A 72,089-nucleotide genomic window follows, 5' to 3' on the forward strand; every position below is an offset into this window, starting at 1 on the left:
ACTACAGTAAAAGTGCACTTGTGCATTCCACATCCAAAAGTGGAATGTATAGCTGTAAATGCACTACACTAAAAGAATTTCAACTCAATTAGCTAACTTTTATACCTTAAGGAACTATAAAAAGAACAAACTAAACTCAGAGCTATCAGAAGGAAGTAAATAATAAAGATTAGAGTGGAAATAACTGGAGAAGAGAAAAACAAAAGAGAAAAGCAACAAAGTCAAAAAGTTGGTTCTTTAAAAAGAACAACAAAATTGACAAGCCTTTAGCTAGACTAAGAAAAAGAGAGTAAACTCAAATTACTAAAATCAGAGATGAAGACAGGACATTACGATCAACCTTAAAGAAATGAAACGGATAAAAAAAAACCACTATGAACAACTGTACACCAATGAATTGGATAACCAAGAGGAAATCAACAAATTCCCAGAAACAAAATTCTAAAACTGACTCAAGAAGAAACAGAAAACCTGAACAGATCTATAAGCAAAGAGATTTAATGAATAATTAAAAATTTCCCCATAGAGAAAAGCTCAGGACCAGATGGCTCCACTGGTGAATTCTATTCAATATTTAACAATTAACACCTATCTTTCTCAAAGTCTTCCAAAAATAGAAGAGGAAGAAACACTTTGTAACTCCTTCTACTGAGAGAAAAGCCAAAGACGTAAGACTACTATAGACCAGTCAATATCCCTTATGAATATATAACACAAAAATCCTCATCATACTACTAGCAAACCAAATTGAGCAACATATTAAAAGGATTACACACCATGATCAAGTAAGATTTATTTCAGGAACACAAGGGTGGTTCAACATATGAAAACAAATAAACGGGCGCCTGGGTGGCTCAGTTCCTTAAGCCTCTGCCTTTGGCTCAGGTCATGATCACAGGGCCCTGGGATCACATAGGGCTCCCTGCTCAGCAGGGAGTCTGATCCTCCCTCTGCCCTTCCCCCTGCTCACGCTTGCTCTCACTCTCTCTTTGAAATTAACAAACATTAAAAAAAGAAAATCAATAAATATAATGTATCAATTTGATAGAAAAGAAAAAAAAAGCCACAACTGTCTGAATTGTTGTAGAAAAAGCATTTGACAAAATTCAACATTCTTTAATGATAGACAAAAAACTATGAATATAAGGAAACTTCCTCAACATGAAAAAGAGTATTTGTGAAACCCCCACCACTAATTCATTCTCAGTGGTGAAAGACTGAAAGCTTTCCTCCTAAGATGAGGAACAAGACAAGGATGCCTGCTTTAGCCACTTCTATTGGACGTTATATTGGAAGCTCCTGACAGAGAAATCAGGCAAGAAAAAGAAATAAAGCACATCCAAATTGCAAAGAGAAAAGTAAAACTATCTCTATTTGTAGGTAACAAAGATGCTATATATAGAAAATCCTTAAAAATCCACAAAAATATATTAGAGCTAGTAAACAAATTCAGCAAAGTTGGAGGGTATAAGATCAACACACAAAAACTATATATGGGGCAGCTGGCTGGCTCAGTCAGTAGAGCATGTGACTCTTGATCTCGGGGTTGTAGGTTCGGTTCCAAATTGGGTATAGGGAGTACTTAATAATATATGTGCTGCTTAAGCGATCACAAGAGAGTACTTAAAAATAAAATCTCTTTAAAAACTGTATATGCAAAAAAAAAAAAAAACTGTATATGCTAGGGGCACCTGGGTAGCTCAGTCGGTTAAGCATCTCCCTTCAGCTCAGGTCATGATCCCAAAGTTTCAGAATCCAGACTCATGTCAGGCTCCCTGCTCAGCAGGGAATCCGCTTCTCCCTCTCCTTCTGCCCCTCCTCCTGACACTTCTCTCTCTTTTGCTCACTCTCTCTCTCAAATAAGATCTTTAAAAAAATTGTATTTGCTAGCAGTGAGCAATCTGAAAAGTAAATTAAGAAAACAATTCAATTTACAACAGCACCAGAAAGAACAAAATACATAGGAACACATTTAAACCAGGTGGCTCAGTTGGTTGGGAGTCCAACTCTTGGTTTTGGCTCAGGTCATGATCTCATAGGTCATGGGATCAAACCCTGCATGTGGTTCTGTGCTCAGTGGGGAGTTTTCTTGAAGATTCTCTCCCTCTGCCTCCCCCCGCCACTCATACATGTGAGTGCTTTCTTACTCTCTAAAATGCATGATCTTAAAAAAAATTTTCTTTCAGTAATATTTTGGACTTTTCACTGTACAAGTCTTTTATATCACCCTGGTTAAATGTGTTCCTACATATTTTGTTCTTTTCTTAAAGACCTAAAACAAGTGGTTTAAAAATGTAAAGACACTGGGGTGCCTGGGTGGCTCAAACATCTGACTCTTGATTTCAGCTCAGGTCATGATCTCAGGGTTGTGAGATCAAGCCCTGCATTGGGCTCTGTGCTGGGTGCAGAGCCTGTTTGAGATTCTCTCTCTCGGACGCCTGGGTGGCTCAGTGGTTGAGTGTCTGACTTCAGCTCAGGGCATGATCCTGGGTCCTGGAATCGAGTCCCACATTGGGTTCCCCGCAGGAGACTGCTTCTCCGTCTGTCTGTGTCTCTGCCTCTCTGTGTCTCTCATGAATAAAATCTTTAAAAAAATTCTCTCTCCCTCTCCCCCTTTCCCCTCACTTCCACTCACATGCTCACTCTAAAAAAAAATGTAAAGACATTAAGATTTAATACTATTAAAAGATGGCAACACTCCAAAGAGATCTATACATTTAATGGAATTCCTATCAAAATCCCAACGGCCATTTTTTTTTTTTAGAAATGGAAAAGTTGATCCTAAAATTCACATGCCATAGCAAGAGACCTGAATAACTAAATCTCGAAAAAGAAGTATAAGACACTTCCCGATTTCAACTATTAAAATGCTACAGTAATCAAAATAGTGCAGTATGGTATAATGACCCATATATGGATCAATGGAAGAGTCCAGAAATAAACCCACAGAGCTATGCTCAATTCATTTTCGAAAAGGATGACACAAGGGATGCCTGGGTGGCTCTGTGGTTGGGCGTCTGCCTTTGGCCTAGGGTGTGATCCTGAGATCGGGCATCAGGTCCTATATCAGGCTCATGGCAGGGAACCTGCTTCTCCTTTGGCCTGTGTCTCTGCCTCTCTGTGGGTCTCTCATGAAACAGTGAAGAAAATCTTAAAAGAAAAAGGGTGACATGTGCTTCAATGGGGGAAAGAATAGTCTCTTCAACAAATGGTGCTGGGATAACTGGACAACCAAATGCAAAAGAATGAAGTTGAACCCTTACTTGATGTCACATACAATGATGAACTCAAATGAGATTAAAGGTAAAAGTATAAAACTCTTACAAGACAAAGGTAAATTATTATGAGCTTGGATTTAGTAATGGTTTTTCAGCCATGACAACATCAGAACAAGGGACACCTGGCTGGCTCAGCGGTTGAGCACCTGCCTTCTGCAGATTTTAAATACATTTTTTTTTAAAAAGACACTATTAAGCAAGTAAAAAGATAACCCATAGAATAGGAGAAAATATTAGCAAACCATTATATCTGATAAGGGTTTAGTATCCTTAGTATATAAAAAACTCCTGCAACTCAACAGGAAGACAAAACTTTTAAAAGATTTTATTTATTCATGAGAGACACACAGAGAGAGGCAGAGACACAAAGGGAGAAACAAGCCCCTCACAGGGAGCCTGATGCAGGATTCTCAATCCCTGGACCGGGATCATGCCCTAAGCCAAAGGCAGATGCTCAACCGCTGGGCCACCAGGCGGCCCGACAAACCATTTTAAAAATGGCCCAGGGCAGCCCCAGTGGCACAGCGATTTAGCACCGCCTGCAGCCCAGGGTGTGATCCTGGAGACCCTTGATCGAGTCCCACGTAGGGCTCCCTGCATGGAGCCTGCTTCTCCCTCTGCCTGTGTCTCTGCCTCTCGCTCTGTGTCTCTCATGAATAAATAAATAAGATCTTCAAAAAATTAAATAAAAAAATAAAAATAAAATTGGCCCAAAGGAAGTGTGCCTAGGTGGCTCAGTTGGTAGAGCATGAGATTTCATCTTGGGGTTGTAAGTTCGAGTCCTGCATTGGGCATAGATTACTTTTTTTAAGATTTTATTTATTTATTCATGAGAGCCACAGAGAGGCAGAGACACAGGCAGAGGGAAAAGCAGGCTCCATGCAGGAGCCCAATGTGGGATTCGATCCTGGAACTCTGGGATCATGCCCTGAGCTGAAGGCAGATGCTCAACCGCTGAGCCACCCAGGCGTCCCCATAGATTACTTTTTAAAGAATCGCCATATAACCCAGCCATTCCACTCCTAAGTATATACCCAGATGATTTATAAACAGGGACATGAACAGGTATTTGTCCACAAATCTTCATAGTGTTTCTATGCCACGATTGCAGAAAACAACCCAAATGTACAAAATGCAGTATATACATACACTATTGCTCAACCATAAAATGTAATGAAGTTGAAAAGCATGAAGCTTGAAAGCATGTTAAATGAAAAGAGACACAACAGGTCACATATTGTATGCATGGATATGAAAGACCCAGGCTATGCAAATCCACAGAAATAGAAAGCAGATTAGTTTTTTCCAGAGGCTGGATGGAGAAGGAATGGGGATTGATTACTTAACGAGTACAGGATTTCCTTTTGGGATGATAAAAAGGTTCTAAACTAGAGAATGGTGATAGTTGCACAAAAGAGCAAACATACCAAAAGTCACTGAATTGTACACTTTAAAACGTTAAAATGGAAAATTTTGTGCTTTATAAAATTTTTTAATTAAAGGTTTTGAGGTGCCTGGATGGCTCAGTCGGTTAAGTGTCTGCCTTCTCAGGTCATGATCTCAGAGTCCTGGGACTGAGTCCCTCATCAGGCTTCTTTTTCAGCGGGGAGTCTGCTTCTCCTTCTCCCCCCTGCCCCTTCCCTCTGCTCATACTGTCTCTTGCACATGTAAGTAAAATCTTTTTAAAAAGAAAAACTTTTAAAAGATTTTATTACAGTTAGAGGTTATGGGGCACCTGAGTGACTCAGTTGGTTAAGCATTAGACTCTTGATTTTGGCCCAGGCCATGATCTCAGGTTTGTGAGAGAGCCCTGTGTTGGTTCCACCCTGGGCATAGAGCCTGCTTAAGATTCTCTCACTCCCTCTCCCTTTGCATCCTCCCCCCACTCATGCTCTCTCTTGCTCAAAGAAAAAGAGGTTATGAGGAAGAGGTGTTTATAGCTGCAGAAGCATAAAATCTTAATGTGTCTCTGCAGCATATTCTTATATTCTACATCAAATAAAAAAAGGTTTTACATGGGGCACCTTGGTGGCTCACTTGGTTAAGTGTCTGCCTTTGGCTCAGGTCAGGATCCCAGGGTCCTGAGATCGAGCCCCAACAAAGGGTTCCCTACAGGACCCTGCTTCTCCCTCTCCTTCTGACCCTCCCTCTGGCTCCTCTCTCTCAAATAAGTAAAATTTTTTAAAAAAAGGTTCTACAAAATAAAAATTTGATTTCTTTTTACTATGCTAAACACAAATTCTAGGGATTGGAGGGTTTTTTGTAGCTTTTTTTTTTTTAATTCAAAAGTTGCACGCTCTACTGAGCAAGCAGGCATCCCTAGGGATTGTTAAATATAAAAGTATACTATGTGTCTATTCAAAAAAAGAAATACCTATATAATACTAAGGAAAATAATTGAACAAAATGTTGTATTTGAATAAATCTCTTCATTATTCAAATGTAAAGCATTATTCAAAACCACAATGGATAACCACTTTATTCCAGTTAGAATGGCTAAAATTAACAAGATAGGAAACAAATGTTGGTGAGAATGTGGAGAAAGGGGAACACTCTTACATTGCTGGTGGGAATGCAAGCTGGTACAGCCACTCTGGAAAATAGTATGGAGGTTTCTCAAGAAATTAAAAATAGAGCTACCCTATGACCCAGCAATTGCACTACTGGGTTTTCACCCCAAAGATACAGATGTAGTGAGACAAAGGGGCACCTGCACCCCAATGTTCATAGCAGCAATGTCCACAATAGCTAAATTGTGGAAGGAGCTGAGATGTTCTTCGACAGATGGATAAAGAAGATGTGGTATATATATACAATGGAGTATTAGTCATCAGAAAGGATGAATATCTGCCATTTACATCTATGTAGATGGAACTGGATGGTATTATGCTAAGTGAAATAAGTCAATTAGATAAAGACAATTATCACATAGTTTTACTCTTATGTAGAATATAAGAAATAGTGCAGAGGACTATAAGGGAAGGGAGGGAAACCTGAATGGGCAAAAAACCAGAGAGGGTGACAAACCATGAGAGATTCTTAACTCTGAGAAACAAACTGAGGGTTGCTGAAGGGGAGGTGGGTGAGGGGATGGTAAATGGGTGATGTGAACAGCACTGGGTGATATACACAACTGATGAATTGTTGAAAACTACATCTGAAATTAATGATGTACTATAGTTGGCTAATGGAATTTAAAAAATGTAAACAAATTTTTGTAGGAAACAATATTGATGGCATTAGCAAGGATACCATATAAAGCATAATTATGCAAATTCCCATTAGTACTGCTCTTTTCTTTTTAATGAAAAATATGTCTTGGCAATTTTATGTAGATGACAGAACAGAACATGTTTATAACACTTCCTGTCGTTCACAGCATTAAACAGAATGGTCATTAAAACAAAAAAATAGCTAATGTAAAAAAAGACTTATGGATACTAAGATTAAAAAAGAAGCTTCTAAAAATCTTGAGACCCGGATGCCTAAATGGAATAAACTGATTTCCTGAACTGTACACACAAGCAAAAGATAAGAATTTTCAAGAGTATGGCTAGACATCATGTTAATAAGACTGTTCCACAGACTCAGGAACTGGGTTCAAAAAAAACTTGATTTCTGGCTTGTTAAGGTCCTTGATGTGCACCTTACAGTGAGAGTACATATGGCCCAGAACTCATATTAATAGAAAAGGAAGATCAACTGCCATTACTAAAACAAAAGCATTTAATCTTTTATTCTTCCCTCAATGTAAATCTAGTTTCACATCGACTTTATGAAACTACTTGACTTTTGAGCATTTGAATCAGTGTTTATACTGTGCTTGATTTTTCTAAAATATGACATTTGAGAATACTCACCTTGAGAATTCCTGGGAATTCTATTCACCCTTTTACCAAAACCCTCCCACACATTCCTATAGCATTATCACCAAACCACCAAAATTGACAGATATGAATTCATTAAATCGTAAGGAAGACTTAAAGTTCTGTGGTTTCATAACTTTCTCAAAATATTTGAAATTTTAAAGATCTTCTCCAGAAACTTTTTTTAAATAAAAGTTTTATTGGAGAAAAATAGAACCACCACGTACACAGGGAAAAGAGCACAAAAATTTAACTGATACAGAACAACTGAAAGTCACAATTATCCAATGTTGTTTGCAATTACTTTTCAATTTCTTGAACAGCTCTCCTCAACTTGTTTTTTTAGTATTCTTGCCAATTTTTCAGTTGAAACAGCATCAAGTTTTCAAAAAAATTAAGAGCCTCAGGGAAGGGACCAGCTTTCAAGATAACAAAAGTGACACCGAGAGTCTCCTCCTAACAGGGACCAATTCTATCTAAAAATTTCTTAAGAGTAACTATTGAGTCTTGTGGAATAGTCTATGTATCTCAGAGACCATCAGGGATGAATTAGAACACTGACATAAATGGTCCAGTATGGAGAGAGGACAAACAAAATAGCCGCATTTCCTTGTCAGATGAGCTCATGCAAGGAAACCAGGGAGAAGCTCAGAAAATATAGGCAATGGCTGCTCAAAAAGAATTAGGAAGGCATTCTAAATACCACATACTGTTAACAGTGTGCAAGTTAATGCAATCAGAGAGAAAACAGGCAGCTTTTTTTTTTAATAATAGCTGGTTACAGGTCTTGAGAATTCAAGAAAACAATCAATAGTAGACAAAGGAGCCAAAAGTCTCCTCAGTTGACGGTTAAGACCTAGATATTCTTCCTAATGGCTCCAAATAGTCAAGGAAATATACTGTGGCCAAAAGCATCAAAGCAATTCTGATTTTTAAAAATCCTGACAAAATTTTCTGCTTCTCCTCCAAGATCGATTACCTTTCAAGGAAAAACAAACCAGGAAGCAAAACAAAAACAAAAACAAAAAAGAACAAAAAACAAACCCAACCACCAAACCCACAGAAACAAACAACCCGCCCCGCACTGACACTAAAGAGAAGCCTTTTTTTTTACTCACATTACCAATTAGAGTAACAATACTTTTGCTATTTTCTACGTATGAACAATCCTAGGACATGCCCCTGAAAAGGAGATGTCCAGTGGCTATGAGAACTCCTCAAGAGACTTTGAAAGGAATAAGATCAGCATAATACAGATTTTGAATTTCCCAACTAGAGGGTATATGGGAAAATAAAGGAGAACCTTTATATCTAGGTCTTTAGGAAGTCAGAAGGATGAAAGGTTTATTTAGCAAAATGCAGAGTTGGGGTGCTTCCCAAAACTTTGGTAGAAAAAAGAGGAATGCTAAATCCTAGGAAGCCTGTAACAATCTAGCAATTGGTCCAAGTTAAAGACAAAACTGTCCAAACAACATTAAAGTCTAAAGGAAGTTGAAAACTAGTTGATGAATTTTTGCCTTGTAAAAATTTACAAAACACGTGGGTTTTGGTCTCTTTTGCAATGTTCATATTGCATTCATTTTTAATATGAAGAGTTGGATTTTTCTCTCCTACCATGTTCTTCCAGTACGGTTGATCAGCAATTTTCTATTTCAGCTATTTTTATAAGTACCTGTTAATCAGAACAGTACACTCAGGGCTAAGCCATATACACACATCCTATGGTCATAAATAGAACATCTAAGGATGTGTATATACAAGAGATTACATAAGCAACTGTCCCTCTACTTGAAAACTTGTTTCCAAATAAGTTTTTTTTTTAAAACATCCCTTTCAGTGTAACAGAACATTACTTAGTAAAATATCAATAGCTATGACAACTTATTTTTCTTTTCAAGGGAAATCACAAAACAGGTGAACAACCAAGTCCAGGGTGGTTTTTCTATTTGATAAATACATCCAGAACTCTGTACAGTAAATAAAGTTTGCATGCAGTTTAAGTATCTTTAAATGACATTTTAAGCAAATAAACCTTTTGCTTCATAATTAATGGTGTATAAGAACCCCCCCTCCTTTTTTAATAGCCATAGGACCTCTTCCCCAGTTCCAAAGAGGAATCATGAAGACCAGGTACTTTCTTAAGAATTTTCTGCACATCATACTAAATAACATGCAAAGAGTTCAACAACATTCTTCTTAAAGGTTAAGTATTAACTCTTTATATGGGCATGTTAACCACTGAAAAAGTCGACTCAACTATTTCCATTACACTTCATTTGGTCATTGGTAGTATAAAAGAAGTCAAATAATATAGGATCAACAGGTTAGTTTATCCACTGGCTACTTGCATATGATACCAAATACTCGGAGGCCAAGGTTTTATGCAATATAATTGTATTGGTTTGGATTTTCTTTATCTCTTTCCATGTAATCCCGATCAATTAAGGATTCTATTCTCTTCTTAAGATCAGCAGGCTGTAAGAGAAGGCAAATTTTCAGTGCAAACCTTATAATCACTGGCTCAAGTCCGTGTACCAATACCCCATTAAAAAAAGAAGTTTTTGCATACTGATTGAATGTATTTAATCTCCTTATTTTTTAAAAAAAGGTATAATGAAAATAAAACCAGATTAAGAAATGTTTTTATACTATACATATACTGTCACATCTTATGACTTTTCTATCTTAGAGAGGTCTTTTGAGAATCAGCTATTCTCTGCAAAAATACAAAAGACTAACTTATCATAACTTCACACGTGGAACATATTATAGTTCAGGAAAACAGAATGCTATTTAGTTTTGCCAAGAAAGTTTGAGAGGATAAGTAGACCCTAAATTGGGCAAAAGCTAGTTCTCAAAGTCAGTTGCATTCTTATAAATTAAGATAAAAAATATATTACAGAAAACACCAATTACAAGAATACTACAGCAAATGGTCTGATAAGTGTAGTGGCCCATAATTCAGATCTCTGTATTTCAGGTTTCATGTAGGATTTACCTGTTACCTACTATAAACAATTTGGATTTTTTAATCATACTTGTGGTTGAAAAATTGAGAAAGCCTGTAGCTTGTTCTCATGATTGCATTCTTAGCTCTTGGATGACAAATTTTCAGTCTTTTGTATTTAGCCTATAAAAGAAAATATAATATCTTGCTAATAGTTTTTCAGATAGTGTAAAATGGCCACTTGATTTGAGAAGGGTAAAGAGCGAAAGCAGTTTGATAGGGCAGCCAAAAACCAATATTTATTATAGTGATCCTCTAACTGCCTTAGCATCAGTGATCTCTTTGGCTGGAGGTGAAACAGTTGTAAGGTAGAGAACATCAAGGTAAGACTGTGGTAATGAGAAGGAAGTATTAGGTTTAGAGAAGAGAGAAAGCCTGCCTTATTTGCATTAATAGCTAATGAACACTTGTTATGCCAGGCCCAGTGCTAAGTTTTATACATAGATCATTATCTCATTAAACCTCACAATAAACCTGTGAGGTAATGCAAGTACTATTATCATCCCCATTTTACAAAACAAGGTGAAGTGATTTAACCTAAGCCCAAAGCTCCTGAGAGCCTCAAGAGCCAAGGGTCTATCCAAATTCTACAGTGTTTATCATCACAAGGGGTTGGGAATCTTCTAAAAAACACCTTAGAAAACAGGCCAGTAAAACACATTGCCTAAGCCACTTTATTATTGGACATTTACACTGGAGCATGTCCATTTAATGACCAATTTCAGTCGTCAGAACAATTGCTAAACTTTTCCAGAAGATGCCTGATGGCTAATTATCTGTATAAAGTTTTTAATGGACACTTACATAAGCTAACTAAACAGAAGATTTAACTTAAAATAACCAAATCTTTCAAAAAACCAAGGTATTTCAAAAAGAAAAAAATAACAAAAATAACAAAGCTCAAAGGAAATACTGTGAATGAACCTGAAAATTTTATACTCATTTAACAGCTAACTTTCAGGTATAAGAGCCCTTAGAGTTTTCCCCTTTGTCACAGCTACCCACATATGCTAAACAAAGGGTTTTTTGGGGTGGGGGAGCATCACATACATGAGCATGAGAAATTAAAATTTTTATCCCTCCTAATGGTCTTGAGGCTTTAATCTATATTTTTAAAATCCATGTCTGAAAATCTAATGTGTTCTTTTATATAGAACAAGCTCAACTAAAAAATACAAAAGTACCTACCTTTACTGGAAATTTCAGCTGGTTGTACACTTCTGAAACAAGGAGATTGTGGCTAAGCGTCTTTCTCATCTTCATAATTCGAACAATTGCAGCATCAATTTGATACTGTCTGTCTTGAAATACTCTTTCTGTAGTGCTCGCTTGTTCCTCAACCTAACAAAAAAGTTTTTAAACTTAGAAACTGTACCTGAAGTGAAACTTGGTTGCTTAACCAAAATACATTTTAGGGACATGATACACTATAACGATTTAAATATACTGAATTAAAGAAACCTTATAAACACAGATGATGACAGAAAAAAACCTACAACAACTCCTTTCTGTCCTAATTATATTGTCCTGTAAAATGAAGTAATGTCAATATTAGTTAATAGAAAAATACCACTTAAAGGTGCCTTTTTAGAAGTAGATATGGCTGATGGAAAATTTACCATTTTCTTTTACTTTGTCTTCATAATCTTCTAAATGTGTCACAAATGTTACTGACCAGATTTCTGCAAGACATTAGCTTATCTGCAAAATAGATGGACTCTATCTCTCACTTCAAGTATGGTACTAGCTAAGCTAACTAGAGTCAAACTTTTTAAAACTTAATTTTTATTTTATTAATACATAAATCAGAAATGCAGTGTTAGTGATTATATTTTTCAAGACTAACAGAAATTTAGGTGTTTAGGAGATAGTTTGCCAATTTTAATGCTAAAGCAAAAATGTTCATCTTTAGCACTTACATTAAAAGCATAGTTTGGGCTTTTTGCAGTCAATTTCTTTCTGATACAGTATAAATGTTCTACAAGAACACAGTAATCTTCTAAGGGAATATCACACCTTTGATGTAAGACAGGAACTTGTCTGAGATACTGACCTCTATCCCATATTAATACTTTTCCTCATGCACTGCATGAAACCTTTGGAATCGAAACCAAATGGTTTCAGGAAATGCTGCAGTTGTTTTTCTGTAATAAAAGTCTCTTACAAACTCAAATGGCAAAAAACAAACAAAAACTTCACTGTTAATCAGAGATACTAACTAAATCATTCAGAGTTTTCACTCAGCAAATTGGCAAAGATTTAAAAAAGAAAATATAATCTTTAGTGCTGGCAAGGGCACCATTAAGACAGGCATTCTTACTGCTAGATGGAGTGTAAATTGGTCCAGTCTTTCTGGAACACAATATGAAATCATTTTTAAGACTCTTAAAATGCTCATATTCTTTAACCCCAAAGAAGTACTTTCATGAACTTATCATAAAGGAAGTCTCAGAGAGATTAAGATTTAGATACAAAGATGTTTCTTGCAGTTTTTAAAATACTAAGAAATTAATCACCCAACAGGCATTGGTTAAATAAATTATAAAAGCCATGTAAAAGAACACTGTGGCCATCTGCCATTTTATGAAGATATTTAATGGCATGAAAAATTCTAAAGATTTAATGTCAAGCAAAAAAAGCAGGATATAAAACTATCTTGAGTCTCAGGCCCAACTGTGTGTACTCCTTTCTCCCCCGAAAATTTCAAGATCAAGTACCAAAATATACTGAACTAGATATAGGTACAGAAAATGTTAGTGGTAGTAGTACGGGCATAAAATCTTCTTTATAAATTTTTAATATGAATACATACAAATCCAGTGCATCAGAACAAGAAGAATGAAAAAGAGATACCGTTTCTTTCATCTGGATTTGATTGATTTTTATCCTGAAAAGTTTGTGTTTAAAATCATCATTACAAATGAACTTGTCACCATCTTCAATATCTTTGCCCTTTGGATTTTTTGCCAGAACTCTAGCTTTGCCACAGGCCAGTGACTGCAGTGTTCTCCTTAATTCTCCATCCTCTGAAGAAGAAATAGTGGATTAGTTGTTACCAGTTCATCAACACAAATCACTACATTCACCTCAATCTACTCCTACCCCATCACCCTATTAAAAGTTTCCTTTTTTCCCCAGGATCATCAGCTACTTCCTCTTTGTCCTATTCAATGTCTCCCCACCCCCCGTGGTCCTCTAAAGGCTTCAGTTATTCCTTGTGGATAACTACCTAATAATCAGAAATGACATCTCATTTCCTTCTAATCCCACATTCAAAAGACACCTCTCCACCTGGTTGTTTTACTATCATCAACTCCAAAATGTCCAAAGTTTAATTCAGAATCTCCCCCATAAGACTGTGTCCTCTTTCCAATGGTTAGCCCTGAAACTACCAATCTACTCCGGTGAGAAACCCTGGAATCATCTTTTAACTGTTCCTTCCCCTTCATCCTTCATGTACCTAGTAGTTGCTTCCTTAGAGATGCCTCTTCTCCATTCTCATTGGCCTCATTCTAAAGTAAGCCCTTTGTCATTTTATGACTGAATTAGCTGCTGGACTGGCATCTCTTCATCCTCCAAACTGCCCTATTGTCTACTGATTTCAGGAAAGTTGTCCAAATAAGCCACTTCCATTATGTCTCACACTTGAGACCCTACAATGTAGGTTTCATTTGCTAGATTTGCAAGACTCTCCATGATCAGGCTCTATTCATCTTACCTATCTAGCTTTGTATCTCACTATTTAATACTGCAGTTAAATACTTTATGACTCCTGCCCACACTGTGCTCATTCCTAAGCACCAAGCCTTTTCTCACACTATCTCCCCTGGCAGCTTATGCCATCTCCCTAACTAAAACTTGAAGACTCACCTCAAATATCACCTCCTTCATGAAGGATTTCCCAATTATGCCAGCCCACAACATCTCTTGCTTCACTGAACTCCTAATACACTCACAGCACCACAGACTGGTACTTCTAGGCTGTGAACTTATTACAAATGTCACTTCCCCCTTCTCCCATGATTATAAGTGCTGAGGAGAGGGATTATTCCTCTGTATCCCCCAAAGCTCTTAACCTAGTGGAATGCACATAGCAGACATTGAATAATGCTTGCTAATTGATTCAAACACAAACCTATTCCAGTAGCCTGTTTGATCTCTTCTAAACTGAACTCCTCTCCCTCATTAAACATTAGCAGCACCAGGGTTTGAAAAAGAGAGACCTGGAGTTCTTTTTTGCCCTGTTGGAGAAACAGCAGTATTTAGCCATCATTTTTTTTAAAATACATGAAAATTAGTCAAATAATCTTTAACAGGAAAAACATTTTTCAATTAGTGGATTCAGGAACACGGATTAACATTATCCAGAAAAGCAAGTATGTTTGGTGTACGGCTTAGGTGTGATCCTACTTAAAATAGGAAGAAGGACTGGGTGACCTTTCTACAGGTCTTTTTTTTAAGCCTTATAATTAAAAGAGAACAACAAAGTAATGAAAATTAATAACTCAGCCTTATGTGTCATTATAGATTATTTTTCACAAGCAGCAAGAAATCACTATTTCAAATGCATTTTCAACTTGTTAGATTCAAATTAGTCACAAAAGCTGTAGGGATTTTTGAAATTAGATATGGGAACTGTTCTCCTTTACGCCCACTCTATTCTCTAGCTCCCGGCAACAAGAAGTTTCCTGTCAAGAAGTGGCAACAGGAATTCTGCGTCCACAGGTGGGGAAATGGTGGCAGAAAAAGGGTTATTGGTTTTTGGTTTTGCAGCAGGGCCAATTCAACCAAGAAGGACCACATTCTTAAAATACACACAAAGCTGTGATAAGCAGTGACTGTGCCATGTATTATAAAACAACTTAAACCTTCAAGTTAAGAGAAATGACCTCTTGGTGAGCATATCATAATGTATAGCGAAGTTGAATCACTATGTTGCACACGTGAAACTAACATAACATTGTAGGTCAACTACACTCAAATAAAAAAAATTGTAAAGGGAAGAAAGGATGACCTCCACATCAAAGATGAAGATGAAAACTAAGTTTGAGGAACATCTACTTACCTCTTTAAATTCTGCCTTTAGCACACAGTGTCCTAGGGTTGACTGCCACTGAAGTTTCCTGCCACTATGTTTGCCTAGGTAAAATGTCTTGAAAATCTCCTGAAGTTTTACCATCTATAGTAAATAAAAAATACAGCTTTATTTAAGCTCTGTGCCCAGAATCACTTTCACCATTCTTTATATTTACTTCATGTATAATAATGTCTGGAAGTTTTTAATATCAGTTTTTTATATCCAGTAGCTTCAATGATTACTTTGATGTAAGGTAATGATCTCCCAACTACCAAATTTAATGGCATTTATCAGTTTTGATACTCTTTGATCTCTCTACAATATTTAAACATCCTCTCTTTTGAAACATTCACCTCCAGTGGCTTTTGTGCCTCTAAACCATACTGGTTCTTTATTTCACTATTGCTTCTTCATTGGTTTCCTTCACAAGTTCCTCTTCCTACCATCGGCCAAATGTGAACCTTTTCCAGAGTTCTGTCTCAGGCCTTTTCTTCCTATTTCCATATTCTTCCTCTTAATGAGTGAGAGCTCTACCCCTTGGCTTCCGTGGTCATCTCCACAAAGGATTTTCAATATCTATCTCTAGCCTTAACCTCCTTTCTAAGCTTCAGTCCTGAGTTTAAAGACATTTCCCTAAAAGTTAGGATGGATTTACTCAAGTCCATTCACTCAGCAATCTAACCTCCAAGTGATATATGAGTAAAAATTTCTGAGAGCTGGGCAGAATGATGGGTAAAATCTGGAGAACTAAAAAAGAAGAGTCAGGGAAATTGGCCCTGAATCCAGAAACTGGACATCATTAGCTATGCTCTAATAATACAAGAGTAACATAAAAAGAAGAGCAAAATATTAAAAGAGTTAGGATTTGGTGTTGGTGTGCTTACTGATGCAAACTTTTAGAAAGTATTTATTTTTCAAAGACAAACAAATTAGAAACTTTATGTATTTCTATGCTTATAACTCAAGTCCTGAACAGCAACTCTTACCTCTGGTGGTAAATGGACTTCCATAGGCACATATGTTGGCCAATAACCCATTGTCAAAATATTCACAGTTAATTCAATATTCCCAGGTACATTCTGGTTCTGCATATACTGTAATAAGATCAACACACACACTTAAGATTTTAAAAATAAAAGTGCATACATTTCATGTTATAACACAACCCATTCAAGAAGTTCCCCATTATAAAATTACATGCAAACACTGACTGTCTTTAAAATAAAAGGCAACTGTTATAAAAGGACTATAAATGAAGCCTGTATTAAATGTACCAGTTAACATTACAATGGCATACAAGGATCACATGACCTTGTTAGAGGCATTATTGACTTAGATCATTTCTCACTTATGGCTGGGCTGTTTTAAGTAGAATCTCATCTCCATTCTTTTCCCCCTACCACCTGCAGTCCCCATCTTTGAGCCCTATGTGGCTTGGAACACCTTGTAGCAACCCCCATTCCTCACCCCACCAGTGAGCTCAAGTCTCCAATTTTTCATTTGCTCCACTGCCTGTTTGCAGGGGGTTACCCGAAGTGGGGAAGGAAGAAGAGGGGGAAAGGGCAAAGCAGATAAACTCTATTCTGTCACTACTATAGGACCATGACCCTACTGATCTTTCTCTTGTGTTATCCACTCTCAGTTCCTACCATGGCAATATAGTGGTAAAGAAGTCATTACTAAAACCCTGAGAGGAAAATCTAATTTGCCATCACTATTACCTATGCTCTTAAATATTTCAAAACCACCTTCTACCAATATCTGCAAACTATGGATCTAGCTTCTCACTCTCAATGTCCTCAAAGACCTTATACAATCATTCTACCACCTCTCCTCCCTCCCCACTGCCAGCTTTGAACATACAAATCACCAAGAGTGATTAGATACTAGAGAAAGCCCTGTTCTCACTATCTAGCTACAGTTTTTCTTGTCCTGACTTCAGTCAATACATTTGTTTTTTTTGTTACCTTGGGTATGCATACTGGGCATGAATTTTGAAATAGGTCAAATATACTTATATTTCTTTTTTTTCCTCTAATGAGTATCATCTAAGCTGCTATGATGTATTTACAACAAATATAAGTTTCTACTTATCTTCTTCAGTGCAAATCATAAGAAAATAACTAAATATACTTAAGTTTGAGAAATTAAGAGTTTAACTCACTTTTACCTGTTTGAACTGAATCATGATGTCTTTAGAAAGTTCCATGTCTTTAAACATTCCTTCAAGTTTGCTGGTGAAAGCAGCTCCACATTCTATTAAAGATGTTTATACATTTATAATATTTTAAAACGGTGAAAACAGAGAATTGAAAATTGAAAATGTGAAATGTAAAACTTGCTTTAGTATAAGATATGATCTGTAACTATTCATAAGAATGAAAAAATCCTTACCCCAAAGTGTATGCCCCACTAATTCAGTCATACTCTTTAATCCTGTAGTAAACTTATCTACTACTTAGGCATAAGATAAATGGAAAATATTTATACAAGTAATAAAAACAAAAACAATGCTTTATTTCTTAAAAAAAAAATGCAAAAGCTCTGGTTATGTACAATAGGTTGGAAACCTCATGAGCTTACTCAATTTACATTTTCATCATATGAACAACAATTAATGAAAGAGGCAATTAAGTAGTAAAACTTAAGCTAATATTTTCCCTCAGAAATCAAAGAAGGATAGAAAAAATGACAATCATACCATGTTTAAGTTTGGACAGCATTGATTTTTCAGCATCTACAGATGCACTCTTCCCCACTAACAGGCGCTTGGCTAAATCTTTCTTATAGAAGGCCTCAAAAACATCCTTACCTATGTTAAATAATAAAATACAACTTATAAGTTTCTAATAAAAAGTTCTGACAAAATTGCTGTGAAGTGCTTAATAAATCAAACCTTTACTCCAAGTTATTTAAATTTATACATTTTACCCAAATTTGTTAAATGCAACAGACATTAGGAGTAGATATTTATGCTGGACATTTCAAAAGTTCTTTGCTGTAAAGAATTAAGACTGCATTACCTTGTCTTTAAAAAACTTTAGTCAGCTGATGAGTTTAGCATCAACAGAAATTAAAACAAGTAGCAAAAATCAAGCCTCTTAGTAAGTGGAAAAGTCAAAGCAGAAGGCAATTAAGTAATATTCCTTAAGTACCCTAATGAATTAAATGCAACAAATATAATAGTTTTAAATATCTAACTCCCAAATATACTCCTTCCAGGTTAATTATACTTGATAGTTTCTCTGCTGAGTGCTGTTTTAAAAGAAGAATTTTAAAACAAAAACACTTACCATAGATAAATCTAAATATGATCATAATTTTATCCAACATTTTTTCAAGTTCTTCATCTGTAGCTTCTTTGTTGCCTGCACGAAGCTTTGAATCTACATACTTAGCTAAAGTGGGGGGGAAAGTTCATTGTTTAGTGATCAAATTTAGTGATCATGAGTATCCATAAGGTACTAGGCACTATATATACCAAAATAGGAGTATATACTGAGTTTTGCAATGCTTCAGAGATATCCATGCATTTTTAAAAGTCTCCAAAGTCAAGGATATCAAGTGACTTATTCAATGTCACAGAACTAATAAATACCAGAGCCTGAACTCAAACCCAAGTCTTCTGGTTCTCAGTCTAATGTATTTTTTACTTCCACTATCCTGATGCTTATTAAAATGTGGTATAGGTATCCTGGGGGAGGCAGTGTATACAGAACCATGCTAGAGTCATCAAAGCCACTGAAGATGGGAGGGAGGTCCAAGATGACAGCATAGGAAGAGCCTGAACTCACCTTCTCCCATAAACACACCCCAGCTACAGCTACATGGAACATTTCCCTTTGAAAAACATCTTAAAACTAGATGATCTGTTCTTCACAACAAAAGATAAAAGGATCACATCAGGATGGGTAAGAGGCAGAGACGACGACACAGATATAGCAACACACAAAAGGGAAAGATTTCACCAGACAAGTGCTTCTCTTCAACGAATAAGGGGTTAGTGCCTTACTTTAGGCACCCTGGCCCCAGTGATCTGCACCACAGATGAGCCCCTAGAACATCTGACTTAAATAACCAACAGAACTGATTTCCGGGGATCCCAAAGTGCTGTAGGAAATGAAGATTCCACTCCTGAGGCTCTTGCGGCCTGACTCACTCTAAGACGCAGTGAAAAAACAGCAGTTTGAAAAGCACCTAGGCTATATGTGAAAGATACACTTGCTGATCTCGGGGCATTATCAGCTGGAGGGGCAGGATATAGCTAATATGCTCCCTAGAGATTAAGGTGCTGGAGGGCACCATCACTGCAGTTTCCATATAGCCTGCTAGCATACACTGGGGAGTTTGGATGTGGTAATTGAATTCAACAATACATTAAAAGGATCATATACCATGATCCAGTGGGATTTATTCTGGGGATAAAAGAATGATTCAGCATCCACCAATCAACATGATACACTACATTAACAAAATAAAGATAAAAATCATATGATCATCAACAGATGTAGAAAAACCATTTGACAAGATTCAACATCCACTTAAGACAAAAACTTTCAACAAAGTGGGTATAGCAGAAACATACTTCAACAAAATAAAGGCCATAAATGACATACCCACAACTAATATACTCAACAATGAAAAGCTAAAAGCTTTTCCTCTAAGATCAGGAACAAGACAAGGATACCCACTATCCCCAATCTTTTTTTTAAGATTTTATTTATTCATGAGAGACACAGAGAGAGAGGCCGAGACAGGCAGAGGGACAAGCAGGCTCCATGCAGGAAGCCCATGTGGGACTCGATCCCAGGACGGCGGGATCATGCCCTGAGCCTTCAAGGCGTCCCAACTATCCCCAATCTTATTCAACATCATTACTGGAAGTCTAGTCACAGCAATTACATAAGGAAAAGAAATAAAAGGCATACAAGATAGAAAGGAAGAAGTAAAACTGTCACTGTTTGTACATGACATGACGCTATACATAGAAACCCTAAAGACTCCATGGAAGAACTATTAGAATAAATGAATTCAATAAAGTTGCAGAATACAAAATACATTATATACTAATAACGAACTATCAGAGAACCAAAAAAAATCCCATTTATGTCTGCATCAGACACAAATTTATGTCTGCATCAGACATACCAGGGCACCTGGGTGGCACAGTCGGTTAAGTGTCCAACTCTTGGTTTTGGCTCAGGTCATGATCTCAGGGTCATAAGATCAAGTTCTGTGTTGGACTCTGCACTCAGCACAGAGTGAGTGTACTTGAGACTCTCTCTTTCTCCCCGTTCCCACTGCTCACTCTCTCAAATAAATAAATCTTAAAAAAATAAATAAAATACCTAAAAATAAATTTTTAGAAAAGATTTTATCTATTTATTTGAGAGACAGAGCACAAGCGGGAGGAGGGGCAGAGGAGAGATAGAAGCAGACTCCCCGCTGAGCAGGGAGCCAGATGTGGGGTTGTATCCTAGGACCCATGAGATCATGACCTGAGCCAAAGGCAGCTACTTAGCTGACTGAGCTACCCAGGCGCCCCCTAAAAATAAATTTAACCAAGGAGGTAAAAGACCTGTACATGGAAAACTATAAGATACTGATGAAAAAAACTGAAGGTGATACAAAAATAAATGGAAAAATATATTGTGCTCATGGATCGGAAGAATTGCTATTGTTAAAATGTCCATACTACCCAAAGTAATCTACAGATTCAATGTAATCCCTATCAAAATTCCAATGGCATTTTTCACAAAACTAGGACAAGTAATTTAAAAATACATATGGAACCACAAAAGATCCCGAATAGCTAATCTTGAGAAAGACAAAAAAAAGCCAGAGGTATCATGCTCCCTGATTTCAAACTATAATACAAAACTACAGTAATCAGTGCTCACTTCAGCAGCACATGTACTAAAATTGGAAGGATATAGAGATTAGCGTGGCCCCTTGCAAGGATGACATGCAAATTTATGAAGCATTCCATATTAAAAAAAAACCCTATAGTAATCAAAACAGTATAGTATTAACATAAAAACATACGTATCTATCAATAGAACAGAATAGAGAGCGCAGAAATAAACTCATGCTTATGTGGTTAATTAATCTATGCCAAAAGAGGCAAGAATATACACTGGGAAAAAGGAGTCTCTTCAATAAATGGTATTGGAAAAACTGGACAACCACATGCAAAAGAATAAAACCACATGGAAAAAGAATAAAACTGGACCATGATCTTATATCATACAGAAAAATTAGCTCAAAATGGATTAGAGACTTGAATGTCTTTTAATGGATGTATGAAGACCTGAAACTATAAAACTCCTGGAAGAAAACATAGGGTGTAGGCTCCTGAACATAGGTCTTAGCAATGTTTTTTTTTTTTTCCTGAATCTAACTCCAAATCCAAGAGCAACAAAAGCAAAAATAAACAAACAGGACAAGAAACTAAAAAGCTTCTGCACAAAAAAGGAAACCATCAAAATGAAAAGGCAACCTTTTTTGGGAAAAGACAGAATGAAGTTATTTGCAAATCATACATGCAATAAGGGGTTAATACCTAAAATAGATAAAGAACTCCTACAACTCAGTAACAAAAAATCCAATTAAAAAATTGGCAGACGATCTGAATAGACATTTTTCTAAAGACATACAGATGGCCAACGAGCACATGAAAAGATGCTCAATATCACCAATCAACAGGGAAATGGAAATCAAAATCATAATGGGATATCACTTCACATCTGTCAGAATAGCTAGTATTGAAAAGACAAAAAATGTGTTGGTGAGAATGTGGAGAAAAGAGAACTCTTGTGCATTGCTGGTGGGAATGCAAACTGGTGCAGCCACCATGGAAAACATTATGGAGGTTCCTCAAAAAAGTAACAGAGCTACCACATGATTCAACAATTACACTACAAAGATAATGCAAACACTAATTCAAAAACATATGCCCCCTATGTTCATTGCAGTATTATTTATAATATCTAAGATAGGGAAACAATCTAAGTGTCCATCAGTGGATGAATAAGGAAGGGTGTACGTGGGTGTGGGTGTAGTGGAATACTACTCAGTCATAAAGAATGAAATCTTGCCATCTGTGTTAACATAGATCCTAAGTGTTTTTACACTAAGTAAAATGCAGAAAAATAAGACAAATACTGTGTGATTTTACTTATATGTGGAACCTAAAAAACAAAACAAAACAAAATTCAGACTCAAATATAGAGAACTGATTGGTGGTTGCCAAGGGAAGGGGGTTTGGGGGTGCCAAAATGGGTGAAGGGGATAAAGAAGTACAAAGTCAGTTATAAAGTAAGTAAATCATGGGGATGTAAAGTACAGCACAGGGAATATAGTCCATAAAAACCATAATAACTTTGTAAGGGAACAGATGGTAATTAGGCTTACTGCGGGGACCATTTCACGATGTATACAAATATTGAATCACTATGTTGCACATCTGAAACTAATATAATACTGTACTGTCAATTACACCTCAAAAAAGCCACTAAAATACCTGGCATGTATTCTGGAGTGTCCATTTTACACTTAATGTTCTGCAATCTTAAAAACTACTTATTAAAACAAACCAGATACATCACAGAGTAAAAGGCAAAATCTGCCAAAAAAAATTTAAGGATAAGTAGTAGACCAATGAAATTCATCCTTTTGGCAGAAGACCCTAAACCTTCACCACAGGATACCTCTCCTTCTGACATTAAAGGGTAGTTTGGTGGGGAAATCTAAGAAACACTGCCATTTGTCAGAGCCTTACACTAAATGGGCCCAGATTATTAGGCTTATTTTTGTCCTGGACAGTTTTCCTTTCTCAGTAGCAACTGTAATTTCTTGCTACCCTTTCTTGTAGCACTAAGTGTGGGCCTCTGGAAGTAGCAACCTGCCCCATCTCTAAATTGCTATAAGCTTAGAAAACAGGTATCAAACTTAGTATAAATAAAAGTAAATAGGGTTCAATGTATTATCTTACAAAGAAAGAACATTATGTTTGACATATAAACTTGAGATGTTCTTTACCTCAAAGGACTTATTCCTTATATCTAGGTTCTTAGAAACTACCACCTAATAAGCAACCCCAAATAAATGAGGTGTTAAACTACAACCTTGTCAAAATTTCAAACTGACTGAAATTTTATGAATAAAAGAACATTAAATAGATGGAAAAGAAAGACTGGAAAAATACCTATAAGTTCAGCAGGTTTGTTTGGTCTTTTGTTAATGAATGTTTCGAATGCTTCTTTCATGGCATTAATAAATTTTTCATTTTTCAGAAAACAAATATCAATTATATGGTCAACTTTATCTTTAAAATCCAGCAGTTCTTGAACCATGGTCTTATCTTTTTCAGGATTAATTACAATAGTGCTGCCAAATGCCTAAAAAACAAAAATGACCACTTTTGAGTAGAACTGAATTAACTCTGATGAAAACAATTCCCAAATCTTATTTTAAGTAGGTACGTATTTTTAAATCTCAAAATAATAAAACAAAGCTTTTTTTGAAATCAGGAAAAGAAAAATAAAGTGATAAAACATCCAGGCTGATAATCATTCATCTATAATCACAAAATAAGGAATGACTCACTAGGTATACAGTACCCTAATATTATGAGTCTCTAGGCTTTTGTCCCTACTTCTAAAGAAGTCAGGTTTGAAATTTTCTTATTTTTTTTAAAGATTTTATTTATTTGTTCATGAGAGACACAGAGAGAGAGAAAGGCAGAGACGCAGGGAGAGGGAGAAGCAGGCTCCATGTAGGAAGCCTGATGTGGGACTCGATCCCGGGACTCCAGGATCACACCCTGGGCCGAAGGCAGGCACTAAACCGCTGAGCCATCCAGGGATCCCTGATTTTTTCTTTTTAAATGGTCATTTGGCTTCAGTGTAAAACTGAAGAAAGGAAGGAGATTTGGAACCCAAAAAATGTCCCCCCCCACATAGAAATCACCTCAATGAAATAACTTTTATTGCTGATCTGTTACATAGCTATCATTCTTAGTTTGACTGCCCTCAAAACTCTCATTACTTAAAAAAACCTGGATCTAACATGTAAGAAATGCTTGCTGATATGTACTGAGTGTATAGATTTATAAGACACAAGGAAAAAAACCCACAGGTTAATTGTCAATACCTTAATATACTCAATCCACTGTTGCAAGAGAACCTGAACTCCACCTCGAACTCTACTGAAGAGCTGATACAGGAGAGATAAATCTTGAATTCGGTTTTCATCAAGGAGGTTATTTAAACCTGAATTTTCAAACATTGAGGCATTAAAAATTGTGAACAAAAACGTCAGACATTTTAATGAAAATTAAGTTAAATTATTATTGTGATACCGCTATAAACTATTACTAGTCTATAAAATTTAATATAAAGATTTGTTTTCTATTAAATCCAAATAGATAAATGACCTTTCCAAATGAAAACTAAACATAGGGAGCTTTAAGTTTATATAAATACAAAAACAACTGTGTAATGGTTTGTGCCATTTAGCATGGCAGATATATAAACCAATTTATAAAAACTGATTTACTTAAATACACATTACAAATAACTCACTCATATATGCAAGTAGCCATATTACATTTGACACTAATTAGTATACATAACTGTATTTCAGAGTATTGGATATGGTCTATGGTATTTCAAAAACCATTCATTAATAGGCCAAGTTTGAATAAGAGTCTCAAGTATTTGATTTTCAAAATGAAATAATAGTGTAACTGTGTTAAAGTTCTAATATATCCATTTTATACAAAAGAAAAGATGGTTGGAGAAAGGTAAAACTTTTGTCTATTTCTGGCACTGTCAAAGTAAAATTCAGGGCTTACCCGTTAGATCACTTGGGATTAGGGGAAACTGCTTGGTTTTATATGCTATGAATGAATACACTTTAGTGTAAAGAAAAATTCTTTTTTCTATCGTAGTCTTACATATTAAGTCAAGAATTCCCACATTCCCACTGTTTTGTTGTTTTTATTTATTTATTTTTTTACTGGTGTTAGTGGACTCCTCTCATTTTCAGTTACTGTATCTTTAAGTTAAGTCAATGAATATCTCCTCAAAGTTTACCATGATGAATAGGGAAAAAAGGGTTGGGTCCATTCTCAGAAAAGCAGCCACAAAGTATCAAGCTTCTTTTTTTAATTTTTATTTATTTATTTATTTTATTTAGTATCAAGCTTCTTAAAAGGGCAATCCTTAAGAATTATTTTTTCACTTGTTTGCAGCTACAATTTTAAAAGTGATCTCTTTATTTACAAATTGGTCAATTACCTTTCTGAAGAATTGCTGTTAAGTGTTCACCTAGAAGTTGTTTTTCTACAGTAGCAATTAATGACTTCCTACAAGGAAAAAAAGTTTAGAATTACTGACATTTGATTTTGTTGAAAAAAATTTTTTAAGATTTTATTTATTTTTTTAACAGAGAGAGCACAAGCAGGGGGAGCAGCAGGCAGGGGGAGAGGGAAAAGCAGGCTCCCTGATGAGCAAGAAGCCCGGATGTGGGACTCAATCCCAGGACCCTGGGCTCATAACCTGAGCCAAAGGCAGATGCTTAGCTGACTGAGCCATCCAGGCGCCTAAACTCTACTGAAAATTTAAAGCCTCTGGGCAGGGGGAATCAAATATCTTGCTTCTGCTGCTCTTTTTCTTTTTTTTTTACAGAGAGCAACAGGGCACCTGGGTGGCTCAGTTGGTTAGGTATCTGACTCTTGATTTCAGCTCAGGTCATGATCTTGGGCTCATAGGATCAAACCCTGCATCACACTCCACATTCAGCAGGGAATCTGCTTGCAATTTGCTCTCTCCCTCTCCCCTCAGTTCTCTCTCTATAAAATGGATAATTAAATCTTTAAAAAAATTACAAAGATGGAGGAGTCAGAGGGAGAGAAAGAATCCCAAGCAGGCTCCATACCCAGTGCCTGAGGCCAACTTGGGGTTCCATCTCACAACTCTAAAATCTTGCATAACCTGAGCCAAAATCAAGAGTTGGATGCCTAACCAACTGAGCCACCCAAGCACCCCTCAAACAGCTTGTTTCAAGTTAATTCCAATATTTCTATCCTATGTTTAAATGTATTGGTGCTCAGAGTTACTCTACTTACACCGTAAGAAGGAAAAGTGCATTATTTCAGAATTTGATTTACATCACTAAATAAGTATTTCTATGGTCTTGCTGTGGCTGGCTTTTTCAAAGTTTCTCTGCTTTAATTAGGAAGGTAGTTATCTATGCTACTTATAGGAACTCCTTGGTTGATAATATTTAGGAAAGCACAGAAACAGTTTCTCCTCCAAACATCTACTGAATTTTAATCAGCCTTAAGATTTCAAAGATCACATCAGCTTCTAGTACTATTTTTTTTTTCATTTTAAAAAAAAGCAAGCTCTACACCCAGTATGGAGCTTGAACTCATGACCCTGAGATCAAGAGTCACATGCTCTACCAACTAAACCGGCTAGGTGCCCCTCTAGTGCTATTTTTAAATTACATCCTAAACACATACAATCCTTGATTAAATCTAAGGAAAATGAAGTTCACATTAAGAAAACAATTGTTAAAAAATCTCAACTCACACCTGCAAATAGGTACTAACAGGTTTGAGGATGCTGAAAGTGCCTTAAGTGATTCAAAAACAATGGTTAAAGTATATTAGGCTGAGCATATAATACTTACTGGGTGGTCTGATCTAAGTAAGTAATAAGTCTGTCTGCTTCTTCTTCTAGACGTTTGTTAACATGATGAAGATATTCAGGAACCTACAAAGATAGTTTTTTATATTATTGTTTTCCTCCCCATGAATCTTTCAGAAAATGTCAAGTCCAAAAGATCCCGGGAGCAGCCCTGTCAACTGTGACAAGGTTGAATGATATGTAAAATTATAGGGAGTTTGTGATCCAGAATTCTGGCCTTTAAGAGAGAAAAGAAAGGAGTACCTAAGTGAGAGAAAAGTATCACAATGTTGGGAAGTTAAGTGCAAAGGGAAGCTTATGTTTTATAAAGTAAGGTCTACTGTGAGACACAATGGATGTATTAATCATGATTTTTCAATACCTCTCTTTCCTGCATTAATTTTTGGCCTTCAGCTGCGTAGAGCCGGTTAGTTTCTTCCAAAAATCGTTGTTCAAAAGAATCCTGATAAATCTGGGAGGAGGGATCAAAATAAAAAAGTTCATTTACTCAATAAATATTAAATGTCCTCTACATGAACTGCACTATGAATTTGGTTTTTAAACATCAAACTAGGAATAGTAATCAGCTTGTAAGTGAAGTTAAACTTACCTGCAAATCAGAGAGCATGCTTAAAAGGCTTCGGAGTAAACTTCTATCAATTGCTTCACCATTTCTCTCCCTCTCAATCAAGAGAAGAATGCCATCAATTGTCTTATTCTGGACTTTCTGATCACTTATAATATGAGCCCTAAATAACTCCAGTCCCATGTCCCTAAAACAAAAATACGTATAATTAAAATTAATTGACAACAATACCACTTCTAAAGAGGCCTGCTTAACTTCTCACCACATGTTAATTAGGGCTCCAGATTTGAAGCAGCAATTGCACAAAGATAAAATCCACACATTTAATTTTATATAACATTATTATAATTAAAGCATACAGGAAACTCATTTAGTCTTTAATGAGAACTGAAGCTAAATTCCTGTCTTCCTCCATAACTAAGTTTTCTTGTATTATTTCCTTTGGTGAATTTCTTCCTTGGTCAAATGAAGAGACAAAATTAGTTCAAAGATATAAAATGGTTTTCACTGTTCTGGTAACGAAGGCTTAATTGGTCATTTGTCATCTGGCTTCAGTTCTCAAAAATCAGTAAACTCTCTGATAATTACTGTAGGTAGATGCTAGGCATAAGGTGGGGAAAGAGCTCATTATACTATTCTATTTTTGTGTATATGTGGAATTTTCCACAGCCATGTTAACAGATAATAGCAAACTCTTGATAAGCAAAAAAATAATGCACACTCATAGACAATCCAGAGTAGACTTTAACCCCCTTGGTTAACAAAAAAACTTCTTCATTAAGTTATTACGTGCTCAGGGAATGTTAATTATCTCCAATATTAGAATAGGCAAAACATAATTAAGAAGGTAAATCTGTTATATATACAAGTCTAAAAGCCAAATTTGAGTTTTTAGGAGAATATTCACAGTATCACTTACTCTCTTTCCATTAGTGTAATTAAGATTTGACTATGATTTGTAACAAATCTTTTCATAATTATTTTCTGGCATCCTTACCAAATGGAGGGTAGCATTGAATTCTGAAGAACGTAAGTTCTATCCAGAAATAAAAAAATGCTCCTGATCATGATCTGTCAATGAAAAAGAAATCAATTTTTACATTTTGTTAAGCTGATATATTTGCTCCTGATAAAATAATAAAATCACAGGATTCACTTTTAAATATACTAGACTACTACATACCAATAAAGAAATCTGCCTGAGAATGTGCCTATACCATTTTTATTAAACTATTCTATTCTCTTAATCCTTGCTGTCATTTTTAGAAAAGGGATATTTAAAATGGTTCTGTGACTTCTCTGCAACTTGAAAAGTAACTGAAAATAAAAACAGGGAATTAAGGGGACACACATACAATTCTTCCTCAGTAGCAGTGCTCATTCAGGGTGAAGCTGCCCTACATTGTACATGTATGGCTTTGGAGAGAAGGATTTTAAGATTTTTACTTTGCAGAATATAAGATATAAAATTAATAGCAGATTAGGGAGAAAGGATAAGGTTGAATTATGAATAAACTAAAATGCAGGACCATCAGGTACCTTCACAGGGCAATCAAGTAGGTGGGCGGGACATCCATCAAAACCAACACACAAAAATGTACCTTTTTTTCTAAAGGAGGTACTTGTTGGTTAAGTGTGACAAAAATAAAAATGATCCTAAGGTACAAGTCATTCTAAAATGGTGGTTTCCCTGTAACTCACAGTTTAAAAATAGAAAACTTAACCACAATTAGTTTTCAGTTCAGAACAAGAGCAGACATCAAGGCAATTCCCCCACACTGCAAAGCTTTTAAAACTAATATCCATGTATTTGAAGAAACTTATTTAACTACAATAAATATATGCAATACTTCTTCCAGCTTACCATTTGTCTGCAATGATTTTGCCAGCATTTATCAATCTTCTTTAGAAAAAGAACACTATCCAATGAATCCATGAGGTATGTCAAGGATATTTTTAAGTGCTTAATACAATACAAGCAATGTAAGAGCTTATTTGTCTTATACATGGAGTATTACACACTAATTAAACTAAACAGCACTTAACTATAGAACAAAATGCTATTTCTTAAACTGTAAAAAATTTTAGGTTCGACTAAATACTTTTTAGAACAAGTCTTACACATAAATGAGTATTATGCTGTTTATGATTTCCCTTAGAAGATGACTTTTCCCTAAATGGAAATTTGTTAGGACAAAAAGGCTAAAGACATAAGGATATGTTATATTCACTAACTCCACAATGTAGATATGGAACCTAATTAAGGTTGAAAAGTCAAAAACTCCTTTCTTCTTTCTCCAGAAAGGTAAGGAACAATATAACAAATCTACAAAACACAGGCATTCCATTTCAAGTTGGGTTAAATGGTGAGGGATAGGGAAGGAGGCAACAGATAAAAATACAGTATTTTGAGTTTTTAAAAGGATATTCTCTGAACTGATGAATTTGTGCTTTGATGTGATCTTCACAAATCTGTCTCAGCTGTTTGTACAAGTTTGCAGAAATCTTGTAAGAACAGAGATTTTCTACAGCCTGCAAGATTAAACATATACTTGCTTAAAGAGAAAATAGTCACTGATTATTTACATCAAATTCTTATTTTAATACTTTTATTAAAAAGGGTTATTTATCCATTTAAAACACAAACTAAAATAACAAAATATGAATGCAAGTGAACTTTTTCATAATAGATGTACCAAAAAAAAAACCCCACCCCACTAATATAATGGCTGTTCAGGTTAAGGATGGAGGGAATCGGGCAGCCCCGGTGGCACAGCGGTTTAGCGCCGCCTGCAGCTCAGGGCGTGATCCTGGAGACCCTGGATCAAGTCCCACGTCAGGCTCTCTGCATGGAGCCTGCTTCTCCCTCTGCCTGTGTCTCTGCCTCTCATTCTCTCTCTGTGTCTCTATGAATAAATAAATTTAAAAAATCTAAAAAAAAAAAAAAGGATGGAGGGAATCAAGCCAAGTTCTACCCTGTGGAGACATCCAATTTACAACAACAACTACATGTAAATGTTGTCTTGTTCTTGAAAATGTTAATTATTTTTATAAGTAGAATCTCATTTTGAGTTTAAAAAAGTTTCACAATTGTTTATCAGATGGATTCACCATTGAATTAGAACTTATTTATACTTTCTTTGGTTTTCCTGAATAGAACAATGGATTATTGCTAGCAGTATTATATAATGAGTGTGGTGCAGACACCAAGTATTTTTCTTATTTTTCTCCAATATTTCAGTTTATGAATATTTAAATCGAGGTTTTAAAATTTGCACAATTAAGCAAACATTAATTACAACAGAAATAACTATTTTTACTTCATTCTAATAGTTGAATTGGTCTTCTTTTATACTCAGATCCCGAAAGGACAGACTTTAGATTTCAATGAGTTTCCAGTTATGTGTATCAAAGACTTTCAAATTTAAAACAACAGTCATGGTAAAACTCTTTGGATGAACTCTGATATAATCTACAATTCCAATTAGTAATGACTTAAGTATAACACCAGGATTCCTTCCTCACCGCAAGAAAAGGCAGAAAATCCATTAAAATTGACTCTAAGGGAGCATCCAAGTTCCGTAGGTTGGAGTGGAATTTTATAAATATGTACTTGGAAGTCACATTCCCAGCATGCAGGTCCAGTAAATAAATTAGCAAATGAAAAAGCTCAAAGAAAACCACTTATATCATTGCAGGAAAGTCACTGCGCCTCACCAGGAAACAGCAGGCCAATTAGATCCAATAGCTAAGAGGAATAAGAAAGCTGAGTCTCCCTTGGCCACTTTCCATGGGGCCTTGGGTTAGGCCCTAAAGGGTGTATTTATGCTTGTTTCATGAGCCCTTCTGTTCACATTGGATCTCTATGGACTCTCCCCCTTCCTTCTTTAGTATTCTTTTCATTGTATCTCATGTTCCTCTTGAATGACTCATTTTCTCAGCACTTCTCATTTCCCTGCTTAGATTCTGTCTTTGTACTTTATCTTATCCACATTTCCCACTTCCAGTACTTCTCCAAGTCCTATATCTCCCATTCCATTCTGCTGTGTTTCTCTTTATTTATCTTCTAGGACAAAATACCATATTCCCTTACTACTCAGGTAGGTCCCACCTCTTCCAATAAGCTTTCCTTAACTGTTTCAACCGGGCACTATCCACCAATCATAACACACTGATTTATCAGTCAATGCTATATATCTTTTTTTAAAAAATTCTATATTTGTGCATATCCTATCCCCCAATTCTCTTTAATGAGAAAAAGAGACCATGTGCTCATGTATCCACATACTCTTTTAATGCTTTGGGGGCTTTGAATCAGGCAATATGCCAAATATTCGAAAAAAAACATACTTAAAACTAGCATTGTGTCTTGTACATAGAAGGGGCTTATAGTGTAAGTAGAAAACTGGCCAGAAAACATAGAATTACAAAACACTGCGTTAGGTGCTATGATGACAATAAGCATAGAGGCAAAGGCCCTAAGCCAGGCTCTTTAACAGGAGCAAGTCAGGAAAGGCTTCCTGAACAGAGGCAAAAAGGTGGAATCCCAAAGACTAGAGGAAAATGGATGAAGAGCTAGTGGGAATAATGAGAAACAGAGAAGTAAGCTGGGCTTTATATGCATACAATCTCTCCCATGCTTAGTTGGAGAGTAATTTAAGCAAGAAAAGCAGGAAAGGGAGTCTTGAAAGTCAAAATGAAACAGAACACTGTTTCTCTAGTTAGCCTTTATGAGTCTTAACATATATAGACCAGATCTAGTAATTTCCTTTCCCTGACAATCTTTCATCAAGCTCCTTAAGTACTGTTATGGAGAAATCCCATAATAGGTATTAAAAAATACAAAGGACTGCACCTCACCAGGAAACAGCAGGCCTGGTGGTACCTGGCTGGCCCAGACACCTGGGTGGCTCAGTGGATGAGCATCCGACTCTGGCTCAGGTCGTGGTCCTGGGATCAAGTCCCCCATTAGGCTTTGCGTGGGGAGTCTGCTTCTCCCTTTCCCTATGTCTCTGCCTCTCTCATGAATAAATAAAATCTTATTAAAAAGTCCAGGGTCGGGATCCCTGGGTGGCGCAGCGGTTTGGCGCCTGCCTTTGGCCCAGGGCGCGATCCTGGAGACCCGGGATCGAATCCCACATCAGGCTCCCGGTGCATGGAGCCTGCTTCTCCCTCCGCCTGTGTCTCTGCCCCTCTCTCTCTCTCTGTGACTATCATAAATAAATAAATAAATTAAAAAAAAAAAAAAAAAAGTCCAGGGTCTCCCTCCTGCCTTACACAGGACTCGACCTCTTTAAAAAATTAATTAAATAAATAAAACACTGCTGGAAAAGATACTCCCCAAACTAATAATGTTTGTGGACAGAGGAACTAGCTGAGTGCAAAGAAGGGTAGAGGGGAAGTAAAACTTTCACTACATGCTCTGTAATACTTTTTGGGCTTTTAATAGGATGAATATATTAAGTACTCAAAGAAAAATATTCACCTCATCCAATAAACCCTTTCTACCTTCCCCACCTTTCAGCATGGCATTCAAGGCTCAATCTTACCATTTTAGTCTGATGTCTGTTTATAATCTTCCACACACACCTTGATCTAAACACTCTGCTTTCCTTACTTTTTAAAGCAAGGTTTGTTTGGAGCAGTCATATGTGCCTAAAACAGGGGCTTCCAAAGTTTTTTGACAAGCCACAGTAAAAAATGCACTTTATGTCACAAGCCATTATACATAGATTTATGTAATTGAAACAGAATCTTCAAGAAACTATACTTACTACTATGTGTGATATTCTCCAATTATTTTCTATTTTATCTCTTAAAAAATGTTGGTCATAAACTACTAATTTCATGAACCTAACTAGAATCTAAGCACCTTAGGGGCAAGGCCTAAGTGATCTCTATATGCCCATGGCATCTGTCCAGCTTTGCACATAGGAAGCAGTAACTGATTCAACAAGGACTGTTTACTAAATAGGTACTCTGTATAGGTGCTGGGATAGAAACATGAATAGGGAAGTGTTAAATCACTACTTAAAGTTTGGAATAAGCTCTATTTTTTTATTTATTTATTTTTTAATTTTTATTTATTTATGATAGTCACACAGAGAGAGAGAGAGAGGCAGAGACACAGGCAGAGGGAGAAGCAGGCTCCATGCACCGGGAGCCTGACGTGGGATTCGATCCCGGGTCTCCAGGATCGTGCCCTGGGCCAAAGGCAGGCGCCAAACCGCTGCGCCACCCAGGGATCCCAGCTCTATTTTTTTAAAGATTTTATTTATTTATTCGTGAAAGACACAGAGAAAGAGGCAGAGACATAGGCAGAGGGAGAAGCAGGCTCTCCGTGGGGAGCTCGATGTGGGACTATATCCCAGGACCCGGGGATCACACCTTGAGACTAAGGCAAATGCTCAACCACTGAGCCACCCAGGTGCCCCCAGGATAAGCTCTATTTTATTCCACCTCTTTGAAATGCACTACCAGAAATGCATTAAGTATTAATTATTTTATATTTCACTTCACATGCAACTATTTGTATCATACTCTACATAGTTTTAGAAGTCTCTTAAATAAAACTCTTTTTACTCAAGCTCCCAATCATTACTGGTAAATATGCTGCCTTAAATCATTTTTGAAGGCAGTCAAATATAAAATAGAAACATTAAAAAAAAAAGAAACATTCTAGCAAGATTCTAACCTTTATTCCTCTAAATCCTAGCCCCTACCCTCCAAAATCCACACGTCACATCAAAAAACATGTTTGTCCGAAAAAAGAGAAAAAAAGCATGTTTGTCCGATACAAACAAAACCACTCACTCCAAAGAAATGTAAACGTGTAGCAAATGAAATATAAAACTATAGTTCCTGAAATCTGATGCTTTGGGGAATAAAGGATTTAAGAAACAGCAAAGGCACAAAAGATTTCATCTGGAACAAGGGAACGGAAATAAGGGTGAGCAATAAGCCTAGAATAAAAAATGAAGAGGATTAAAATAAGAATAAAAAAATACAATGACTGCAAACATAATTAAACATAGTATAGGAGGAAATCTAGAAACTTTTCTGATTTAACAATAGACACCCAGAAAGGTATTAAACTCCCATTAGGGTGCTGAACTCTGGTCATTGGCCTAATGGGTTGGGTCTTATTTTTCAAACCCTATGTTTAAAGAAAAAGGAAAGCACAGTTTTCAAGAACTAATACAGCAATAAAATCTAAATTACCTTTTTACATTTAGTAAAAGTGGCTGAAATAAGATACTTGAAATATACCAAAAACTAAGAACTTGCAGAGAGGAAGCCAGACATGAAACCTAATTTTTCTTTTTACATCTAGGAAAAAAGGTTTAAATAAGACTAAAATTACCAAGGATTAAGAATTTGTAGTTGCATACTTTTTAAATTGCAGGGATAATATTGTGTACTAACTCAATAAATAAAGAATCAATATATGTGACAGATTAAACTTAAAAACATCAAGAGTGACAACAATTAAATAACCTTACATAGAATGCAATCAGTTACTCATCAATATAGAATACAAAAGCTGGTCATCTCTGCTAAGAATCTAACTACTCTTCTATAACTTCTGACTGCTTAAACCACCAGATTTTACAATGGGTAATAACCTATACTGAGAAGGACACACTATTTGCTTTCAGTCTTACGGTCATCTACTTGATAAATGAAGCGTTACTAGAAAAGTTCATTATTTAAGATTTACTTCACAAAAAGCTAACCAGAGTTCCCATTATTAATAATAAATAAAACTATTTCCAGCAGAATTGAAGTATGGATTAGGCTTGTCTTCAAAGAAAACAGCTAGACATTTATATTAAGAATAAATGGGACGCCTGAGTGGCTCAGTGGTTGAGTGTCTGCCTTCAGCTCAGGGTGTGATCCCGGGATTCGGGATCGAGTCCCACATCAGGCTCCTTGCAGGGAGCCTGCTTCTCCCTCTGCCTGTATCTCTACCTCTGTGTCTCTCATAAATAAATAAAATCTTTTTCAAAAAAAGAATAAATGTTATACTTTCATATGTAAACAACCAGGCAGTTCCAAAAAAAAATGTAGCTGATTTAAAAACACTCCACAGGGACGCCTGGGTGGCTCAGCGGTTGAGTGCCTGCCTTTGGCCCAGGGTGTGAGTCACGGATCGAGTCCCACATTGGGCTCCCTGCATGGAGCCTGTTTCTCCCTCTGCCTGTGTCTCTGCCTCTCTCTCTCTGTGTTTCTCATGAATAAATAAATAAAATCTTTAAAAATAAATAAAAATAAATAAAAAATAAAAACACTCCACAGCTACTTATACAAAGGCTGAGAACATGCGGAAAATAATCCCTTTATTTAAAATACCAAAAATTCCAACTACTATAAGATACCACATGTAAAAAACAAGACATATTCTTGAGATGTAAAGGACACTGTTCCTAGAGAGTGCCTCTCTTTTTCTATTATTTTTTTCAATTTGGCTAATGGTGTCTACTGACACATATTTGGAATGTAATCTATTTATCAGCCAGCTGTTCGGGCCCAATGTGGATTTAGGATTTTAAAACATGTGTGGCTTTAAAGCTGTATAATAAAGTATAATCTTAAAATAAAAATATCTTTTTAAAAGACTCTTACTATCATCAACATCACTGGTGACACCAATAAATAGCAGACATTGTAATAAGTAGTTTTTTGCAGTATTTTACAGCTAAACAGCCCTGCCATATAGGTAACATTAGTCTTCCCATTTTACAAATGGGGAAAACAAAGCTTAGATAAGTAACTTGCCCAAAGTTATTATGAGTGGCAGATCTCTAATCGAAGCAAGCTGATGAACTCAAAGATCAGTGCATTTAACCATACTATCTGTAGTAAATCAAAAACAAGCAAACAAAAAAAAAATCTCCCAAAACCCAAACAACATTAACCACTGCCTCACACTTAACAGGATTTCACGGTTGTCCAGGAAAGATAATTTTTAAGCTCAAGTACAATTCTCATTTAAATCACTTTTAAAAGACATTTGTTTCTTGCAAATGCACTCAAAATTACATGTTCTCTTCTAGAAATTAAAATTTTAGGGAGGCAGTACATGCAATCCACACTAGGGACTTCCATGCTTAAGATTTAAAACTTAACGGTTTTACATGCACGGACAAAAGTTCTGCACAGACACATGTGAAATAAACATTTACTTCAGAGATAGAGGCTACAATGGGGGAGTGAGGGATTTGGTGAACTTTTGCTTGGTATACTACATACTTCTATTGTCTCAATTTTATGAGAATAGTTTTTTTTTTTTTTTTTTTGCCATTTCTCCCCTTACCCCCTCTTTAGGAGTACTTTTTAGGGGCACCTGAGTGGCTCAGTCAGTTAAGTGTCTGTCTTCGGCTCAGGTCATGATCCCAGGTGATCTCAGGGTCCAGGGATGGAGCCCCAACATTGGGTTCCCTGCTGAGCAGGGAGCCTGCTTCTCCCTTCTCCCTCTGCCTGCTGCTCCCCTTGCTTGTACACATGCTCTCTGTGCAAGTAAATAAAATCTTTAAAAAAAAATAAAATATTAAAAAAAGGAAGAGTACTTTTAATTTACATTTCAGTCAAAATTAAACAAACACCTGAAATCCAGATGGTACAAAACAATTTTACTCCCTTTATCTTTTTATCCTTTTTGAACTTGAAAATCTCAAACTGAGAATTATCCAAAGGGAACATTTATAAAATTAGGGTCAAAAACGACAAAAGAGCTAGAAACAAATACTTTTGAATTTACTTCAGCAAAAATAGTAAAGTACTGTAAAAAATATAGAGAGTAAACAGTTATAACACTGTTTTTAGGCTAAAGAAATACAACTGAACAATAGCAGGTGATAATTCTGAAGTAGATAAAATGAAAAACACAAAAATACAAGCTATGAGCTCTTGAAACAAAGGAAATTTCACAGAATTAATTTATCAGGAAAATATTTTTGAACCCCAAAAGTCTATAAAAATATTCAAGGTAAAGTAAATAGGGTTCATTAACAATCACAGCCAATATGCTATAAATATGTGTCCAAATAATCACCATATATATACATACACACACATATATGAAAAAATTTATTTGGTGACAGTTTTTTCACTAAAGTAAAACTATTTATTTGTCTCTTACACTACACTATAGAAGCATTTGAAGTGCTGTGGTGTATTATTGAAGCAACATAGTAGTGAATGTGCACTGGACTTGAAAATTGGCCATCTCAGTACACTGAAAAGATATAAAAGATAAACCTGATTTGTAGAGGGCCACCTGCACTATATGAAACCCTTTGTGAAGTAGAGTAGTTATTATTCCTCTATTGATGAAGAAATTGAGTCTGGATAGCTTCTGCCTTTCCAACTCTAATTCCATAATTCTACTTTTATTACTGTACAACTCAGAAGCCTCATGTAACATACCAACATAGTCAAATAAGGTGGGCTTATCCTTAATAGCTTTGTACTACTACTTAACACAGTATTATAATGATTATATTGTGTAACATTATTACTATGTGTTGGGCATGTTCTAAGTGTTTTGCATGCACTGACTCGTTGAGATTTTCACAGCAACAGAAACTGGTGATCTTAATTGACTTATTACAAGTAAAAAAAAAAAAAACCACACTGTGACTTATGCAAGAGCTTTACTACATCATCTTATATTTCTAGAATATAGCATTTCAAAGTGTTTTTCACATCTTGACTCTAGAAGCAACCCTGTTGAGGTAGATAGGACAAGTATTCTTTCCCCTATTTCACAAAGGAAGAAACTGAAGTTGAAGGAGGTCTAGTTTCTTGCTCAAGATCACAAGGGTAATAGCCACCAAAACAAGATCCCAAATCTGTCTTCAGATTCCTAATACAGGGTTTAACCATTACCGTAATATCTCTGCAACTAAAATGAATAGATAAAAATTACAAATTCTGATAAATCATACCACTTAATATCTTACAAGGCACTTATCAATATGAAAAGAACAAGCAGGGCACCTCGGTGGCACAGTTGGTTAAACATCCTGAGTTTTTGGCTCAGGTCATGATCTTGGGTTCTGAAATCTCAGGCTCCATGCTCAGCACAGAGACCGCTTGAGATTATCTCTCCCTCTGCTCCCTCCACTGCTCATTAGTGCACACACTTGCTCTCTAAAAAATACACAAGCTATTGGACTCTGAAGTATTTTTTTTACATGAAACTGTTTACGCTATAACGGAAAGTAACTTCTTGAAGTGGTTGCGTCAAAAATACGGTAGGGCAGGGGCCCCTGGATGGCTCAGTTGGTTAAGTGACTGCCTTCGGTTCAGGTCAAGATCTCAGGGTCCTGGGATTGAGCCCCATGTCGTGCTCCCACTCAGCGGAGAGTCTACTTTTCTCTCTCCCTGCGCCCCCTCAGCTTGTGCATGTGCACTCTAATAGATAAATAAAATCTTTAAAAAAAAATACAGTAGGGCAAAATCATGGTAGTAAGAAGTCTAAATCAGCAATTGCCCTTAATGGTATATTTAAACTGAACACTTCAAGTATAAACCCATTTATAAAGCAAAAGAAACAAACCTGAACCTCAGATCAAGTCACTGGACTACAATCTGCTGATTTTTTGGTAAAGACAATCTTGTAGCCCAGAAAATAAAACAAACATAAAGAACAAGAAGAAGAAATGGCAGGGACGCCTGGGTGGCTCAGCGGTTGAGTGTCCGCCTTTGGCTCAGGGCATGATCCCGGTCCCAGGAGTCCCACATTGGGCTCCCTGAGAGGAGCCTGTTTCTCCCTCTGCCTGTGTCTCTGCCTCTCTCTGTGTATCTCTCATGAATAAAGTATTTTTTAAAGGAAAAAGAAATGGCAAAAGGCTACTAATATGAATGAAGGAGGATAAAGCATATAGAGAATATCTACATTTCTTGAGGCCTTTCCTATAGGTAATACCACTTAGGGATAAGTACCATAACAGAATGACTTGTCATCAGAAATCACCTTTGGGATCCAGGCTGTATGATTCCATTATAGGTAAACCCTTGATAATACCAAGGTATTCCTCACTGTAAATCCCAGTCAGAAGGGTCCAAGGTAAACCCAATATATACCAGTATGACTATACTCATAGTTTATGTCAGAATGTTAGAGTATGTCAGAATATGTGGTCTGATTATAAAGCAGAGTACATAAATCAAAACATTTTCATTAGAAGGAAACCAAAAGTCTACATAAGAAGTCATTTCAAAATAAAATCCATACACATACCACTTCAATTTATGCTTGTCAAATCTGCTTATCCACATTAATACATACCTGGTAGAGTTCTTCTAAATTGTACTTAATTGAAGTACTATTCTGGATAGCTTCCACCGCTTCTTTCAGCTTCTGCCATGTTTCATCTGTGTAGTTCTCTGGTAATTTAGGCTTATCTAGGTGATATGTACAAACAAGGTTGATATCAGAATATGTAGGAATATAGTAATGGAAGGATCCATTAAAGTACAGTAATAGTATTACTGCTTTTCGAGGGTAAATTAGTACAGTAATAGTATTACTGCTTTTCAAGGGTAAATTGTGATTTTTATAATCACTACATCCAAATATTAAAGTAATTACTGCTTTTTAGCCTTAGCATAAAGAATAAAATTTGAAATGCCAGAATACTGTAAGTCATTTTGACTCACCTATTAGAATTAAAGGTGAGAGGTTTTTTTTTTCCAATGGACTGTATCGCTTTAAAAAATCAAAATTCAAAAATCACAGATAAAAACTAACAGTCCCGATCTTATTCTATCACATGTAAATCCTAAGTCAGTCAACATGAATTTTGCACCTAAGATTTAAAATACTGAATATCTACTGTGCACACAGTACCTTACAAACATCTTAATCTCCCTAACAATGCTCTAAGGAAGGTATAATTTATCTCTATCTTGCAACCGAGAAAACTGAGGCTAGAATACTCATTTAGTAAGGCTTGCCCAAGGTCATTAAAGCTAATCAGTGGCAAAACTGGGATTCTAACCCAACTCTGTTTGACCCTCACATTTATGCACCATCTACAAATGAAGAGAAACATCTTAACTCAGATTTTAATTTAAACTACATCCATGAGCAGAGTAAAATTTAAAAAAAATTAAAACATCCAAATGACTCCAGAACCTATGTAGCATTTTCAGAATGGACAAGACTACCTTAAGCCAAGCTTTAAACTTCATTGACCAGCAATGAGTATTTTTTAAATTAAAATATCCTAATGCCTTAAGGATATGTTTTTAGTTTAAGAGGGAAAGAAAAAACCCAAACAAAATCTCAGAAACCAGTATGCAAATGAAATTAGGATCATAGCTCCTCTCTTTAAAAATCCTTGACTATTAAATTGATATACTTTGGAACAGTGAACATATTAGTCAATTACAATTCACATTTACTTCAGAAAGGTCTATTAAATCAGAAAGATTACAACACTCTTAAGAACCTGGGGATGGGAGAGGAGTGATAGGAAAAAAAAAGAGAAGGTTAAAAATAAACACTATAACCCTCTGCTCTAGACAAAATAGAGCATATTTCTGATTTCCACACTAATGTTGAAAACACAAGCACTGAGAATCTAATTTTCTCAATACTGATATTTAGCCACAAGACACTTATCTGGTAAATATTACTTCAGTTCATTCATTTACTTTTCTATTTAATAAACATCTTAGCATCTATTACCTGCCAGTTAAGAATGTCGAAAAACTAAGTCAGAAAAACAGAAACAGTCAACAGAAAAAAGTAATTCAGTTCAATTATGTTTTTTAAAATTGTTGACTTTATATGCATCAATGCATTCATAATACTTTTAATCACATATCTCAAACATGAAATGAACAAATTTTCCTAAAAGCTGCAGGTCAGTACTTTAAAGCCCATTTTAGTGAAAAAAAAAAGATGTAGTAATTGTTCCTATCTTTAGACTAGTGGTACACAGAGTTACTACTTCTGTGTATACAGTATTTTTCACTTCCAAATCCTATCTTTGGAAAGATATGCAGAGATCATAAATATTTTTCTCCAAAACTGCTTCCACAAGGAGTTTCAAGAATATAATATCCAACATTATAAATCTAACTATAAATCATCTTTGAGCATGAAAAGATCACCAATGCTACCTGCATTTCTAGGGACTAGAGAATGTGGCCTACTGAAGCATAAAAATAAAAATCCCAGCAGTGCCAAAGCTCACTATGCACCTGAAACAAATAAACCTCTTTAGAATATAAATTTCTCACCTGTATAATCCAGGTCAATCATACCGACTGGCAATGTTACACTGAGTAACAGATTAAACTGAGCCAGACATCAAATACTGCACAGAAACACTCCGGTGTATGCTTCAGCACAAGAATACTAACCACCCCCGGAAAATGAACCCTCCACCCAAAAAAGGACCTCCCTCCACCTCATTGATTATGCATAAAACACTAGGCCACCTCTATACTGTTTAATATATTAACATAAATAGAGCACGTGACCGCTCAAGTGTCAAATCCTTAGTCGGTGATTATGGATTTTGGCCTTGGTTACCTTTAAAGTTCTTGATCACTAACTTCTTAGCAGAGCCAGGCTTGCTGTTAGCAAAGCTAGAAGTGGTGGTAGAAGATTTGGCTAGGCCGTTTGCGTGATGCACCGAAGCCACAGAAGAGATTAATATACTCTTATTTTTAAGTTGCTGCTGCTGAGATGTTGCAGCAGTTGGTGAAGATGAGGAGGAAGAGGAGGAGGATTCCTCAGCCATCTTCGCATCAAACCCTACAAACTCCAGGGTGTCTTCAAAACGCAGCTTCTTCTGTATCGGTACGTGGCTGGAAGTAGCCACTGAAACCCCCAGGCAGAAGGACGAGGTTGAAGGGGATGCCGAATCCCTGGGTTGTAAAGGAGGAGTGGATGAGGAGGAAGAGGTGGAATCAAAGTCTTCTCTCTCGTTACTACTGTTACTGCTGCTACTGCTGCTGCTGTTTAACTTTCTCTTCTTGGCAGAGGTGGGCGGAGTGGTGCTGGTATTACCATCAGTGGCAGATCTGACCTCCTGAGCAGCAGCAGCAGCTGAGGGATTGGGGGAAGAAAAACCTGTTGGAAACATGAAAATAGCGGGGTCAACAGGCAGAGGAGCATCAAAAACCTACGTTTATATGCCTGCGTGCGTGTAGGAGAGAAGGTGGCAATGCTAGAGGGGGGAAGGGAAGAAAGAGAGGAGAAACACAGAGGACGAGAAGGAAAGTGAAGGGGGGGGCTACACCGGGGGAATGGGAGGGTTTGGGAAGGCGGATAGGCTGACACCAGGAGTGAGCAGAACGAGGGGGGAGAGCGAATGAGGAGGCAGACAGGTAAACGGCCGTGCCGTCCCCCTCCCCTGCTTTTCGGTCTCTCTCCCCCTTTTCTGCAGGAGCGACTCAGTGAGTCTGTGAGGCTGCAGCTCCTCCTCCTTTTCTCCCTCTCTCTGGGAGGGGAGATGCCGTGGTTGGGGGGAGGGGGGAAGGGGGAGGGGGAGAGAACCAGGGCTTGTTATTGTCAATAGCACAAGAGGCTAAAGATGGCGCCACTTCCGGTCACGCGGCGGCGAGGGAGGGGCGGTGTCTGTCCCCCGGAGTGGGGGGTGGAGAGAAGCACTGCAGGCGCCCGGGGGGCGGGGGAGCTGGCTGGGAGGGAGGCGGCGGGAAAGCGGCGGCTAAGGCGCCCCAGACGGTCGTGCTCCTTCTCTCGCTCTCGCTGCCCCCCCCCCCGCTCCCTCTCCCTGGCAGCACTCTTCTTCCCTGGCCCGCCAGTAACTGCCACCCCCTCCTTAACGGTCCCGCGGGGAGCTTTGCGCTGCAGCGCCCTTACCGGAAGTGACTGGGCAGACACTTTTCATAGCGCCCAGATCCCGAAGCCCCCAGGTCCGCAGGACTTGAGTGGGGGGGGATGGGGGAGGGAGAAAAGGGGGGGAAGAGAAGTGGAAAGGGAGGAGGGGGCGGGCTTTTGAGACACCTCCCGAGTTCCTGATTGGAGCTTTCTGAACGCGAGGCGGGAGGGGTGGGGGGAAGGTGGCGGGAGAAGCAGCGGGAAGGAGCCTGAAGGGGAGGGAAGGTGGTGACGGTGAGGGGCGGGGTGAGCTAGCTGGGAAAAAGGAGGAGGAGGAAGAGAAGAAGGGAGGGAATAAAAAGTTAGGGAGCGGAGAATGGAAACTTTGAAAGAGATAAAGGAATAAGGAGGGATTGCAAGGCAAGGGGAGTAACCCGAAATGGAGGAAAACATAATCATAGCATTATGCCTGCTGCCAAGCAGGAATGTCATGATGTTAAAATAGGAAAGGAAAAGAAAAAGATCTTAGAAAATGAGTTTTTGCTTCGATTGACCTATACATTGTTTATCTTATGTCAAGGACGCCCCTGACCCAATATGAATAGGGCCTGAATTTTGGTACCTTTCTGAGTAATGTAGCTACAAATCTTCTTACCTTCCTAACAGGAGCATTTTCTAAGATGGCTGGCCAGAGTTGAGGGTGCATTATAAGGCCCAAGAAACAGGAAGGTAACTAACACACACACACCCCCCACACACACAACACAGTTCCCAGGACCAAGCCCAACCCTGATCTCCTCCGTTGTCAATCCAGTAATTTACAGACTAAACATAGCTACTTTTACCAAATCTCAGCTCATACACTGTTTTAAAGAACACATTTTAGGAGAATGATGTTGACAAAAATCAATGGTTTCTAACAATGTATTCCACAAGCCCAAATTTCCAAATGGATTACTTGTAAGAACAAACCTCTAAATTTGGTTAAGTTAGCAACAATAAGCCTTGTAAATTTCCTGCTAGAAGTTTTTATTTAACCTGAGGATATGGGGGGCAGCACAATGTGAAATAAAACAAGATCTGCCAACCTGTTTATCGTTCTAACTGCAGAAACATTCAGTAAGTATGTACTGAAAGACTTTATCCCACATACTATACCAGGGCCATGCCATTGAGAATCCAGTAGAGGAAGACATTTTCTTTTTTTTAAAGATTTATTTATTTATTTATTTATTTATTTATTTATTTATTTATTCATGATAGACACAGAGAGAGAGAGAGAGGCAGAGACACAGGCAAAGGGAGAAGCAGGCTCCATGCCGGGAGCCCTACATGGGACCCGATCCCGGGACTCCAGGATCACGCCCCGGGCCAAAGGCAGGCGCCAAACCGCTGAGCCACCCAGGGATTCCCGAGGAAGACATTTTCAAAATGAATTTCCATAACAGTTCTATAACAAATGTATAAAGTGCTCTGGAAACAGGTGAACCAAGAGATTAGGAGGAATTTTGGAACAGTCAGTTTCACAGAGGAATTGTTTATGCTGGGTCCCAAAGTGGGAACTGCCAAAAAGACAAGAGGGGAGAAGGTGAAAGGCATTCTGGGCAGTGGAAATGGGCTTAGCAGGCAGTTGTGAAAGGTCCTGGCCTGTTTATGGAACTATGGAAAGTACAGTGAAGTTAGTAAGATGTCTGGTTGGAAGTAAGGAAAATGAGACTCTGGAGGGCCTGGGTGGCTCAGCAGTTGAGCATCGGCCTTCAGCTCAGGGCATGATCCTGCAGTCCTGGGATCGAGTTCCACATCCGTCTGTGCATGGAGCCTGCTTCTCCCTCTGCCTGTGTCTCTGCCTCTCTGTGGCTCTCATGAATAAGTAAATTAAATATTTTTAAAAAAAAAATAAAGAAAATGAGGCTCAAAAGTGTCTGGGTAGGGTGCCAAAGGCAGGTTGCCCAAAATGTAACACAATGGCATACTGATTATTTTGAATTGAAGCTACTTGGGAAGCAACTGGTGAAAGGACATGCAGACCCACTGCTGTCCCTCTGAAAGCAGGAAACAAATCTCCTATAAGAAAAATATCCTCCCTGTACTAAGATATAAAAAGACATCCTTATTACCAGAGATAGAGACTTTAAAGCCAAGAAAGATGCAGAAACATTTTTCTAATCCACCTCAACTTAAATTCTGCTTCGAATTCCCTAATTAAAGCTCCCAAACACTTGTTTTCTTTATCCTGTCAATGCCTCACAAATTTATTGTTTCGTTGTCTAAAATGTATAAAAACTGCCTGTCTTGTTCATTTCTTGAGGTCTCAATTTCATAATTGGGCCTCTGTGCCTACATAATAAAACTTTGGGTTTTTTTCTCCTATTAATCTGTCTCATGTAAATTTAATTCTTAATCCAGCAGGAAGACCTTGAAGGGTAGAAGGAGAATTTCTCCTTCCCTCCTCTGGTGCACAAAGCCAACGGTCTGGTCTACCTTGCAGCCTAGGGTAGACAGCAAGGAGAGGAGGGAGCAAGCTGGGCTTTTAAAAGCAGGGGAGTAACAAGATGATGGGTAGTGTAAAAGCAGTTTGTATTGAATAGTTTGAGATAGACAAATCAGAACTCTAAGAATAGATCCATTTTGTAGCTGCTTATACAAACCCACTTTTTGTTTATGTATTTATTTTTAAAATTTTAGATCTTCAAAAGTCTTTGGTTAAATAGCAAATCCACCTTGAGCAAATCCACCTTCTCCGAGAGACCACCAAATGGCGGATGACGCCGGTGCTGCGGATGGCCCGGGAGGCCCGGGAGGCCCGGGAGGCCCGGAAGGCCCGGAAGGCCCGGAATGGGAGGCTGCGGCGGCTTCCGGCTTCCGCAGAGGCTTCGCCAGCGGCATCCGGGGCCGCGGCCGTGGTCGGGGCCGGGCCGAGGTCGCGGAGCTCGCGGAGGCAAGGCGGAGGACTAGGAGTGGATCCCCGTCACCAAGCTGGGCCCGCCTAGTCAAGGACAGGAAGATCAAGTCCCTGGAGGAGATCTCTTTTCTCTGCCCATCAAGGAATCTGAGATCATTGACTTCTTTGGGGGGCATCCCTCAAGGATGAGGTTTTGAAAATCATGCCCATGCAAAAGCAGACCTGTGCTGGCCAGCGGACCAGGTTCAAGGCATTTGTTGCCATCGGAGACTACAACGGACACTTCGGTCTGGGCGTCAAGTGCTCTAAGGAGGTAGCCCCTGCCATCCGTGAGGCCATCATCCTGGCCAAGCTTTCCATTGTCCCCCTGTGGTGAGGCTACTGGGGGAACAAGACCGGCAAGCCCAACACTGTCCCATGCAAGGTGACTGGTCACTGTGATTCTGTGCTGGTGTGTCTCATCCCTGCCCCCAGAGGCACTGGCATTGTCTCAGCCCCTGTGCCCAAGAAGCTACTGATGATGGCTGGTATTAACAACTGCTACACTTCGGCCAGGGACTGCACTGCCAGCCTGGGGAACTTTGCCAAGGCTACTTTTGATACGATCTCCAAGACCTACAGCTATCTCACCCCTGATCTCTGCAAAGAGACTGTGTTCACCAAGTCTCCCTATCAGGAATTCACTGACCATCTTGTAAAGACCCACTCCAGAGTCTCTGTGCAGAGGACCCAGACTCCAGCTGTGGCTACCACATAGTTTTATACAAGAAAAATAAAAGTGAATGTGCTATTTGATTACAATTGGCTAAGAGCAAGGCTCTAATGGAACTTAGGCCCTAGGGCCACAGAGAACTGTAAGAGAGGCTGAAAAGCGGGGAAGATGGACTCCTCTATTTTGAAAGTCCCATTTTGTTCCTGCTGCCTAAAATGAGACTGTAAACTCTTAAAGCCAAGGAAGGTATACTGAAACAGTAAACTTTCCTTTATGTGTCTCATACTTCACAGGATGCTGAGTAACCATAAATGCAGAGTAAATACTGAATTGAATATCCTCATTTGAATGAGAATAAAATAATGCTGTGTCTTTACAGAAGAGGATTAACTGACTAATTTTCCAGATTTAATGAACAAGGTTTTTCTACTTTGTGTAGTTCTATTCCTTAGAAGGGTGTGTGGATGGGCCAGGTGATAATGGCTCGAATTGATACCTTTTCTAGAAGTATTTGCATCTTAACCAATGATTTTTCAAGACTGAAAAAATGGGGCTTGTTCTAATTCATGTAATTGTATTTCTTAAAGGGTATATGAAAGTGCTAGCTATTTTAAAAATTATAAATACTAGTACAACTGAAAGGGAATGGACATAAAGGCAGAAAACTGCTTTTGCTATTCAAAGATAAACATTTAGACTAACATAAAGCATAGCTGAGTCTTGTTAATATTCAACTACATTCTAATAATAATAGCTCCCAATCTGACATGATTATCTAAGCCCTTCACTCTTCCAAGTTACATGTTAGCTCTAAAAGCATAATCCTTGGCTCTTGAGCACTAGTTCACTTTGAATGACCTAGTAGTCTAACTTACTATTTAAGTTTTCCATGAAATATCCTTAAAAGAGTTTTGTGGAAAAATATTTTTCTTTTTTATCTTGGTGACTAATTGTAATCTTCCTTTTGATATCGTAACAACCTTATTTTATTTTGTGCCAGGTCAATCCTCATTTATTTAGTACATCTTAACATGGATATGTAATTTTAATAATGATATTTTTATTTTTTAATATTTTATTTACTTATTCGTGAGAGACAGAGGCAGAGACATAGGCAGAGGGAGAAGCAGCCCCCCCCACACCGGGAGCCTGATGTGGGACCTGATCCCAGGACTCCAGGATTATGACCTGAGCCAAAGGCAGATGGTCAACCACTGAACCACCCAGGTGACCCAATAATGATCTTTTTATTTAACATTTAGATTTTGTGGCACAAACCAACTTAGATACTACTATATGATGTGTGAGGGCCAGAACTTTGTGTCTTCTTGGACCAATTTAAAAAGAAGAAAAATCTTCCATGTTTCTTTGTAAAATATCTTTCTTTTACATCAAGAATCAAATAAATGAGCTAATTAAGACATAACCATATATATTATATACATCCAAACATTTGCCAACCAACGTTAAACACATTTTCAACATTAAAATACATTTCTCAAGGTTGAACTCACTGAAACCACAATAGTCAAGACATGCAGTGTAGGGCACCATACAATTATGGCCATTATCAGACTAAACCAGATTGGGCACTTAACACATACATATTCCATATATAGAGTCTTTCATCTTGTGAGTTCAACTCATACCTTAGAAACATTAATTAAACTTTATAGTGCTGCCAGATGAAATATAGTTATTATTGGTATTCTTTTAATCAAGCAAATAAATCTGTAGCTACTTATACAGGTAAATATACGCATAAAGGAAGAAACACAAAGACAGGACTAGTTTTTCTAATGTCCATTCCCCTATTTCAGCAGTTATGTCTCTAAAAAAGAATATGACCTTTTTCCCTTTTTTGATCACGGGGATTCTCCAAGGTGCTTGGTTTTGAGTCATCTTCAGACATTTCAGAGCAGGGGCTTGTCTGTGGACAGACACTCAGGCTCACAGAAGACTTGTCATCCACGGTGGGATTTTCCTTCAAAATAGGAGATACTGCTTGTTTAGAAGAATACGAAAAATGTTTCTGTGGCAAGCATTGTTTAGGAATGTGTCTAGAAAACACAACTGGTGGGTAAAAGGTAGTCCATGTTCCCTATCTGCCTTTCTGAAGGACCATCTTTGAAGCAGGGATACATGGAGAAGGCAAGCCAAGCTGTGGTGAAGTAGCCAACATTACATCATAGTAAGGGCTTTGTGATGCTATCAATAGCAAGGGGCTGCTAGGGATGACTGAGTTCAAAGCATAAGCAAAGATGATCCAACTATACAGTGTGAATTCACCCTCTGCCCACCCTAGAGTTTAAGGCAAGAAACTTGACAACAAATGCTAAACCTGGTGCTCAGTACAATGTAAATGAATAACACAGATCTCATATTTTACATAAAATCATTTATCCTCTACATAAAATTATCTCATCAACTGAAGGCTTACTGACTTGGGTACATCAAACATTTGAGGGCTCAGAGGTTTCACCTACAGTCATACCTGTGAACTATCTGGAAAGCAGATTTAAGGACTAAGAGTTAGGGCCAGGCCATTTTCCCTGGGGGTTTAGTTTGAGGGAATGGATCAACCACAGATTTCTTTCTTTGGTGCTGCCAAGCACTTGCTTATTGTGGAGTTGCTGGACCTATTTTTAACCTTCCCTTCACTTTATCAATGACTCTCACCGTCCCTCCCACCCTGCTTTAAGATTTGATCTTCCAATGGCATTCAGCTTTTCTTTTTCTCAAAAGCAAGGCCGTTTTAGGTTTAAATCAGTGGCTCCCAACTCCAAATAAACAACAGAATTACCTGGGGACTTAGAAAAAAAAAAGCCACCTTTGCCCAGGTTTCAAACTAGTCCAACTGAATTGGAATCTCTGTGAGTAGTGACTCCATTACCATTATTTCTAAGAAGCTCTCAGGGTGAATCTACTTACCTTCAAGATTGAGACCACAGCTGTAGGTGAACTAAGTACCATCAAGATTTGAATGAGGCTGATAAGCCCTTGTACTCTTTAAAGCCTGAAATTTCACAATTATTTATTCATTCCTTTTGATAAAAATAGTCTCCTTCTCTAGGAATCCTTTTTTCAAATGCAAATTAGCCAGGGAGACTCAGTTCCTGACCCTTTAAGGTGAATGCTTCTTGGGAACAAAGGATAATACAAAAGTCCTAAGTGCCTGGAGGTAAACAGAACTAGGACTAGGCATTGCAATGGGGGGTGTGGTAGGGGGGTAAAGTTACATCAAGGGAGGAAAGAGTTCTGAGAGTACCTCTTGCTGACTTCACAGTATTGCCTGGGGCCAATCCTACTTTGTGATGACTGCATATTTAAGATCTGGTTAACTTTATCTCAGCAGCCAAAAGCTTATTCAGAGAAATTTAAATATTTTTTATAAGCAAAACAAAGACCAGACATCAGGAATGTAGATTTGGGGCTATACATAAATGCCCAACTCTGAATTAGTCACCATATGGATGTTTCTATTGCCAAATGATCTGTTTTCCTGATTCCATTAAATGTCCTTTATTCCCACCAATAGCATTATTTTTCTTGCCAATTCATTTGGTCACTCAACAAAAATGTATTGAGCAACTACTCTGGGCAAGGCATGGTGCTAGATGTCATAAGGGAATACAGAACTAATACAAAATTCCATTTGTGGTTGATTTTATAGTTTTTCAAAACACTTTCACACACAATCCTATTTTATCCTCAAAACCACACTATGAGATAGGTCAGGTGCCATCCCCATTTTACAGATGAGAAACAGGCTCAGGGAAGGTTAAAATGACTTGCCAAAGACATGAAGCCCACAGACGTAAACCAAACCCACTTTTTCTCTAAACCCAAATATGGTATTTCTCATAATTTCCAGTTTAAGCAGAAGACATGCCACAAAATTGTCTCAAGTAATAGATAAGTTAGGAAAAGACTTTCAGAGCCCCACTCACCAAGAGGAAAAAAAAAGGAATAAAAAAAACTACTCCTTTATTGTGATGAGCCAAATCATAGTGCCTAATAGGAGACCAAGCTTGGATTCAGTTCAGGCAGGACCCAGCAGCAAGCAATGCACATTCAAGGAGACAGCAATTTGGTTTTAGAGAATCCGAATTAGTCCATTCTTTGGCTGGACCCTCAATCAACGGCTGATCTTCACCAGAGGTAGAAACCAGCTCCCTCTCCTAGCCAAATCCTGACAAACACTGAACAAGCCTTGCCTGAGGACCTCTTATGATCCACTCACTGAGTATACAAAGACAACCCTTGCCCTCAAACAGTTCTCAATTGGCTAGTGGGTGAGGCAGACAATTAGAGGACAGAGTGATAAAAGCTGCTGTAAGAACACAGAGAGACACCTGCACAGCTTAGGAAGGTGGGGTGGAGTAGAGAAAAGGCGGAGGTGGGGAGTTACAAAAAGCTTCCAGAGAAAATAATAGCTTCCAGAGAAAGTAATTCAATTTAAATCTGGGAGGGTAAGTGGGAATTAGCCAGGCAAGAAGAGTGGGAGGGGGCAAGGGGTCCAAAGAAGGAAAACAGGGCGCAGGTTTAAATCCTGAAGGTGAGGAAGACTAAGACATACTTACTATCTTCAAGGAAACTCGTTCTCAGGGAATAGTTTGTCCTAACCAAAACCCCTAGAGTATTGAGGGAAATCAAGGCAGCATCTCTGTCTAAAATCTGGTACAGTAATTCCTAGGCCTCTTAGCACCAGGCCTTACTTACCCCTACTTGCTGTTGGAGTGGTGGCTACTGATAATTCTTACTTTGAGCCACTAGTTCAGGAACTGGGGGGTGGAGGGGTGGGTATGAGGAGAGATAAGCATGGGAAATAAGGTAATGAGAAAGAAATGAGATAATACTTGTGCACATGTGACCACAATACTGGACAATGCTACAGGAACCAGATAAACTAAAGCAGAGTTTGGGAAAGGGCAGTCGGTTGAATGAACCCAGCCAGCTGCCTAGTCTTATAAAGAAAGTTTTATTGGGGGGGTGCCTGGGTGGCGCAGTTGTTCAGCGTCTGACTCTTGGTTTCAGTTCGGGTTTGATCTCAGGGTAGTGAGATAGGGCCCCATGTTGGGCTCCATGATCAGTGCAGTCTGCTTGAGTTTCCCTCTCCCTTTGCCCCTCCCCGCTGCACGTGTGCACTCTCTCACTGAAATAAATAAATCTTCTTTTAAAAATAAGAAAGTTTTATTGGAATACTGCCATACTCGTTCATCTACATATTTTTTGTGGCTGCTTCTGTGCTAAAACAATAGAGTTCAATAGTTGGGACAGGCCATATGGCCAGCAAGAGCCTAAAATATTTCCTATGTAATCGTTTACAGAAAAAATAAATTTCTGACCTTTGCCCTTGAATATACTAAGTACTAATAATAGATATATGGAGACTGTTTAGTGGTGGCCTAAGGGGGGAAGTGATTCAAAACATGCTACAGATTTTCTGTTCCTAGTCTGTATCAACTTTGATATGGACCTCAAAACATGACAAGAGAATATTCTTTAATAGAATGACTAAATGGGAGTATATTTGCACAAAGAAATACTACACGACAGTGAAAAATTAATTACAGCTATATGCATAAATCACAAAATTAATGTTACGTGAAAAAGGCAATAATTACAGAATATATGCAATTGATAATTTTTTTGTGAAGCTCAAAATTAAGGAAAACAATGGATAGAAAAAATAGAAGGGAAAAAAAAATAAAACAAAATCCAGGGTAGGGGATTGCTCTGGGGGAAGCAAAGGGGAGAATTTAGGTAGATTCAAAAGCATTGTTAAATGTTCCAGTTCTTAGTTTGGTGATGGATTCATGGGTGTTTGTTTTCTTACTATGCTCTATAAATTATATGTCACACATATTCTTCTGTATGTATTAAAATTGTATAATAGTTTTTTTTAATTGTATAATAGTTTTTAATTTTTATTGTTATTATTTTTTTTCTTTAAAGATTTTATTTATTTATTCATGAGAGACACAGAGACAGAGACACAGGCAGAGGGAGAAGCAGGCTCCATACAGGGAATCTGACGTGGGACTCGATCGAGGTGTCCAGGATCATACCCTGGGCTGAAGGCTGCACTAAACCAGGCTGCCCCTATTGTTACTATTTTTTTAAGTAGGCTCCAAAACAGTGTGGAGCCTAATGTGGGGCTTGAACTCATAACTGTGAGATCAAGACCTGAGCTGAGATCAAGAGTTAGATACCTCACCTCATTTGACTTTTACTAGTTTATTTACTCACCATTATCTTCTGAGATGGCTGCATCATCTCTTCCATTCCCTGATTCAGAGAGCTGTGACATGGTCCATCTTTGGAGGACTACATTAGAAAATAGAGAATTCAGGTTAAGAGCAGTTCTCTCCCATATCTCTAGTTTTCTGGATCCATTGACTCTGGCCTCTCAATCAATTGCATCCTATTTCATATCTTCAAGAAAATATTCACAATTTTGGCTGGCTCATCACACCCTTCCCGGTTATCCCTTATGGTTTCGGCTCTAATATTTAGTTTTCTTCTTTCATTTAATGCTAACTTGGGAGAAAAAGCACAATTGTTCAGACTAACGTCCTAAATTGGAAATCTGCCATGCCCTTTTAAATTACTATGGCTCGTGCCCCCCCCCACTCCCACACCTACCCCGGGGGGATTCAAAGCCAACAAACAGACCCTGGTCAAGGGGTCCTCCAGCTATTTCAGAGGGTCTCAAAGTCCAATCTCACTATAATCCAAACCAGGTCTCTATCTTCTATATTGGCCTCTTCATCAGACTACAGAGCCATGGTTGTTGGGGTCCCCCTTCCATGCCGTGGTCACCACCTGGCTGAGAATTTTCTCTGCAGGTAACTATGGCTCTGACATGCTTTTGCCTAACTTACCCATATCACCAGTGAGTAAAAGCTATAACTTCTGTAGCAACATACCTCTTTTAAACGTTTGAGAATAACGAAAAGAAGTATACCACAAAATAATTTAAAGTGGCCAGAGATGAGCCTTGGCTTAAAGTCTCTTGGCTCCAAGGCAGGCACACAGCCAGTAAACTCCTAAAGGATACCCTCCTCTTTCCATAATCTCTAAGGAGCTTTTAACGCACTGCCCCAAGACCAACAGGATTTGTTGTAGTTGCCAGCGTTCTGTTAACATCAGAAAACCAATGGCTAGGAATACGGACAACTGACCACCGACGACCGACGACCGTTAGGCATGCTAGCAATTCGCGGGCTTTTTCCTAAGTAAGTCCTGCCCACTGAAGCTTGAGTTCTGGTGCTTTTAACGGTTTTCAAGGATGATTGATTGACAGCAGATCTGATCGATCCTTTCATGGGAAACCCCACTCGCCTAACAGGGGCCTGATTGGAACCAAAAACAAAAACATAAAACTCAGTCATCTCTCCACCTCTCTTCTCTGTATTGCCTCATTCTCTAAGACTCCTTCACATGATAGAGACATGGCTACCAACTGCTTTGGGGTCACATCCTTACAGTTTAATGTCCAAGGAAAAGAGAAAGCTACTTCTTTACCTCTGATTTGGATTATTCCAAGGAAGGTCTTGTATCTCTGGCCTACCCTTTGGAGCTGTCATTGTGTCCAGCAGAGTTTGATATTATGATTAGCCCATCCTGGGTTAGATGCAGAGCTGGGTCTGTGGAGGGTACAATGGGGCAAGTTACTATCATTACCTGTCCCACCAGTACTATATTGAAAGGACAGTGAAGGAGAAACAGCTCTCCAAACGAAGAGGAGTGCTACTACTAGAAGCAGGGAAGAAAGAATGCTGGGCAAACCAAAACAGCAGATGTCCACTATATAGCCTTCTCAGTTTTAATAGTGTTTAAATTGCATTTCCTGGATTCTCAATGCATATCATATCATCTGTAAATAATTATCCTTTTTTTCTTTTTTCCTTTTAGATTTATACAACTTATTTCATTTTCTTGGTTTATTACATTTTAGAACCTTCAAAAACACTATAGAGGACATCTGTACCTTATTCCTGAAATTGATGGGAGAGAACTTGATCATGATGCTGGCACATGGCTTTTGAAACTCTTTCCTATATTTAGAAAGTTGTCTTCTATTCTTTTGTACTTAGAACTTTTAAAAGATTTTATTTGAGAGAGACAGAGAGCCTGACCTGAACAGGGAAGAAGGGCAGAGGGAGAGGAAGAAGCAGGTTCCCTGCCGATGCAGGGCTCAATCCAGGAATACAACCTGAGCCAAAGGCAGATGCTTAATTGATTGAGCCATTCAGGTGCCCCTGTACTCAGAATTTTTATAAGGAATAGCTGCTGGTTTTTATCTGGTACCTTTTCACTATCCATTGACAGACAAGACTATATAAAAAATAGAAATTTTGTAAGGAGTGAAGTACAGAAATAACCTGTAAACAGTAAGGAAAATAAAAACAGAATGTAGACTCTACCTTCCATAAAACTAAGAGATAAATGTTACATGAAAGCATAACTTGTGAGAATGGAAAGCAGGTTGACAGGTAACTGAATGATGCTAGCTAGAACTAGCAAAAGCACTCACAATATACTATGGACTGTTCTAAGTTCCTCACATATGTTACCCCAGCAAAAAGGTTTATTATTTGTAAAAAATGAACCAGAGAGTGATCCAGATGCTTATGATATGGCCGGTTCTGCTTGTGAACGTTCATTGAACTATATGCTTATCATTTGTGCATTTCTTTTTTTTTATTTATTTTTTTTAAAGGAAAGGGTTTTTTTAAAGATTTTATTTATTTATTCATGAGAGACACACACAGAGAGAGAGAGAGACAGGCAGAGGGAGAAGCAGGCTCCATGCAAGGAGCCCGATGTGGGACTCGATCCTGGATCTCCAGGATCACACCCCAGGCTGCAGGCGGTGCTAAACCACTGCACCACCGGGGCTGCCCCATTTGTGCATTTCTGTATGTTACTTATCAGTAAAAAAGGTTTTAAAGTAGACTAAAAAACAAGTAAATGAAAATGAACCAGAGAGATTATAGATTTGAAGACAAATAAGGATAGTGGAGTGTGCTCCATTGAAAATAAGGGGAATAGGGACGTCTGGGTGGCTCAGTGGTAAAGTGTCTGCCTTTGGCTCAGAGTGTGATCCTGGGGTCTGGGATTGAGTCCCTGCATCAGGCTTCTTGCGGGGAGCCTGCTTCTCCCTCTGCCTATGTCTCTGCCTCTCTCTCTCTCTCTTTCTCTGTCTCTCATGAATAAATAAAATCTTTTTTAAAAACAGGGCTGCCATACATAACTGCACAGGCCATGCACTGTACAACTCTATGGAACACCATCGAAAATTAAGCAAATGGAAAGGAGAGATAATTATTAAATCCAGGGAGAGAAAGTTGCTTAAGAAAGGAAACGGTAGTGGAATGCCTCGGAGGCTCAACGGTTGGAAGTCAGCCTTCAGCTCAGGATGTGATCCCGGAGTCCTGGGATCAAGTCCTACATAGGACCTCCTACATGGAGCCTGCTTCTCCCTCTGCCTGTGTCTCTGCCTCTTTCTCTGTGTCTCTCATGAATAAATAAATAAAATCTTAAAAAAAGAAAGGAAATATAGTTAATTAGAATTTAAATAAAAACTTAAAAACTAAAAGAAGAAGGAGAAGGAGAAGGAGAAGAAAGGAAATGTAACCATAATATACTACCTGGCTCAGCAGTGAATCATTTTTACATAATCATAGTGATACTAAGATAATAGTTTACCCAAAAAATGCTATGACTCTGTTGAGAAGATGAAGAGGAGAGGATGGGGGAAGCTAAGAGAGCTAAATAGTCTGTGGCCATAGCACACTGAACATGCCCAAACTCACCTGATCTTAGAAGCTAAGCAAAGTTGAGCCTGTTTAGTACCTGGATGGGAAAGCTAAACAAATCATGGTATATCTGTGCAATGAAATACTATGAAGCCACAAAAAAGAAAATGATGGAACTATATGTATCCATCTGAAAGGTATCTTTGATGCATTAAGTGGAAAATAAAACAAGTTATAGCCCAATGTGTATTAACTAATTCCACTTCATTTTTGTTTTAAATATAGATATATTTGTCTTATATACTTGCATAAGCATACTATCAGGTTGAGAAGGCAATGCAACAAACTGTTAATATAGATAATTTCTGGGATATGGTATTAGAGAGGCAGAAGGGCATATATGCATATATGGATATATATATGGTATATCTATATCTATATCTATATCTATATCTATCTATATACCTCCTGCAGGGTTGCCAAGAGAATTACTTCTGGTAGATATGTTGATGGCCCAAGTTAGGGAAATGGGTAGGTTGTGGAGGGCAGGAGAGGGAGGGGGCACTCTAGGATGGTCAATAGAGGTCTTGTCCCTAGTTTCTGAGGACAACTCCTGGAGAGGACTAGTGGCAGTTGATGGTCTTTAAGGTCTGTTGGTGACATTTGTATTAAAGACCTCTCCTCTTGATGCTGAGGGTGGCAGCTCTCTCTCCAATGAAGAGGGCCTAGACTTTAAAATTCCCCAATTGTTGGAGGTATGATCTCTGGCTACTCTACAATGTCAGCTTTGCAGGGGCTTAGGGAAGTCAGAGGCCTGTCTCTTGGGGCAGAGGGTGGTGAGCAGTAAAGGTTGCTGTCATAGGAAGCCTACTTGAGCAAAGTCTTTCTAAGTTTGAACTTGACCTCTTAGCCCTGTACATGTGTGGAATTGGGAGAAGCCCAAGAGGGTGGAGGCTTTGTCTCTGGGCGTTGTAGTTGGCATTAACCTAGCTACCATTTGCTGTAAATGGTTCTGCAGGATATGTCCTGCACAAGGGTACACATTTGAAGGTGTATGCAGGAGGAGGATGAGAGGAGCCTGTAGTCGGCCAGCCTTGAGCCCTCATACAGGAATGCCCCTATTAGCAGAGAAAGGCAAGCTTTTTTTTTTTTACCCTGAAGGGGCACCTTCTGTGTGTGTGTGTGTGTGTGCAATTTTTCTACTCTGAGGGTTCTGACTGCTAGCAGCCAGCTTGGTTCTCTGAGAGGCACTGATATGCAGATACTAGGTTTCTAATGGGCCTTAATTAGAAGTCCTGCCAAATTAGAAGCCAGAGCTGCAAGAGGCCCTTTCCACTTGCCTCTCAGAGTGAGTCCTAACCACTCTTCTTCGCCTTAGGCAAATTGACATAAGAAAATTACTTTGGTCAGATTAGATCAAGATGAGAGCTGAAGCACTGGTAACTCTGTCCCTATCTTCTCCTCCCCAAATCTTTTAAAAGGACCAAGAGTGGCATAATTTAAGGAAAGTGTACCATCAGCAGTTCAGAAATTGTGAAGAATCTCTTGAGGATAGAAATCATATCTAATCATACTGATAAGAGAAGAGGAGGAGCCCCGTCTAACACATCCAAGAGAAAATTGATGGAGCAAATCCAGAGAAAATCAAATCTCAGGATGAATACAAAAAGTGGTGGGAAGGGGGGGGGTCCCCTCAGGGCAATTAAAGAATTGCACTCAGAAAAGAAGGATCAGCTTAGCCTCTGTGCGAGCAGCAGTGCCCCTCCATCCCTCGACTCATTCCAAAGTTAAAGCCAAAACGTTCACACTAAAGTGAGCTATTTGCTTCTCAAAGTTGTCTTGTGTGAGTGTAGGATTCTAGAAAGAAAAAAAAGAGCAGACCTTAGTATGTATAATCTAGACTTCCACAAAATATAGGGAAAAATAAAAAAAAGAGAAGTACCTCTGGCCAGGAGAGAAATAATACACTTAAGTCCTGTGCTGCCGAAGTAAAATTGTTTTGGCAATTTGCAGGAATTCAGGGGAACAGCCTTTCCATCACCTCTATACCAACCCACTTTAAAGAGAAGCCTTCAGGGGTGCCTGTGTGGCTCAGTCAGTTTAACTGTCCAATTCTTGATTTTGCCTGAGATCATGAGATCCAGACCCATGGAGCCTGCTTCAGACTTTCTCTCTCTCTCTCTCCCTCTACCCTTCCCCCTACCTAAAAATAATGTGGTGCCCTGGATGGGATACTGAAACAGAAAAAAGAACACTAGGTAAAAACTAAGGAAATTTGAATAATAATGTATCAATATTGCTTTGTTACTTTGTGATAAATGTATGGATTAATGTTAACACTGGGAAAAACTGAGTGGCTGGTTTATAGGAACTGTAATATTCTTGTGTCCTCTTCTAAATCTAAAACTATTCTGGGGGTGCCTGAGTGGCTCAGCTGCTTAACAGTGTCTGCCTTCAGCTCAGGTCATGATCCTAGGGTCCTACTCATTGAGAAGCCTGCTTCTCCCTCTGCCTGCTGCTCCCCCTGCTTGTGCGCGCACTCTCTTGTCAAACAAATAACATATTTTTAATTTTTATTTATTTTTTAAAAGATTTTATTTATTTATTCATGAGAGACACACACACAGAGAGAGGCAGAGACATAAGCAGAGGGAGAAGCAGGCTCCATGCAGGGAGCCCAATGTGGGACTCAATCCCAGGACTCCAGGATCACGCCCTGGGCTGAAGGCAGATGCTTAACCACTGAGCCACCCAGGGATCCCCAATAAAATCTTTTTAAAAAATAAACTATTCTATACGAGTTTATTAAATGTCTTAAAAATGCCTTATCAGGATGGCTATAATTAAAACAATATGTGTTGGTGAGGATGAGGAGACACTGGAAGCCTCATACATTGCTATGGGAAAATAAACTAGTTCAACCTTTTTGGAAAACAGTTTGGCAGTTCTGCATAATGTTAAACATAGAATTGCCATAAGATTCAGCAATTTCTCTCTTAGGTATACACCCAAGAGAAATAAAAACATATGTCCACACAAAAACTTGTATGCCAATGTTCATGGCAGCATTATTCATAGTAGCTAAAAAGTAGAAATAACCTAAATATCCTTCAACTGGCGAATAAATAAACAATTATAGCATATCCATACAATGGAATATTATTCAGCCATAAAAAAGAATGAAGTTCTGGTACTACAACATGGATGCTAGATGCCACAGATGCTACAACGTGGATGAACCTTGAAAATATTAGGCTTGGGATGCCTGGGTAGCTCAGTTGGTGAAGCTTCTGCCTTTGGCTCAGGTCATGATCCCAGGGTCCTGGGATTGAGTCCCGCATCATGCTCCCTGCTCAGTGGGGAGCCTGCTTCTCTTTTTCCCTCTGCCTACTGCTCCCCCTTACTTGTACGCTCTCTCTTTCTGTCCAATAAATAAAATGTTTTTTAAAAAGAAAAAAAAAGAAAACATTAGGTTCGGTTAAAAAAGCCAGTCACAAAAGACTACATACTGTGTAGTTCCATTTATATGAAACGTCCAGAATAGGCAAATGTATAGAGACAGAGAGTTGATTAGTGGTTGCTAGGGGTTGAGGAAAGCGAAGAATAGGATATGACAGCTAATGAGTACAGGATTTCTTTTTGGGGTGCTGAAAATATTCTAAAATAAGAATGTGGCAGTGGTTGCCCAATTCCATGAATATATCAAAACCTTCGAATTGTATTCTTTAAAACGGTGAATTTTATAGTATATAAATTATATCTCAAGAAAGCTGTTATTTAAGTGACTTTAATCAGAAAAAATTATAAGTATGTTGATTTTCTTGGTTCTTTTTCTGTCGTTAATTTCCAATATTATTGCATTGTGACCAGAGAATGCTACTTGTATGATTTCTACATTTTTGCAGACTAATACATGATTCATTTTTTAAAAATGTTCAGTGGGTATTTGCAAAGAATATATTCTATGTTCGTTTGTTTTTTAAAAATTATTCCTTTATTTATTTATTTATTTATTTATTTATTTATCTAACTATTTATTTATTTATTTTCCGTGTGTGTGTGTGTGTGTGGGTGGTGTGTGTGTGTGTGTATCACATCTTTATCTATTCATCTATCAGTGGACACTTAGGTTGTTTCCATATTTTGGCTGTTGTAAATAATGCCACAATGGGTGCTCCTGGCTGGCTCAGTCATGTGACTGATCATGTGACTCTTGATCTTGGGGTTGTGGGTTTGAGCCCCAACTTGAGTGTAGAGATCATAAAATCTTAAAAAAAAAATAATGCTGCAATGAACATGGAGTGCACATATCTCTTCAAATTGTTGTTTTTGTTTTTCTTTGGGTAAATACCCAGAAATGGAATTGGCTGCATCATATGGTAGTTCTGCTTTTAATTTTTTGAGGAACCTCCACACTGCCACTCCTTCTTTTTGAAATTCCCTTTCCTTGATTTATCTGACACATCACTCTCCCAGGTTTTTTCATACCTCTTTGGTTCCTTCTTATCCTCCTTTCCAACCACTTAATGCTCACATTCAACTCAGTTTAGCCCTTCTCACTTTAAAATCTCATCCAGGGTGATTTTTAAAATCTCTAAATTTAAAAACCTTAAACTCTAAGGGCCCCTGGGTGGCTCATTTGGTTAGACGTCTGTCTTCAGCTCAGTTCATGATCCTGGGGTCCTGAGATTGAGCCCCACATGGGCTTCCTGCTCACTGGCAAGCCTGCTTCTCCCTCTTCCACTGCTCCTTCTCTCTCACTCACTTACTCACTCACTCACTCTCTCTCTCTCTCAAATAAATAAGTTAAAATTTAAAAATAAAAACTTAAAAATCTCAGTCAGTTGGGGATCTGACTCTTGATTTTGGCTCAGGTCATGATCTCAGGGTCGTGGGATCAAGCCCTGTGTCGGGCTCTGCGCTGGGTGTGGAGTCTGCTTAAGATTCTCTTTTTCTCCCTCTTCCGCTACCCCTCTAAAAAATTAATTAAGGGGCATCTGGGTGGCTCAGTCAGTTCAACATCTGCCTTGGGCTCAGGTCATAATCCCAGAGTCCTGAGATTGAGCCCCAATCAGGCTCCCTGCTCAGCAGTGAGTCTGCTTCCTCCTCTCCCTCTGCCACTTCCCTCTCTCTCTGTCAAATAAGTTAATTAATTAAATATTTTTTCAAAGATAGATTTATTTATTTATTATTTATTATTTATTTATTTATTTTTGATAGACATATATATAGAGAGAGATAGAGGCAGAGACACAGGAGGAGGGAGAAGCAGGCTCCACACTGGGAGCCTGATGCGGGACTCGATCCCAGGACTCCAGGATCGTCCCCTGGGCCAAAGGCAGGTGCCAAACCGCCGAGCCACCCAGGGATCCCCTAATTAAATAATTTTTAAAAATAAAAATAAAATCTCATCCAAATCAGGGACTTCAATTAGCAGCTGTTCATATATCTAATAAATTTATATCTCCAACTTTTCTCTGAGCTCCAGACATTTTTATCCACGTGTCTACTGTACATCTCCTCTTGAATGTCTCAGAAGCACCTCAAATTCAACATATTCAAAACCAAACTCTTCTCTTCCTCTTCCCTCTAAAAACCAAGAACAATAATCTGGTCCTCTTGTAGTGTTCCTATCTCAGTGAATGGCACCATCATTCGTCTGTTTGCAAAAGCCAGAAACCAGGGAGTCATCCTTGCCATGTTCCCTCTCTCTCTTATTTTCACGCACAACCCATCCTGAAGCCCTATCAATTTTGCCTACTAAGCATCTCTTAAAGCTCCGTTCTCTCTCGATGTCTACCACTCTCCCCACCACTAAGGTACCTTTTTTCTCATGACACATGTAGTTGTGATCTTCTAATTGAACACCCTGCTTTGATGTTTGCCCCTCATCTAATACCTTTTACAGATGGAATAGTCTTTACCACTTTTAACCTTTTCGATAATCTCTACTGTGCTTAGGAAAAAGACACAAATCACCACCATAGCCTCTAGGGCCCTGCACAGCCTGGCCAATGATATCTACCTCATCAATGTCATTTTATAAAACACTCCACCTGCTGACTGAGTTACAGCTGCACCAGCTCTCTTTTGTCCCTCACATGCAATAAACTTCCTCCTGCCATAGGGCCTTTGCACATCCTTTCCCTCTGCTTGGAATGTCTTTTCTCCCTCCTCATCCAGTTAACTTCCATGTACTTTACAGGTCTCTGGGGAGGTTTCACTTGCTCAGGGAAGCTTGCCCTGACCTCTCATACCTTTTCTACAGAGCACTCATCACAGCTGTGATTTTACATGTATTTGAATTAGTATTTGAATAATGTTTGTCTCTCTGAGTAGACTGTAAATTTCACCGGCAGGCACCGAGGTTGTTTTGCTGGCTACTGTGCTCACAGTACCTAACACAATACCTGACACATATCAGGTGCTAAATATATCTTTTTAGAGGAAAGTAGGGAGAAAGATAGGAAAGGGATAAGGACGAAGGAGGATAAGGAGGAAAGGGAGAGCAAGAGTGGTGACTATCCCCCCCGCCATGATTGGTCATTTGTAAATTTTTATTCTCCTCTTATTTCTTTTTTAATATATTTTATTTATTTATTTGACAGAGAGAGAGAGAGAGAGCAAACACAAGCAGGGGGAACATGAGAGGGAGAAACAGACTGCCCGCTGAGCAGGGAACTGGATATGGGGGATCCATCCATATCCCAGTCCATATCCAGTCCATCCCAGGACTCTGGGATCATGACCTGAGCTGAAGGCACACACTTAACTGACTGAGCCACCCAGGTGCTCCTCTACTCATGTTTCTTTTTTTAAAAAAGATTTTATTTATTTATTCATGAGAGACACACACACACAGAGAGAGAGAGAGAGAGAGAGAGAGAGAGAGGCAGAGACACAGGCAAAGAGAGAAGCAGGCTCCATGCAGGGAGCCCGATACAGGACTCGATCCCGGGACTCCAGGATCACGCCCTGGGCCGAAGGCGGCGCTAAAGGGGTCCCCTCTACTCATATTTCTAATACATTTTGCTTTGTATATCTTTAATTCATTTGTCATATGCATTAATGTCCATGATTGTTACATGTTCTTGATGGAGTCTACCTTCTTTTTTTAATATTTTATTTTTTATTTTTTTGGTAATCTCTACACCAAATGTGGGGCTCAAACTCACAACCCTGAGATCAAGAGTCATATGCTCCACTGACTGAGCCAGCCAGGCACCCTGTGTGTACTTTATATCAGTATTAAATGTCCCTTTGTCTCTTTCAATGTTCTTGGCTCTAAATTATATTTTCCTCTGATTCAGATGGTGCTCCTTTTATGCTAGCATTTGGACAACTAAAACTTTACTATTTCTTTGCTTACTACTATTTCTTATATTCCACAGTGTTCCTCTTTGGGGGATTCATTTTTCATTTTGCTCTAATACCTACCTGAGTAATTCATAGAGGTTCTGAATCTGCCTGCAATGCATTCTGAATATACCTCAAAATGAGAATCTAAAAATTGGAGTTTTGTTCCATTTATTATTTCTTTTTTGGTTGTTGTTCCATATATTATTTCCCTCCCTCTCCCCCTTCACCACTTAGGGGCAACTGTACTCTTTGTTCGTTTTGGTTCTTCTCTTTTACATTGCAGATTTTCTCCAAATATTTTTGGTAATCTTTTGTTGTCCATATCTAATAGTGAAAAAGGGACAAATCATTAGCAAACATATATAGCTTGCCTGAGTTTCTTGTGTTCCCCTGACTGGCCTGTCCCTCGAATAGGAAGGCTCTGTATGAGTGGGTTGTATGTGTTGCTTTAAAGTGGCTGAGTATGGATGCTTCACTTTATTTTTAAAATGTATTTATTTCTTTTAGAGAGAGTGCATGCATGTGAGTGGGAAAAGGAGGGGCAGAGGGAGAGGGAGAATCCTGGAGCAGACTCCCCACTAAACGCAGAGCCGATTCAGGGCTGGAAACCATGACCCTGAGATCATGATCTGAGCCAAAATCTAGGCACTCTAGTTATCATATCTCCTTACCCTCCTCTTGGCTGTGACCATTTCTTAGACTCTCCTTGTTTCAATTGTCGTTGACAATTCTAAGGAGTCTGGTCAGATATTTTGTAGATTTTCTTTCTTTCTTTCTTTCTTTCTTTCTTTCTTTCTTCTTTCTTTTTGTAGATTCTCTTTCAATTTGAGTTTGTCTGATGCATCTCCCATAGGTAGACAGGTTATGGATTTCTGGGAGGAAAACTACAAAAGTAAAGTGTCACTCTTATCACATCTCATCAGAGGTCACGCTATCAGCATGACTTACCATTGATGATGTGAAGCCTGATTGCCTGTCTGAGGTATTGTGTATCAGTTTCCTTCTCTTCAGTACTACTCTTTTTCTCTTTCCAAATTCTGGTCTTCTTAAGGAAGTCATAATGTGCATCCTACCCTTAATGAGTGGAGAATTATATTCTGTGGCTTGAGAGAGTACCTACATAAATTATTTGGAATTCTGTACAGATTTGTTTACTCTCCTTTTGTTTATTTATTCACATATTTGTATCAGTGTGAATGAATCAATACCTATTTTATACTTGGGATTATAATCCAATGCTATTTTCTTTTATATCTCATATTGATCCAACTTTGGCTATTGGGAACTTTCAGCTAGCTCCTGTATCCCTTTGACATATCTCTGCCATTGTGGGTTATTTTTTGTCTGTATGCTTGTTTAGTTTTTGACAATTTGAAAAATTTGTGGCACTCCAGGTTCATCTTATATTTTCCCTGCTCTGATCCTAGAGCCAGCCATTTCTTCGGGGAGCCCAGGTTCCTTCTATTGGAGAATGGAGGAAATTTGGTAATAACTATTAAATTAAAAATCCACTTAAACTTCAATCTTGTAGCTTAAAGAAATATCATTGTTTTGAGAGAGGTATGTGCCAGCAATATTTTGTGTCTAAGCACTTTAAATATATTACTGTATGTGTTAATAATTCATTTAACAAATAGTTCTTGAATGCTTATCATGAGTTCAGCACTATTCTAGACCTTGGGAATACAGCAGAGATTTAGACAAAGTCCCTACCCTCTTGGAGCTTACATTTTAGTGGGAGAACAGACAGTGAACAAAACAAATATGGATAAATAATATTAATGTAAGGCAGTCCTGTCAGTCACGATACTGGCAAAAAATAGATGGTACATTCAAACACAAGAATTGTTGAGTTTAGGGGTGCCTAGGTGACTTTGTCAGTTAGGTGTCTGACTCTGATCTCAGCTCAGGTCTTGATCTTCAGCGTTGTGAGTTCTATCCTCATGTTGGGCTCCATGCAAGTGTGGAACCTAATTAAAAAAAAGAATTAAAAAAAAGAATTGATGAGTTTAATGAAAGATTATTTACAAAATTGTGAATGCAGTGAAGGGAAATAACAAGGAATGATTAAGCAGCCAAGATGGGAGAGGGATGAGGAGACTTTACCACACCTTGGCATTAAGAGGCAAGAGGAGGGAGAATTTAACCGGAACCTGGAGAGAAACATAGTAATAGCAGAGACTCACTGGATAGGAATGTGGCAGCTGTTGAAAAAATCATGGGAGGGAGGGAGCTGGGAAATAAATACCACAACTTCAGTCTCTCCCACCCTTCTATCTCTTGAGGGTATCTCTTATAGGAAAAACCCAAAGGGGAAGCCAGAGGGCAAGGAAGCCTATTGTTGCAGGGCTCAGAGCAGAGTGGAAAGGCATAGAGTAGATCTGGACAAAGTAAGAGTGTTCAACATAGTAGTGATAAGTCTATGGGCAAAGAAGGCTAGAACAGATAGAATAAAATGGGGCACAATTTTAGATAGTATTAGGATAAGGTGGCATTTGAGTAATGGCATGGATAAAGTGAGGGAGGGAGTCATGGGGGATATCTGAGAGAAGCACATTCTAGAGGGAACAAAGGGCAAAGGCCCTGAAGTTTACTCATATGCACAATGAAATATTATACAATAAAAATAAATGAACCATAGCAGCATGCAAATATACATGGATGAATCTTTAAAAATTAAATTTCGAGAGAAGGGCAGCCAGGTTGCTCAGTGGTTTAGCGCCGCCTTCAGCCCAGGGTGTGATCCTGGAGACCCAGGATCGAGTCCCATGTCAGGTTCCCTGCATGGAGCCTGCTTCTCCCTCTGCCTGTGTCTCTGCCTCTCTCTCTCTCTCTCTGTTTCTCATAAATAAATAAATAAAATCTTTTAAATAAATTCAAAAAAAATTTTAAAAAAGACCTGAGCTAAAACCAAACATCAGAGGCTTAACTGACTGAGCCACAAAGGTGCCCCTATATTATGACTTATGTTTTAAAAGGTTCACTCTAAAAAAAAAAAAAGGTTCACTCTATTTGTTGTGTAAAAAGTAGACTGTAAGGTGGGGGCAGACACAGGAATGGAAGCCAGAGGCAATTTTAAAGGCTAATTTGGGAGCCATGGTGAGAGATGATAGCAAATTTGACTAGGTCACAGTGGTGGAGGTATGTGAGAAGTGATCATAGTTTAGATAAATATATATTTATATATATAAATAAATGTATAAGCTCTAGGTGCAACATGGACCTTGGACTCACAACCCTGAGATCAAGTGGTACATACTCTACTGCTTGAGCCAGCCAGGCTCCCCAGATTTTGGATATATTTTGAAAGTAAAGGTGATAGTATTTTCTGATGGACTAGATACAGGATGTGAGAGAGACAACTTAGATGATTTTTAATTTTTTTTTTATTTATTTATGATAGTCAGAGAGAGAGAGAGAGAGGCAGAGACACAGGCGGAGGGAGAAGCAGGCTCCATGCACCGGGAGCCTGATGTGGGATTCGATCCCGGGTCTCCAGGATCGCGCCCTGGGCCAAAGGCAGGCGCCAAACCGCTGCGCCACCCAGGGATCCCCTTAGATGATTTTTAACTCAAGAAGATAAGTGGATGGAATTGCTATTTACTGAGAAGGGAAGACAGCAGGCTGGGCGATGGGGACAGAATGGGGGAAGTACAGAGCCATAAAGATGAGAGTGGCTGAGATGAGGGATGGCTAGGGAGTCTGGGGCTTTTTATGGGACTAACATAAATGGAGATAGATGTTATAATGAAAGCAATCCCTGGTGGACTCAAAGTAGATAGTGATGGTGAGGTTGTAGGGAGCACTGTGTGTCTGGTGCTCCCACTTGACTCTTGTAGATAGAAGTGAGGAAGTTTGGGGAGGCTTGAAATTTGCCCCACTCTGGGCCTCCTTTGACTACTGTTGACAGTGGGTAAAAACCTCCAGAAGGTTTTAGTCCCAGTGTGAGTTTGTTCTTGGCTTCTGCCAGGGGCAGGGCTGTGTATGGGGTCCCCAGCGACCTCCTGTTGATGCAGTTGAGGACTTTTGAGGTTAAGATAAGTGTCAGAGCACAGGGCCCTGATCTCTGATGAGAGGCCAGTGGAAGGTCTGAGGAGCATTAGAGTTCTATGGCTCCATCCTATCCTTCAATCCTCTCCTAAGTGACCATCAGAAGGAGAATACTTAAATCAATGACGGTACATACTATGGAATGTTCTACAGCCATCAAAAGCAATGAAGTGTATTTATCTATTTGTCTCTCATCTATGATCTGACAGAGAAAAATTGGGAGAGGAGCAGGCCCCAAGCAGCCACGACCTCGTGGAGCCTCGTGACCTCGTCTTCAAATTCCTGGTGATCGGCAGAGCGGGAACCAGCAGATCCCGTGTTCTGCAGCGGCTCATTGAGAAGAAGTTCAAGCAGGACTCCAAGCGCACAGTCGGCGAGGAGTCTGGATGTCGGCCGGTCAGCGCGGGCGGGCAGCGCGTGACGGTCCACACTGGGACGCAGCGGGCCGGCGCTCGGGGTCGTCCACACCGAGGTACCGGCGAGGGGCCCTGCGGGGGTGCGGCGTCCCCAGCCCGGAGCGGCTAGTCTCCCTGGCCTGCGTGGTCGTGGGCGGCCTCCGTGGCAACGGGAAGGACGTGGGCGCGAGGCCGCTTCCCTAGAGCCTCCCGCTGCCCGGGAGGAGGAGCCCATGTGCCTGGAGACCAGCGCCCTCCGGGGTGAGAACGTGGGAGAGGCTTTCCTGACGCGTGCCTGCGCCGCCGAGCGAGAGCACGACTCAGGCCAGCGGGAGCCCGAGAGGGTGGCTCGGGGCGCCGGGCCCCCAGCCCCGGGGCTGCTGAGGTGGGCGAGCCAGCTCGCCTGTTCTCCAGGACCAGCCCTGCCCTTCCGGCTGGAGCCCAGACCCAGGCCCTGGGAGGCGAGCCCCTCCTCTGCCCTGGCCCCAGACCAACTGCGCCGCCACCTGTCCCCTTCCCTGGCCTGCTGGCGCCCGGCCGAGGGCAAGACTGAGTCCGTGCCCACTGCTGCTGCCCCTGTCTTGGCTAACCCCGACCCCCCTGAACTCCCAGCCATACTGAAGAGTTCCCAAAGCCTGAGACCAGGGCATATGGCCCCAGCTCCCTGCCATCATGAGTGTGTGGTTTTTTTTTTTAAATTTTTTTAAAAATTTTTATTTATTTATGATAGTCACAGAGAGAGAGAGAGAGAGAGAGAGACAGAGAGACAGAGAGACAGAGACACAGGCTCCATGCACCAGGAGCCCGACGTGGGATTCGATCCCGGGTCCCCAGGATCGCGCCCTGGGCCAAAGGCAGGCGCCAAACCGCTGCGCCACCCAGGGATCCCCAATTTTTTTTTAAATTTTTTTATTTATTTATGATAGTCACACACAGAGAGAGAGAGGCAGAGTCACAGGCAGAGGGAGAAGCAGGCTCCATGCACCGGGAGCCCGACGTGGGATTCGATCCCGGGTCTCCAGGATCGCGCCCTGGGCCAAAGGCAGGCACCAAACCGCTGCGCCACCCAGGGATCCCCATGAGTGTGTGTTATTTATTGCCTGGAGGCCTGTCTAGTCCCCACTCCACCCCCATAAAGCATTGTTTCCACACATGATAAAACCTCCAAGATATATTTCACCCATAAAGTGAAAAAAGCGAAATGACATGCATAGTATGATCCTACCTATGTTTTTAAGAAGCATGTATGTACAATATATATGTAAATACACCAAAGAATTTCTGGAAGGATACACACAAAACTATCACTAGTTATTACCTATGGGGAAGGAAGGGAAACAAAGGAAAAGCTGAGGACGGTGACGTGGAGCAGGGCAGGGAAGCACAGGGGAGAGGAGGACTTTAAGTGTTGTGATTTTGAGAGCAGAGTTGTGACTACCTGGGTTAAATTCAGATTCTGGTACTTCATAGATTGCTAATCTTGGACACATTACTTAACGTCCTTTTTCCTCAGTTTCTTCATTTGTAAAATGGAAATAATAATAGCACTTACTTCATAAAGTCACTCTGGGAGTTAAATTAGTTGATATGTGAAAGCACTTGCAACAGTGCCAGGCACAGGGTAAGTATTCAATAGCGCTATTATTATTGTCATTGTACTTCTGTGTCATTTGAATATTATAAGATGTGGGCATAATGTATTTTCTTTGAAAAAGCTGAAAGGAAGGAGCCAATAGAGAGAAAGAGGTTAAATATATAGGAAAGAGGTGATAAAAGATTGAGTAAGGTTATTGAGAACCCATATTTAAATGAGACCTGGAACACAGACAGAAGAATTAGCCTGGATTAGACCAGGTATATCTCTTGTTTTAACAGTAGAAGGATGGCTGTGAACATACTCCTAGTTTGGTAGTTGTAGGTAGTAGGAAATTGGTTTTCCATGTGGAGACTCTGTCTTGTTTTTTAATTTCTTTCTTTCTTTTCTTTTCTTTTCTTTTTTTTTTTTTGAGAGAGAGAGAGAGAGAGAGAGAGGGAGAGAATCTCAAGCAGACTCCATGCTGGGTTTGAAGCCTGATGCGGGGCTCAATCTCACGACCATTGAGATCATGACCTGAGTCAATTTTTTTTTGACCTGAGTCAAAATTACGACACTTAACCAACTGAGCCACCCAGGCACCTCAAGACTTCTTTCTTTAAGGGATGAGTTATTTGGTAAGATTGCAGGGGCTGCTGAGGAATCAGAGTTTTGAGAATGGAGAAACTTTGAAATAATCATTGGAGAGAATAAGAGAGTGGGCTGAAAGCAGGAAAGGATTCCCCAGGAATACATCTAGTCCACTTGTGGTTGGCAACCACAAATTCAGTGTGGTACCAATTTATTCAACTATGTGCTTTTTCTCTTGCAGTGTTGAATAACTCTAAGGTGGAGAGGAAAGACTGTGAACCGATGCCAGGATCTTCAGTGAATGAGTAAAGGTGTCAAAGTGTAACCAAATAGTATGAAACTTTGAGGAAGAATCAGGGTTTTTCACCTGAGGGTAAAGGAAGAATTATCCGGAGGTTGTAATGTGGATGGAAAAGGATGCCTGTCTTACCTCCTGACTCTTCGGTCCATGCATGTATTGGTATAAGTCACTTTCACTTGAAAGAGCTGCAAGGGAAGTTCTATCCTCATGGAAAATCCATGAATATTCAGGGATGAGCTGGAGGATGGTAGGAGAGTTTGTTAATCACGGAATGGTGTTCTAGAAGCCACAGCAGAAACACCTGGAAGTTAAGGTACAAGTGAAAGGTCAGGTGGGAGGAGAAGAAACAGGGAAACATGGGGAAAGCAGTAACAATATAGTAATTAATAGTAACAAAAATAGGGGTGCCTGGCTGGCTCAGTCAGTAGAGCATGCAACTCTTAGTCTCAAGGTCGTGAGTTGAAGAAACAGATTGGGGGTAGAACCTACTTTAAAAAAATAACAATGCTTTGCATGAATTATCTCATTTAATCCTCATAGCAACCTCATAAAATAGAGCCTTTATCCTATAGATGAGAAGACAAGCTCAGAGTTCCAGTCACTTGTCCAAGATTACATAGTAAATAAGTTGGATTGGGTGCTTACATGTTGTCCAGTGACAGAGGAAAACAAAGAGGTGAATGAGCATGTGAGTTTGACATATCACAAGTTTGGCAGGATGGTTAGTCCTAACAGTCTTCTCCTACATAGAAGGCTTGTTAGCTCTCTCCAGATTTACCTGTATTTGGCACTGGAGGCAGGAGCTACTGTTTTGTTGGTGTTCCTTATATTGCTCAGTATTGAAGGATTCAGACATCAGTGGGCCCAGTGCATTTTCTCACCTGTGCTCTGCAGAGTGATTTGTGGTGGGGGTAGTGGTGTGATTTTTAAGTAAGCTGTGCCCTTGTAGGGTTATAAAGCCAGGCTGCAGAGGGCTCTAAGGTGTAAGGCTGAGAGGCAGTTTGTGGGAGAAGTGAACTTAATGGAAGATGTCACAGGCTGTAGATTCTGAGAGATGTGAGCCCCAGCGGGGGTCTGGCAGTGGCCCAATTCTTTCTCGCAGTGAAAGCAGTTCCTCCAGTGTT

The 72,089-nt window shown here is 38.9% G+C and overlaps 1 protein-coding gene, 1 non-coding gene and 1 pseudogene across 4 annotated transcripts; 2 read left to right on the forward strand and 1 right to left on the reverse strand.

The window, feature by feature from the left end:
- Nucleotides 1–7,113: 7,113 nt before the first annotated feature.
- Nucleotides 7,114–43,503, reverse strand: CUL4B (cullin 4B). Of its 3 annotated transcripts, none has more exons than XM_041741513.1 (21): nt 43,358–43,503; nt 42,062–42,604; nt 39,806–39,921; nt 29,939–30,042; nt 29,375–29,444; nt 28,508–28,581; nt 27,535–27,697; nt 27,307–27,396; nt 26,929–27,011; nt 25,530–25,597; nt 24,382–24,500; nt 23,435–23,627; nt 18,522–18,626; nt 17,930–18,040; nt 17,393–17,484; nt 16,215–16,322; nt 15,217–15,330; nt 14,287–14,392; nt 13,005–13,177; nt 11,340–11,492; nt 7,114–9,619 (listed from the first exon to the last, which is right to left on the reverse strand). In XM_041741513.1, the coding sequence occupies exons 1-21, from the start codon at nt 43,383–43,385 to the stop codon at nt 9,524–9,526; spliced, it is 2,709 nt and encodes a 902-aa protein (XP_041597447.1). In that variant the 5' UTR covers nt 43,386–43,503; the 3' UTR covers nt 7,114–9,523. The 3 variants fall into 3 exon arrangements, with proteins under 3 accessions (XP_041597447.1, XP_041597449.1, XP_041597450.1); XM_041741515.1 differs by having other exon boundaries at nt 7,117–9,619; nt 17,399–17,484; XM_041741516.1 differs by lacking the exons at nt 42,062–42,604; nt 43,358–43,503 and adding an exon at nt 41,767–41,855 and having other exon boundaries at nt 7,121–9,619; nt 17,399–17,484.
- On the forward strand, nt 21,121–21,223 carry LOC121483677. The gene has a single exon (XR_005985800.1). It is a non-coding gene; the product is annotated as a U6 spliceosomal RNA (small nuclear RNA).
- Nucleotides 42,199–47,343, forward strand: LOC121483176 (annotated as a pseudogene).
- Nucleotides 47,344–72,089: the final 24,746 nt, after the last annotated feature.

Source organism: Vulpes lagopus, chromosome X (assembly GCF_018345385.1).
Source record: "Vulpes lagopus strain Blue_001 chromosome X, ASM1834538v1, whole genome shotgun sequence".
Lineage (NCBI taxonomy): Eukaryota > Metazoa > Chordata > Mammalia > Carnivora > Canidae > Vulpes > Vulpes lagopus.

What these genes read in the sequence shown, in the direction of transcription:
- CUL4B (XM_041741513.1), bottom strand. Translation starts at nt 43,385, where the DNA reads ATGAAAAGTGTCTGCCCAGTCACTTCCG. An exon ending in AGTGGATTGAGTATATTAAG is followed by an intron (nt 23,628 to 24,381) that starts GTATTGACAATT and finishes TTTGTTTTTTAG; the next exon opens with GCATTTGGCAGCACTATTGT. An exon ending in CAAACAGGCTACTGGAATAG is followed by an intron (nt 13,178 to 14,286) that starts GTTTGTGTTTGA and finishes TTTCTTCTTCAG; the next exon opens with AGGATGGAGAATTAAGGAGA.